Here is a 72,089-nt window from a genome sequence, read left to right on the forward strand (position 1 = left end):
ATTTTCTAAGAAGGGGCACACCAATAATTTTCCTGGAGTTCTCTTTTATAATATAATAAATTAGATGAGAATTTAGAAAACCATTGATTGATTTTAATAAAAGAACATGAATGAAGTATATACAGGACGTTAATTAACCGTGTAACATCTTTACAACTTTGTTTTGTTTTTAACAAATAAAGGTATACCTTCAGATAGTAAATGAGTATCTCTGACATATACCTTTAAATAACTAGTAAAATATTTTTACTGTCCATTTGTTATCCCGAACAATTATGACTGCAATAAAGTTAGAGACAAATCATCTAGAGTTCAATCTATGCATGCTTACAAAATAGAAAAGTCTTATTACACATTACACACTCTAATTGTATTCTCCAAAAAAAAATAGTTAAAAATATTTCTTTTCTTTACAATCTCGAATTAATTTTGTTCTGAAATCCAATTAAATTGGAATATGGAATATGATAATAATGATAGATTTGGATGAACTTTTTTTATATTTCTTAAAATGAAAAAAACATCTTGAAATTCAAGTTGGATTTTTCAATTCATTTCCATTTTTAGATTATAATTTAGATTCAATTTGTTTGTCATGTTATGGAATACAATTCTATTTAGACATATATTTTACTATAATTTATGTGAGTTTATACTTTAGAGAGTAATATTGTTTTGAAGTCACAAAATCAATTTTTTATTTATTCTTTTTTATTTTGGAAAAATTATAATTTTGGTCACCTCAGTTCTCAAATTCATAATTTTGTTCTTCTTAATTTTTAATTGCAACATTTAGTCCTTCTATTTTTTTATAAATTGACGATTTTGGTCCTCTTGGTAGATTAATTATTAACAGAGTATTTTGATTAATAGAGTTATTATGTTAATAATAAATTAATTAAAAGTCATTAATTATTAAAAACTTCAATAAAAAATTATTAACCCTAATCTTTCATAACATTGTGTTTCTCCTTTCCTCTAGAAACACATCTTTCACCTCCATTGTCCTATATGATTCCACTGGCAACAACTCCCCATTAGGATAAATAATCTTTTATTTAAGTTTTTTTTAAATATTAATAGTTTTTATTTAACCTATAATTAACTTAATAACTCTATTAGTCATAATTTATTAGTTAATAATATACTTAAGCGACAAACATTGCAAATTTATAAGATTAAGAGGACCAAATGTTACAATTAAAAATCAAGGGAATCAAAATCATGAATTCGGGAAATTAGGAGACTAAAATTGAAATTGAAATTTTTATTTTTAAAAAATTATCCATGAATATTTTTAATTGTGTAGAATATTTGAGTAAAATTTTTAAAATATTAAAATTCTATTTTAAAAAAGAGAATATTATAATAAAAGTGTTTTTTTATAAAATATATATATTTTTTTGAATATCCACATATATCCGTAGGTATTAAAAAAATATATGGGTACTATTTAGGTAATGGGGGGACACAAGGTGAGAATTGGTCTCGTGAGACGGCACCAAGTGACTACTAGCTGCACCAACCCGTCTCGGTGCCATTCTTAGTTGTGGACACCGCAAACACTATCTCACAAACAAAACCTTACTAAGTACTATGTTGTCATATCCAACATTTTAGTTTCTACCTGGGTACGGATCATCTCAACTTTTACATTCTAGTGTGAAATTATAAGTACCTAAAACTTATTTTAAGTAACAAATATAGGATAAAATACACTTTAAGTTTTGTGTTTTTCTGATTATTTTATTTTTGGTATTTTTATCTTTTATAAAGTTTAGTTTAATCTTTTATGTTTTTTAAATGAGTTAAATCATTCTTTCATTTTAGACTTTGAAATATATTCTTAAACCCTTCTTATATTGATTTAAGACGTGAAATTTAGTCACATTAGATTAATGTAAATGAGAATTATGCAATTTATGTTCGTAAAAAATGGACATAAACATGATAATAATTACGAGAAAAGAAAATCTAACAATGAAATTGAAAAAATTTGAAATATACTTCTTTTATTCTAAAATAAGTGTCATATTTTGGAATTTAAAAGAAAAATAATGATGTGTTAACTTTTCTTTTCAATATAATATTAATTGTTTTTCTCTCTACTAATACTCTCAATTTTACTATAGTTTTTTAATGTAATACTAATACTATTCTCTTTCATTTATTTAATAAGATTAGTTTTATAAAATTACTTTATTATTTTTCATCTATTTATTACTCACTCCATTCCAAAACAATAGTATTTTTAGTTTTTTTTCTTCCAAAATAGACTGCGTCCACCCCATTATAATTATTGTGTAAGAAAAAAAATTATCTCAAAGTAATTATTATTTTAGTTTTACAATATAACATTAATTATATTTTTACACTTATATTCCTTGTAATATTAATAACGGATAATAAAATCTATAAATGATAATTAAGGATGATATAAGGTTAATTTTGTAAAATTATGATTTTTTTTCATCTATTTATTATTTTTTCTTGAAATGTATAAAATAACCTAGAATGATTATTATTTTAGAATGAAAGAGAGTTATAGTTTTATAAAACTAACCTCCGTTCCAAGATGATTGTAGTTTTAGCTTTTGAAAAAAAATTCTAAATTAATTGATGTTCTCTCTTTTTTATGAGATATTAAAACATTTATTTCAATTTTGTCATTGTAATTATTAATGTTATTTTGGAAGACTTAATAATACATGTATTAAATTTAAGAGGGAGAACAAGAATATTTTAATAAAATTATTTCTTAATAAATATTAATTCTCTTGGAATACTTTCTTTAGTCATTATGGAACAAATAAAGTAATATTAATATTAAATTAAAAACTAAAATAACATTTATTAGGAGCATAGGTGAAAAAGAACAATTAATACTACATTATAAAATCGACAAATTTTGGGATAGACTTTTTTCCTAAATGTAACAAATTATTTTTGGACGAAGATAGTTATAAATAGATGAAAATAATAATAATTTTACAAAAACTAATCTTATTAAATAAATAAAAAAGAATAATACTAATATTATATTAAAAACTAAAGTAATATTTGTTAGAATTATAAATAAAAAAGAACAACTTAATGTTAGATTGGAAGGTCAATTTTAAATTTTTTTGGGCTTAATTAAGTTTTTTATACCTGAAATATAGACACATATTACTATCTAACATTCATTTTTTTTAACCAAGTACTTAAATTTTTTTTCAAATTCATTTTAATATGTGTCATTAGTTGTCTTCTATTAAGCGATAATGTAATAGATGGAGTGTCACGTTATCATCTGTTGTCGCAGACACCTTCAATGACGTGAAAATAATGTATGAATGATTAGGCATGATTCCGTTGGTCAGGTCATTATTTAACGGAAAAAGACTAACGACAGGTAATAAATTGAAAATAATTTTTTTTTCAGGTAGTTATTTGACCAAAAAAATGAATTTTTAGGTAATAATCTAAAAATAATACATTTTCCAGGTATGAAAAACATAATTAAACTAATCTGAAAAACAATTTTTTAGTTAACAAATAATAAGGAAATTTTTTTATCAAAATAAATAATTTAATTTCAGATAGAATAATAAATGATAAATTTTATTATTCTATTGAAAATAAAAATAAAAATAATAATCATAAATTTAAATCATGTTTAAAACCTAATCTTGTAAGTCAATAAGAATAAATTGTTTCTCAAACACATCAAATATTTGTAAACTTGTCAAAAAATTAAAAATTAATTAAATTAACTTGATGAACATATATATAATTTATTTTTATATAGACTTAGGAAACTTTATCCTATTTAAATTTTTAAGATAATTCCTCATTAAAACTAAGAAATACATTAAATTAATAAGATATTTTTTATTAGTAGAAATAAAAAATATTATTTAATATTTACAATAATTCACCTAACAACTTATCATGGTTAATCAATTAAATTAAATTAATAAGATAATATTAAAGGTGAAATTAAAGAGTTAAAATACATACATTTAATATCTGAAAAAAATTAAAAGAGAACCAACAATATCCAATGGTGATATATATATATATATATATATTGTCCAAAGATAATGAGATAATATTAAAGGTGAAATTAAAGAGATAAAATGTATATATTTTATATGTATAAATTGATCATAGACAAAAAATATTAATTATATATAATTTAAATATATTTTTTATACTTGAAAAATATATCATTTTCAGATTATTAACTAAAATTTTATTTTTTTGTCAAATATCTTCATCAACTTATCACATGTCATTAATATTTAAGTAATGAGAGTAATGATGTAATAGATAAAATATCAGGTCAACAGGTTCAATTATTCACAGGTAATATTGCCACAGAGATGATGACGTGACAATGTATCCATGATAATTAGTGAAATGAAATTGAAATTTTGTTGAAACTTAATTAAACTCTTTTTTGTCATATGTAACACTTTATTCATGAACGGATCTAGTAATTTGTGCGATTACAATCGAGGATCACTCAATTCACCAACAAATTACATAGCAGCAGAAATTTCCATAGTCGTAACCTCTGCATCAAATTGCCAATGTTGTCTCAAACGCATGTTCTGTCTTCGCGCCCTTTCAGCTTCAACAGATTTTCAATGCCCACAAAAATGGCCGTTATCACTTCACGTGCTCCGTTCTCCGTTCGTGTCAGTACCTCAACCACGTCGACGCCGCTCGCCGGCGACACAATTCCGGCGCTGGTAATGTCAGAACAGCAGACACCCAATTTGCAGTCGCGGGTCGCGGCAGCTCCGTCCATTGCGGTGGCCAGAAATCTAGGGTTCCGGCCCACCCCTGAATTGGGGCTTCTCTCTCACTTGTTCGTTCTCTCCATGGTAATGTTATAAATAATAAACAATAACCGATTTGCTCAACAAATGAGGATGAAAAATTGCATCTTTAAGCATTTTTGGTTTCTGGGTAATTAAGTTATTATTCTTTTCGCAATGAAATAGACCTAACCTGTTCTTTTCGGGTTTGCAGGCTTTTGGGGCGTTTTTCTCAGTAGCAGTGTTTTCCATTCCAACCTTAATTGTAGGTTATGGTTTAATCTCATGCACCCTTGAATATATAGTTTTAAGATTTTAAATAGCGGTTGTGGTTTTGATATTTCGAAAAATTGCGGATAAATGCAACTGATGTGATGCCAACTGTGGTAGCGTAGACCCAGAATCCTTGACGTTGCGACTACAATTGCAATTGCAGATGTTTTTTAAAACCTTCACAAGATAAATTTTAAGAGCATTTTAACTTGTTAAATTGTTTCTTTTAATCCTGGATGTATGTAGTGATGTGTTGAATGGCTAATATTCAAACAGTTGGTGTTCATTTCAAGGTTTTAAATTCCTGTTGCGGTTTTGATTTTATCAGAAAAAATTATTTGTGGAAAATTGCGGATAAATGCTACTGATACAGCAGTTGCATACAGATGCAACTGTGGTCGTGGGTGAGACTTAAACTTCTTGATGTTGAGGCCACAATTGTGGTTGCAGTATGCTATACTTTAAGCGTGTTTTGACAAATTTGACTCGTTATTTCTTTTTAAACACCAATGCCTAATGGGTGTAGTGATGTGTTGAATGGCTAATGTTCAATCAGTTGGTTTGTTTCTTGCACAGGCTTTTGGAAGATTAGGAGCTTCAGTGAAGAAATTGTCAAAGGTTGTTTCAGAAGAGGTACCTGGAACTTTACATTCTCTGAAACTTTCTAGCATGGAGCTGAACGACTTGACCCAACAACTTAGTAGTCTCAGGTAATTTATTTTCTTCTAGCTTAGTTTTTGTTCTTCTATTTGGTGTCTGCTGGCATTTGCTCTTGTTCTTAGTCTATCTCTAATCATGTTATGTCAATGCTTGGTAGGCATAAAATTGCGGGCATTTCTAAGGGAAAGCAGGACAGCAGCACTGCCAGATCAAGATCCTTTCGTAAGGGGAACCCAGCATCCTAGCATTGCCAATGCTGCTTAGGTGAGTAAGCTTATATGTTTCTGGAAATGAGCTTGCTTTGTTGGTTAAATGGGAATCACTAAATAGATGTAAAGCATTTTCAGTCATATGGTTTCTGTTGAAAATTGAATTTACAAGTTGTATATTGAAATATGATCACAACGAACTGTTGGGCTTCTAAGTTTGAAGCTGATGTTGCAACATAATGAGAACAGCAGCTCAATGAGAGTTTCAATGTTGATCCTGAGATTAGTGAATTACCGACATTGACTCAATCAATTGGCTCATTTGGGGTTGAGGGGTATTGGCTTTGTTTGCGGCGGCCGGCAGGTGATGTGAACAATTTTGTAAGAGCTATCATGGTCTATATTTTGAAGCCTTGAACAGTTTTGTAAGAGCTACAACGACTATCATGGTCTACGTCTTGGACCATTAGAAAATTGATCTGGATGCATTTGGATCCTTGATTCAATATAATTCCATTGAAGCAAAATTTGAATTTCTCTTAAAAACAAATGACATGAATATATTTACAGTTTTGCAAACTTCTTTAGTGGTTCAGCAGCATCTTTTGCATGATCTTATTGGATGGTAGAGTTACCCTAGAAGATGAAACCAAGGATCTGTTTTGTGAATTTGAAGGATCAATCTTCCGGAGTCTCCCCTCCCATACCTGCTGCAGAGAAAACTGTTATAACATGCTTTTCTCATATTTGTAAGCTCAGCAATAATAAAGTTCATATTTATTGAACGGTCTTTTTCTTTTAAATGACTTTTATGGTTGGCTATCTAACCAGAATTTTGCTTAATGCGGTTTTCCATCAATTGTGAAGTTTTGTTTTATGTTAAGATAGATGATTATTTGATGAGCAATTCATATTTCATGCGTGAGATATCAGATATGGGCTTTTCTGACTAAGTAAGATAAGAAATGTTTCCTTCATCCTTAATTATAAGATTCTTTTCAGAAATTTGTTTTTTTTTCTTTTTATAAGATTTTTATTTTTATTTTTAGATGTATTAATTATTTTTCTTCTTACTTATCTTTACTTAATTTTTCTTTCTCTAAAACAATAAAGTGCATAGAGAGATAAGAAAGGATAATTTTAGAATGATGGTATAAACTAATTGACAAATTCAATATGATTAATTAAACTAATTAAGTGGATACAAAGATAAAAAAGGATATTTTTGAGGTATTTTTTCTTAAAGAACGTGAATTAATGAAAAGAATCTTTAATTTTTTATATCTGAAAGATAAGTCGTTTTTAGATTACTACCTAACTTTTATTTTTTTTTCAACTAAGTACCTAAAAATTTTTTATGTTACAATTTAGTATATGCTATTAGTCTCCTCCCGTTAAGTGATGATGTGGGAGATAGAGTATCACGTTATCCAGCCTTATCATTGGCACCTTAATGTTATGTCATCACCTTCTTTCCCTTTTCCTTCTTCTCTTTCTCCTCTTCTTCCCCTTCTCCAATGGAAATCATGACCATTGTGCCACCATTGTCGACCACATCGTGCCACCATTGTCGCCTGCGTCATCCCACCATCGCTATCAATTGCCACTATCGTGTCGTCCAACCCCTTCTCCTCGTGTCGTATGTACTACCATTTAAAGTTGTGTTCACTTGAGTTGAAGAATCTCATCTCATTCATTCATTCATTCTCAGTGGGTTCTCCCTCCCACTCTCACATCATCATTTTGTTTGTGCTCTCTTAAGCCTTAGCCTCTACTTGGGAAGTAGAAAAGAAGACAACATTCATAGTGCAAGTCTAGCACGAAGCAAAGCCTTCCATTTTCCCAACGCACAGGCACTGGTACCAATCTTCCCTTGTTGACACCATTGCCTCTGTTATTCACACCTACCAAATAGTCTTCCACGGATTCTCAACTAGGCTCTCCCTTGCAGAGGCACACAAGCTGCGCTCACTCTTCCACGTCATAACCCTCATTCCTGAACAGGTACGCCAACTCCACACCATGCATTCCCCTCAGTTATTGGGCCTTAACATTGCTGACAGGGTTGGCCTTCTCAAGGAGATTGATTTTGGTTCTGATTTTGTCATTGACATTGGCATTTCCCCCCGATAGCCATGGTTTTATCGAAGTCACTCTCTCGCAATTTTCCCCCAACTTCCATGAGGTGAGTTGTTTTCTATTGGTGGTGTGGGTGGGGTGGGTTGTTTTCTGTTGGATAAGGGGATGAAGGGGAGAAAGGGAGAAAGGGAAGAAGAGGAGAAGGGGAGAAGGGGTTGGAAGGTGCAGTGGCAGCGGTTGACAATGGTGGCGGCGCGACGTGGTCGATGGTGGTGGTGGTGGTGATTTCTGTTGGAGAAGGGGAGAAAGGGAAGAAGGAGAAGGAGAAAAAGGTGATGACATAGTGTTGAGGTGTCATTGATAAAGCTTGATGGCATGACACTTTGTCTGTCATGTCATCACTTAACGGAAGGAGACTAATGATAGATACTAAATTGAAACATAAAATTTTTCAGGTATTTAGTTGAAAAAAAAATAAATGTTAGATAGTAATCTAAAAATAATTTATTTTTCAGGTATGAAAAATTTAACTAAGTCTTCTCCAAAATAATAAAGTGGATAGAGAGATAAGACAGAGTAAATTTGAAATGATGGTATAAATTAATTGACAAATTTAATATGATTAAGTAAATTAACTAAGTGGATACAAAGATTAGAAAGAATAATTTTAAGGTATTTTTCTTAAAAAACATGAATTAATAAAAATAATCTTAAAATTATTAAAGGAAAGAGTATACTTTAAGCTATTCATACTTTTATTTTGCGTAGTAGATGCGCATTAGAAGTCTTTCCATCATTCGTAACTATTATTCTTAACATCAATTAGTAATTACGACTTTGGTTCTAAGGAAGGGACAGTGAGGGAGAAAGAGACTAAGAAAAAAGATGACATAATTTTTCTTTTCCTTTTAAAGGCTATCAATCATCAAGTTCATGACTTGGGATTTACAAATTACTCATCATAGGAGGCTTTTCCGGGAACCTGTTTCGGCGCGGTTGGAATTTCCACGCATTTACACAATTAGAGGATTATAACCATTGGATGAAGATTAGACACTCAGATTTTGATACTTATTTTAAATTGGATTTATTGAAATAATTTAGTTTTTATCCAAAATGATTTACTGATTGTAAGAATGTATGAAAAATAAAATGTTGGATGTTACTATAGATAGGCTAGTACCCTCCTCTTCCCATATCTGGGCAAGGTGGTAATTGGATTCACTCATTTATAATTCAACCAAATCATTCCAGTTAATTATAGTAATAAATTGTAAAGAACATGTGAATTGTGTTGATAGATGAAAATTCAACCAACAAATATCTATTCAATTCAATGACGACGCTACATCAAACACAACACTTTTTGTAGAAACCTATTGATTCAGAACTTCCCATTTCCTTTTCACACACACACACACACAAAAAAACCAAAGGAACTTCCAATTTCCCCCCAGGATCTCATCGACATTCGACAAGGACAAGGAAGAAACAAGCGGTGCAAGTTTCATCATTCTAAGATATAATTTGTCCACTTAAATTGAAGCATCAATTTCACTCAATAACCAAGTAATATGAACCAAGCGAGGCCAGAAATGGGTGAATGCATTTTTTTTAATTACGTTTAAAATTACTTCTAATATTAAAAAATAAATGTATATTTGTTTTGGTCATAAAAAATGTTTTTCATTTAAAATATTTTAATTAAAATAATTAAGAGTTTAAGATGGGATAAGAATATATGTCAAAATAATAATAAAAAAGATTGGGTAAGATAGAGATAGATAGATAGTGCGCAAACAAGTAAATTAGAGAGGGAGGACAAATGGGTGAATTAAATGCCCACCCATTTTATACATTAAATTATATTAATAAATGGATTATGTTTTAATAAATTTTTAGATTTTTTTAGAAGAAATTTTTAGGTTCTTAATTATTTTCCTTTAATGACAACCTTAAATGAGAAATTATCACACATTAAACGGGGATATTAACTTTTTAAATGTCTTATTAAAGAGGAAGGACAAGTGGGTGAATTAAAAAGTCCACCCATTTTATCCTAAAAATAGATTAATAAATAGATGATGTGGCTAGTTGGAAATCTTTTGTATTCAAGGAGAAGCTAATGCTTCCGAAGCAAAGATTAGGGTGTGGCAGTGGGAGGTCTATGGTGGTCTGTTTGTGGAGATTTATGCTTTGGTGGATGACATGGATGAGTTACATCAAAGGTTGTGCAATGAGATGTTAGTGGATAGTGAGCATCGCCGACTGCTAGTCTCAGAGTTCTGGAGGAAAGTGCAAGCCAAGGAAAGTATGTTGGCTTAGAAGTCACGAGTTAGGAGGATTAGGGAGGGTGATGCTAATTCTTGTTACTTCCATGCTTCTATGAGAGAAAGGTCTTGGAAGAACTCCTTAGTGGGTCTCTAGGTGGGTGGAGGATGTGGGGGTGGTGAAGGGAGAGGTCATGTGACATTTTTAGTCCTTGTTTGCAGAGCCAATGGAGGGGAGGCCTGTGCTTGATGATGTTGTGTTTAAATAGTTGTCCTTTGTGGATCGTGCTTCCTTAGTTGCTCCTTTCTCCCTTGAGGAAATCAAGGAAGCTGTTTGAAGCTGCGTTGGGGATAAGAGTCCGGGGCTTGATGGGTTCAATTTCAGTTTCTTTCAGGTTGGTTGGGAGTTCTTGTGGGATGACTTGATGACTTTTGTGATGGAGTTTTTCTCTTTAGGTGTTTTGCCAAAGGCAGCGACGTCATCGTTTGTGGCATTGATTTCGAAAAAGGATCACCCCCAGTCTATTTTGGAATATTGACGAATTTCTCTCATTGGTAGTATGCACAAGATGATTTCCAAGCTTTTGGCTCTTAGGTTGAGTAAGGTACTTGCATCTGTTATCTCATCTTGCTAGTCAGCTTTTTTCCTGGCCGGTGCATTTTGGATGTTGTGGTTGTGGCTAATGAGTTGGTGGACATAGTGAAGCAGAGTAAGAGAGGGTGTTTCATGTTCAAGATTGATTTTAAGAAGGCGTATGATTTAGTGAGTTACGATTTTTTGGACTATATGATGAATCAAATGGATTTTGATGACACTTGGAGGAAGAGGGTTAGGGCGACAGTGTGTTCGAGTAGGAAGTCTGTGCTAGTTAATGGCAGCCCTACAGTAAAGTTTCAGGCTAAGCGGGGGTTGAAGTAGGGGGACTCGTTGGCCCCATTTCTTTTTTTGATGGTGGAAAAAGGGTTACATGGTTTGGCCGAGAAGGCAAGGGAGATGGGAGATTTTAAGAGTCTCAGGTTAAGCCTGATGGTGGAGTTTTCTCTGCTTCAATATGCTGATGATTCGATTATCATAGGGGAGCCTTATTATGGTAATTTGTTGGCTGTTAAAGCCATTCTATGTGGCTTTGAGTTGGTGTCGGGTTTGAGGGTTAATTTCTTGAAGAGTAGTTTCTTTAGTTTTTATATAGAGGAAGGGTTTATGGATATTGCCTCTAATTTCTTGCATTGTTCACTATCCAATGTTCTATTTCAGTATCTTGGTATTCTAATAGGTGTTAGTCCTAGGAGGGCTTTAAAGTGGGAACCCGTGGTTTCTTCTTTTAGGAGGCGACTTGGGAATTGGAAAATATGTTATCTTTCTTTGGGAGGGAGGATCACCTTGATAAATTCTATGTTATCGAGTCTCCCTCTTTATTTTTTTCACTTTTTACAGGGCTCTCAACGCGTGTTATAGCCACATTGGTGAGTATTCAAAGGAGGTTTTTATGGTCTGGTGTGTTAGACTCGGATAAGATATGCTGGGTGGATTAAGATTCAGTGTGCAAGGCTAAGGCGGATGAGGGGTTAGGGATGAAGAACTTAGCAACTTTCGATGCTAGTTTGCTAGATAAGTGGGGGTGGAGGTTTTAGGCGGAGAAGGATGCTTTGTGGCATGGTTTGCTCGCTCACTAGTATGGGCGCCTGGACCAGCTTGGAGAGCATCAGGCCTGGTCTGGGTCGGCTTGGTGATAGAATCTCATGAGGATCAATGTGGGGGACGACTGGTTTTCTAGTAGGGTGGTTCGTCGAATTGGTGATGATGGGCATGACATCTTCTTCTATAAGGACTGTTGGTTTGAAGAGTTTTGTTTGAAGGATCTCTTCCCACATCTTTTTTATTTGGCACTTGATCAGGAGGTCAATGTAGGGGAGATGTCAGTGGAGGCTAGTGATTATGGGGTGGCGTGGAGTTGGAAATGGTAGAGAGTTCTATTTGAGCGGGAAAAAAGTGGTGGTACAATAGATAGAGGCCTTTCTTTTTGCAGTCTGATTGGATTTGATGATGGAGGACAAATGATTGTGGACTAAGGGTGAGTCATCATTTTTGGTGGCCTCGGCATATCGGGTTATCACATCTGAGGTTTCTGATAGCTAGACAGTGGTGAATTTTCCCTTTCGATCGTTTGGGAAGTGTGATGTCCTGTCTAAGGTCTTGGCCTTTTCTTGGAGATAGGGAGGAGGAGGGTTATGGTGGAGGATGGTGGGTGTGTTTTTTGCGAGGCTGATAGGGAGGATTCGTAGCAACTATTTTTGGAGTGCACCTTCTTGTTTCAGATTTGGTGTGAGGTCTACCGTTGGTGGGCTATTTATTTAGTACAACATTCGAAGGTTCCACATCATTTCATGTAGCATGGTTTTTTATGGAGGGATAAGAGGATGCATAGAATTTGCTATCTCATCTAGTATGCGATTTGCTGGAGTCTTTCGTTTCACAGGAACTGTATTATTTTCCATGGGGAGGTAGTAGATGCACATGTGTATTTGTGGCAGATTCAGACCTTGTCTTGGTCGTGGCTTTTGTATAGGTCATGGGACGTTGGCTTGTTCCTTTGTCGATTGGTGTTTGCAACCATTTGTTGTTTTAGGCTAATTGCATTTTTTGTTTTCTTTTTGTTATGTTTTTTATGTTTCCATGCTAATGTATTTTTTTGGGGGGTCATATTTCGTGGCACCTTTTATTAATATATCAATCTCATTTTATCTTTCAAGAAAAAAATAGATGAAATTTTCATAACTTTTCAGAAAATACTAAATGTAAATATTTTTATCCATGCAATTAAAAATTCATTTGGTCCATACATTTGTCACCCCAAAATGTGAAATCAAATTCTGTCTTGTTCCATTGTTATCACTTATCATCATCTCAATTCTACATCAATGCCTAACTAATTAAGACACGCTTCTCTTCTTATCTCATGTAGCTATGATAATTGCAGATAAATTGTATGCATATTATTATTATGCTTATTATGGTTCAATTTTATCTTATAAGAATTAGAGATATATAAATTGCAATAAACATAACCTAAATGGTTTTGCCAACATTTAAAGGTGTAGCTTTTGCGTGGACCAAGTCACCAATCTTTGCTCTTTTCAAATGGTTGATGCTTAGTTGAATTCCAGCCATTCTTTTATAACGAGAAGCCATATGTGCTCCCATGCTTTCCAAAGACTCTGCTATCAATGCTGATACCCCTCCATGAAGCACCTTAAATGGCTGCCCCATGAAAAATCAAATTACCCATAATTTTAATTCTAGTCATAAACATAATTTTTTTTAAAAAAAAGAAAAAAAGCATTAAATAAAACTATCCATAAAATTCAGAAATTAATTCAAAAATTAGAGTTACTAAAAGGCATGTTTGTGTTTGATGCGATACACATTCTAATGCAAATCGAATGAACAACCAAAGAAGTAAGGGAACATGCACTAAGCCAAAGATAAAATACTTTTCAATGAGAGGAAAAAAATGAAATTAGGTTGACTCGACAACATTTTTGGGTGATAGGGAGATGACCAGAGAATTTTTGTGGTGAAAAGTTTTCAATTTCAAACCCAATTGAATGAAAGGGGTGGATCCAAAGCATCATTCTTTGATGATGATGATGATGATGGTTGGTCCTCCATGAAGAAATTAGATCGAATTAAAGCTATGTGTGTGCTTTCCCTTGTTCATAGATTATTAATGGTGCTATTTTTTTTGTAAGTGGAGGCTTTGTAATTGGGGAAAGTTGTTTAAAATGAATTGAATTGAACTACCAAACATTGTGGTTGGTTGGTTAGTTTGGAGGGTTTTTCTACTTGCACCCAACACAACATCTTCTACACCCAACATAATTATTAAAATTCCAACCTTACCCCTTATTACTTCTTCTTCTTTCATTCATTGTTTTTTTTCTTCATACACCATTCTCTTTTTTGTTTTGGCTGAGCTCTTCCTTCGTTGTTATGGTTGGTTTGGTCAAGATACATTGTCGCGACGGTTCGTTTATAGTTTGTGATTGTCGTCAAGGTAGGTGTTCGGTGCAACGGTGGAGGAGGTAAGTTTTTTTCGTCTGCAACTTGAAGTTCGATCTGTGCAAATCCATAATAAACATACAGATTGATAATCTATATGAAACTTATGGATTAACAATTTGTATAAAACTTATAGGTTGACAATCCATAAGTTTCATACGGATTACGAATTTTATGGTTCATACTGATTGACAATCTGTAAGTTTCATACGGATTGACAATCTGTAAGAACCATTGGGATTGACAATCCGTATGAAACTTACGGATTGCCAATCCGTATAACCTAATTTTTTTAAAAAAAAATTAAATAAATTTTATTTTTAATGTTTTTTTATAAATTTAGTTATATTTTTTAATATATTTGTGTAAATATTATTACATTAACTAGTTTATGCAAGTGAATAAAATATGAAAATTTAGATGTAAATTTTCATATATATGCTTATCAATTTCAATGTAATATATTTGTATATGTAGTAGAAAATAATAAAATTGTGTGATCGTATATGTTAAAAACATATTTATTGATATATTGACATACTTATCTAGTGTAGAAAATTTTAAAATAAATTTCAACATGAAAGTTTTTTTTTAAATAAATAAATTTATTTATAAATAATTAGAATTATGTATGGTGTTTTTAAGTGTCATGGGTTTGTCATTGATTTTTTTTTTCAATGTTTTGTTAAGATGGATGAAAATTAGTGGATATATGACAACATAATGCCTGAAGAAGTTAATATGAATGAAGACAATGGAGAGGAACCTAGTGTGTTTTAAAATATTGACTGTTCTGATGCCTTCCATACTTCTTTGGTATTGATATGATTTTGTATTTTGTTAAAATAAGTAAATGAATGTCCCTTGAAGAGTAAACATGTACTATCCCTTTTGTAGGTGTTTGCTACCCGTGATGACGTTTTGCATTGGGCTCGCTCTGTTGTGTATGATATTGGTTTTGTGGCGATGATAATGAGGTTAGACACAAACACTGGAAAGAGAGGAAAAACCTAATATGTTTTAATTGGTTGTGAGAGGAGTGGAAATTATAGAGCATACAAGAAAGATTTAGTACAAACAGTGTCTGGCAGTAAAAAACGTGGGTGTCCCTTTAAGCTGCGAGTGAAACCAGTTTTGGGAGGTGAATGATGGACGGTGAAGTTAATACTTGAGACTCATAATCATTCATTGACTAAGTTATTTGTTGGACATCCATATGCTAGTAGACTGACTGAAGATGAGAAGATTATTATTGGTGATACGACAAAGTCAATGGTCAAACCAAACAATATTCTTCTCACTTTGAAGGAGCAAAATGCCAACAGCTGTACAACAATGAAGCAAATATACAATGCAAAATATGTATACTATTCTTCTATCAGAGGCGATAATAGTGAAATGTAGCAACTAATAAAGCTTCTTGAACGTGATCAATATATTCATTGGCATAGATTGAAGGATGAACATGTTCTACGTGATATATTTTGGACTCATCTAGATGCAGTGAAATTAACCAATGCCTGTAATTTGGTATTTCTCATAGATAGCACCTACAACACAAACAAATACAGTCTGTCTTTACTTGACATTGTTGGTTTGACACCTATTGGGATGGCATTTTTAACTGTATTTGCCTATTTGGAGGGAGAACGTATAAACAATGTTGTTTAGGCTCTAGAACGGTTTCAAAGTATTTTTTAGAGACGTGATGCAATCCCTTAAGTTATTGTTACCGACAAAAATTCAACATTGATGAATGTGGTGAAAACTATTTTCCCTGAGGCAACTAACTTGTTGTGTCGGTTTCACATTAATAAGAATGTGAAGGAAAAATGTAAAATCCTTGTGGGTCAAAAAAATGCATGGGATTATATCATGAAAGCATGTGGGAGTCTGGTGGATTGTCCTTCTGACCATCCTCATGTTGATCATATGTTTCAAACTTTCTGCTATGTTTTGGCTAGTGACCTACGACATTGACAACAAAGTCAAAAATAATTATTGGAACCATGACACAAAAAATCACTAATATTATGAATTGAAAATATATTATACCATTGCATGTCAAGGAATGTCTGCATTGGCAGCTGCAGGTGCAAGTGGTCCTGGCATAGCTGTTGAGTGAACGAGCAATATAGGTGGATTTGGTACAATAAATGTATCCTCATGCACCACGAGTGGATGTCTAGGAGGCTTCCCAACCTGTGGCAGACTAATGAGTGGGTGAGATATCCTATAGAATCACTCCATGTACTTTGCTACACATTGACCGGGAGAACTACAAATTTGTTTGGCCGGTGCAAGGTATTCTAAAAACTAAAGCCATTTATCCTTAACCTCCTCTATGGATGAGGATGAAGCAGTAAGGAGTGGAGGAATGGTCTGAACATAACCAAATTGTCGCACTACCCTCTCTAGTTGGTGTCTGACAATAGATGAACCCCATTTGATTTGTCTAGAAAATAATGAAATGAGCTCAAATTATCTGAATGCACGATGGTCACCATAAGGTATCCAACACACAACATTTGTCATCAACCTATCCAATCACTTATGATAGGTCGTCATCGATAATGCCTTCCCAAACTTTCAGCGACAAACACGTGGTTTCCTCTCATGGTAATCCTCATCAGCAATAATGGCGCAAGTGTAGGGAAATGCTCGTAGATCCAAGACTACACATATTAAAAATATAAATAAAAATTCTAATCAATAGTACATATAAAGTTTAACACACATAACAATGACACAAATAATTATAATTATCTGTAATAGAGTGATATATCTTGCAAGATATTTTGTCATATGCTTGGACGCAACATTCAAATTGTCATACATGTGGATCAGTACAGCTGCTCCCCATGAATAGCCTCCATATTGGCCGAGGTCACAAAATGTGTTCAAGAATACCACACTGATGTGTGTGGCACTCTTGTTAGCAAAGAGTGTGCAACCTACTAGATGCAATAAATATGCTCAAGCTGCTACGGTCCACTGTCTTGGGTCACATTTGCTACGATAAATATTTTGCAGCCAGGCTAGGCGACCATATGTGCCTCTGCATTGCTCAGTCTCGTCGTTTGCTTCTTGTCTATTGACTTTAAGCAACTCAACTAACAAGTCACTACCTTCCTCTACATCAATAGCATCAAAGGTATGGAAGGCACCTGTAATGGGCAGATGCAATAAGGATGCCATATCATTGAGGGTTATAGTTAGCTCTCTTATTAGTAGATAGAAACTACTAGTTTTCTTGTGCCACCTCTCTGCAAAAGTAGATAAAAGTCCCTTATTGTCTGTCTCCAACGAACATGTAATCAGAGAACTTCATCTTGTAGTAGCCATTATGCCTTCAATCTCAGGTGTAGACCTTTCAAATTTCTTTACCTTCCTCCCATGACAGGCCAACTTCAACTCAGTACGTTCCTGCAAATAATTAAAATTAATTAGTTAAATTAAAATGATAAATAGTTATTCAAATATGATATAATTAAACAAATAACTACCTCTCCTACCCAAACTTTGGCTGCCATATGATCAACATATGATGTCAACACCTACATGATCCATAATTGGCTCCAAGGGCTTTTCATGAACCTCGTTAGCAACATGATCCACATGCTCAACATTCTCAACAACAACTGCAGCTGCCCGTTGTCTACGTGCCGATGCTGGGGGCTTCTTCCTCATCACCAACAACCTATGTCCCTAAGGCTCTTCCTATAACTCTACCTAAAGCCCGACACAATCCTCTGGTTCTAACCATAATCTACAAATTTGTACATTAATACCAATTAATGTCATCATTCAAATAATAGTTGAGATTCATATTTTATAACACTTTTTTTTCATTTTATTACTCAAAAACTAACAAATTCATTGATAAATCTTCTAAAACCTTACAGTATTATTAAATGTAGCATATTTTAACAAATGTAATAAAAAATTAAATTAAAATTAAATGATTAATCTAGCAAACTAAAATATATCATCAAAATCAAACTACAATTTAATTTAAAATAAGAAGATAGAGATTGCCAGATTGGTTGGTTCTTGGTGGGTGATTTGGTGAGTGCGGATTTCAATGTAAATAAGTCATTTGAATAGCATGGCCGAAATGCAAGGCGTGAATAGCTTAATGGTGATGGGTTCAATTTTGTACAACGTGGAATGAATATAGAAACATTAAAGATGCATGCACACCCCATGTTATTAGACGTTGTGGAAGAGAAAGAAATAGAGAAGAAAAAAATATAGATATAATAAGTTATATAATTTGATAGAAGGAGGAAATAGAGGGATAAAAAAGTTGTGAATAGGTGTCTATGATACATGTTCATGTATAAAAAAGGGTGTCAAATAAGTATTTATATGTATAAATACTTATATAGAAATAAAAAAAAGGACTTAATGACGTTGCAAGCTAGGTTCTTATTGTCTTGCCCCTAGTCCTAAATGTAAATCAGAGAAATACTAGTAATGTAATTTCTATACACTCTTTATTCGCATAGTTCTCTGTGTCTTACATGAGTCTTAAATTTACATTTCATATATTATAGGAATAATTTTTTATTTTAATTGATTTTTTAAAACATTATTCATTATTTAGTTTAAATTTTAATATATATACGTTAGTAGATATGTCAAGTATTTTTATGTACAAACATACTCCAGAAAATTGCTATTGAGAGTGTTATCGTAGGTAGGAATCCCTTCATTTTAGTGATGTTGCATGCTCCTTGTTAATTTTCTTTTAAAAAAAATTAATTTGACTCTTTTTATTTGTTTATTTGAACACTTGATTTGAGATAACAAAAATTGAGTGAAAATTTTTAATTATAATAGAATGCCTTGTTAATTAAATATATTTAAGGCATGTTTTTTTTTAATATTTTATAGTTATAGTAAATATACCACAATTAAAAATAATATTTTATTCATTATTTTGATGACATGATATTTAATTATTGTAATTATAAAAACTATTCCAAAAATATTAATCAATTAATTAAGGTATTATATAAATAAAAATTCACATAAGATTTAATGATTTATTTAAATCAAATATATACTCATGGTAATTTTTTTTAATTGTTTATATAATTATGTGAAATTTTTTATAGACAATTTTTTTGTTGGGAAATAATTAAAACTGACAAAATAAATAAGTTTGCTAGTTTTTCTAGGTAAATGAAATAAAGACTAGTTTAGTATAACAACTAGTTTGTTACAATCACTACTTCTAGTAACAACTAGTTCATAGAAAAATTACATAATTATAACTTAAATAATTAATACAATTACATAATTAACACATAAATAATTAATAAAAAGTTACATAATAAGAATTACATAATTAAAACCAAGGTAATTAATAAAAGTTACATAATAAAAATTACATTACAATAATTAGCATAATTACTAAAGTTCATATTTGTTTTTAATTTTGTTACAGAAGGTTTGATGAATTTGTAGTTGTGTGCATCAATCTTACCAGCAATATCTTGTAGATGATTTGCAAATCGATTTCTTTGTTTCTCAACTTGATCTCTTCATCCCTCAACTTGTTACATCCATGATTGGCACGTGCCATATCTTCTAATGCTTTTGCTTTGGTTTTGATCATATCTTCCATAGTAGTGATTAACAACATTAGAAGATTTTTCCTTTACTTTTGTGTTTGTCCTTTTCTTTGTTGCTTTTGTCCTTATTGGATGATACATGGTAGTGATGTTGACTTGTAACTAGACAACATATTTGGAGTATAAAATTATGAGTATGCTCTAGAAGTAGAAACCTTTGTTCTCTCATTGGATTATTCAAATGGTGTCAACCATTTAGGTTGCTCACTTTCATTACATTGACTCCCACACTACTAGAAAACATTGCTTTTACGACGTGCCATCTACGACGGTTCTAGAGAACCGATTTAGAATATGGCGCGATTGCAATTTTGTAAATAAGGAAATAAAAATTTGCTTTTACGTCATACATTCTAAGGCGGTTATAAATAACCGTCTTAGAATGTAACACAGTGGCATTTCTATGATTATGAAAAGCTTAAATAACGACGGGTTTCAACAAAAACCGCCTTTGTATCCTTTACTAATTACGTACTAATCCTAACCCTACCTTGCATTGCTCATCCTCCCCATTGACGGTAGCTTCCCTCCACCCTAATTTCTAGTCCCACTCCCTCCATTGCCAGATCTCGTATCGAACTCCCAACCCCTCCGAATCTCCGTCCCGGACACACCCAGCCAATCCCAAAAAACCACCCACCCCATCTCCTTCTCGCTCCTCTTAAAAGAAAACTCCAGAAACCCCTATGCTTCTCTCTGATGCCTCTCTCAACAACTCGGATCTCGGCCCATTCCTCCTTAAGTTGGCCTGCGACACCATTGCCTCGGGCGATGGGCCCTCCAAGGCCCTTGACTTGGCCATCCGGGTCTCCAAGTCCTTCGAGCGTTGCACCGTCGAGGGAGAGCCCAGCCTCGACCTCGCCATGAGCCTCCACGTCCTCGCTGCCATCTACTGCAGCCTCGGACGCTTTGAAGTAGTCGTCCCCGTCCTCGAATGCGCTATTGAAGTCCTCGACGTCGAACGCGATGCCGATCACGCCCTCGCTGCCTTCTCTGGCTACATGCAGCTTGGCGACACCTTTTCCGTGCTCGGCCAGGTCAATAGATCCATCTCCTGCTACGACCAAGGCCTCTAGATCCAAATCCAAGTCCTCGGCGACTCCGATCCCCGCATCGGTGAAACTTGCCAGTACGCAATCGTTTTATCTTGTTCATTTTCTCGATTCTTAAATTGTTTGGATGAAACTTAGATGCAGTCAAATTATAATTAGATCAGTAATCTACACAATATTAAATGTCGACTCAGACTACCTTGGTGAAACTTCCCCCCTTTTTCTCTCTTTGATTCATTATTATAACTCTGAATGCTTCCTCTATTGTCTCCTTCGCTAATTGTGAAGCCCAATCTCCTGATTTTCGTTATCAGCAACTGCACGTTCTGTTACCGCAAATTAACCTCCTCAAGGATAGCGACAAAGCGCTTCAGCTTCACCTTACGCTTCTCCTACACCTTCTTCAAAATAGATCTGTAACATTCAAATTTTGAGGGTTTCAAGGTTCTTTCTGATTAATTGTGAATTTGTTTTCTGAATTTGATTATACTTGATTTGGGAGTCCAGGATTTCAGATTTGGTTGAGATGTTGTGTGACTGATTCTTATATTTTTATATTTTTTTCTTTAATACGTTATGGTTTTAAATCGTCATAACTTATCTTGTATTTTTTTTCTATGAATTGTGACGTTTTTTAATATCTAAAAGATGAGACATGCTTTGATCTGAAGTTTGCTCTCTTTCTTCTGTCATCCAGGGGATGTATTTGTATTTGTCAAACTATTCTTGTGTCACACTCATGCTGAAGATTGCATTTAGATAAATAACTTACAAAAAATAAGACTAACATAATGGTTAGCATCAGAAGAAATTTATGCACTCCTGACCATTATGTTCAATCATTATGGTTGACATATCTTAATATTCTTTGGCATTATTATGCTTTTGTGTTATGCAACATGGCTTGCTTGTGTTGTGTTACATATCCTTATGTGGCTAACCAACTAGTTTTCTCTCAATCGTTTGGTTATTTTACAATCACTAATGCTACTGACATTGGTTCTTTGTTCACTCCAATTAACTAGTATGTTTGTGTTCTTGGTTAGAGAAAGTAAAACTATATGTATATTTTCTCACCTAAATATAACTTTGTCCAGAGATGTTGAATGTGGGAAGGAATTTTCCTTATGGGAACAATAGGGGTCAAGTTGGCTATGAGAATCATGTTTGCAATTGGCCACGCAATGAGAGTTTCACGATGTTTGACTTTTATTTTTTTTTTTGTTTTATATTTGAGTTTAGTGGTGGAGAGTTTTACCCGTGTCCCCACCATTGAGAATCAAACCCAATTTAAAACTTTTCTTTTTTGTTTGTTCTATCAAGTGAGTCAACATTTCTAATGAATGGTCAACTATGAAAAAGGTTTGAAGGAGCTTTATAAAAATCCACGTTATTCATAATTCACATGCTTCACTGCTTAATGTTTGCTTCAGCAGATTATTCTAAGGATTTTGTAATGAAATTATTATGCAATGCTCGAGAATTTACCACTAGATATTAGTTTTTTTTTTCTTTCTATTTTTAAGTTCAACAGTAAAAAAAATCAGTTTTAAAATTTGTAAAATGTTATACTAGTTATGTGTACAATTTGAATTATTTATAGCATATTTAATAATCTATTGATTTCTATGCTGAACTTCTGAGCGGGTAATTCTTTTTTTTTGAATCTTTGCCTCGCAGATGCCTTTCGGCCTGTTTGGCTTATTTATCCCAATGTCAACATGTGTTTGGGAAAAGGAAATAAAAGGAGTTCTGATGTAAAAGTAGCTTCTAAGTAACAAAAAAATGTTGGACAAAATACCTCCTAGCATGCAATACTCTTTGATGTAAGTACAAGTGCACAATTTATGTTATTTTAGCGTGTAACTTTGGAATGTAGTGGATATCATAATTGCTAGGTCTTGTTCTCGCACCCCAGGTGTTTGATGAATTGACGTGTATTTTATTTTAGATGTTTAGAATTTAGAGGATGTGGAAGCTTTCCAGGCTGCCCTATTTTATTTTAATAAACTAATTTATTAACTTCATTCATTTAGCTTGTGTCCCATAATGGGTATTTTTCTGTTGAACGTGAGTTTAAACACTTAACCAAAAGTGTGTTTGTGAACCAGTTGGGTGTTGAAATAAAAAAGTGGCTCACATTGCTTTAACTTTAGTTTCTTATAATGTGTTTTTCTGTTGAATGTGGATTTTAATGCTTAACCAAACACACTTACGTCTTAGAATGCTTGTTTTTTGGTTTCACCTGACTTATTCACCTATGATATATGGTGAATGGTGATTAAGTGATAGTATTTGATAAGTATTTATTTGAATTTTATTTTGTTAATGCATCATCACACGCCACATAAATTTGATTTGTGGGGCCACTAGATGGAACCCAATTCTCAGAGTGGGCCAGGTTGCTCTGTTGGGTGCTCGGAACAAAGTTGTGTGATTCAGTTGCACGTACTACAGATGCTTTTATTTTTATTACTGGAGTGAAAGATGATACAACATTTGCTCTTCTTACCAAAAAGGAAATCAGTGTATGTGATTCTTTATATTTCTTTATTATAATTTATTTTTAAGTTTCTTATGATCCTATGTACTTAGACTTATCTTTAATAATTTCTTATATAGTAGTTTAGTATAGGATTAAATAAGAAATTTGTTTAGAGTAGAATGTAAAAGTACAATCCTGGTATGATAAGTCAATTTCCAAAATTAGAGAAACCAAAAGAAAAAGAGTTGCCAATAATTTGAATCTTTATTACTCTGAATTTTGGATATGTATTTAGTCTTTACTGTTTGTTCCTTGCACCTCCAATTGAGTGTGTTGTGGCTGAGAAATTTCAACATTAATACTGAGAAATTGTGTTACCTGCGGGAAATAGCATGGCACCGGCTTGATGAACTTTAACCAGCAAATGATGAAGTGATATCTCGTAGCATCACCAGCCTTAAGCTTTATATGGTGGCCCCTTTTCTGGCTTCAGTACAATTGCATATAATTTTGATAGTTTCAGTAAATGTCCCTTGTATTGTCAAAAGTTAAAAAGATTCACTATCTTCATGCAGATCATTGAAATCATGGATTTCAACACACCAACCTTCTATGGCTCCAAGGCCCGATTTGCCTCTTAAAGGTAAGTCCCTTTTCCCCCCCAAATACTGTCTGGTTACAAACATCAGTTATGTTATTGCTTGAGGTCATTGGGTGAAAGTTTAATTACTCAATGCTTGGCTGTGTTGGGATCAGTTGATTTCGAGTAGCTAGTTCAATTTGTTGCACTACGTTATGTGTGTCATAATCTTACAGGACCTAGTCTTGACCACTGATTTTAATTTTGAGGTACAATTGACTTGAGGGCTGAGGCATTAGAAGTGAGATGTGTTAGTACTTGGTATTGGTTTTTTAGCTACATTATTGTGCAAATTTCTTTGCTAGGTAGGTTTTTTGGTGTAGGATTTGTCTAGTGATTCTAAGGGAAAACCAACTATGGATGAACTTGCATAAATGTTACTTGTTTCAAATTCAGTACTGCAATGCATTCCTAGTTTTTTGATCCTTTGTACATTTTCCAAACTATACATTCTTCTTACATTAGTTAGGAATGCTAACAATCCTTTACTTTATAAAGGAATTTGCGTATGGAAAGCAAAACCCGGTTCTATTGGAAGTAGCTCAACAGTAATGGATATCCAGCCAACAAAACCTGAACCTGATTCTTACACCCCTGACCTGGACTAGAATCAAGACTCAAGATATGTCTCATGACTGTTTATTTCTATTAGACCAATATATGAAGCAAGAGAAAAATATTCTATAAGTTACCAATCATATAAAATTTATTTTCTTTGTTAAATTATTTGATATTTAATTACTGCATTCATCAACGAATAATGTCGATCTTGATGATCCTTCACACCTGTAGAGGACAACAACATATCTTCTTGTGCACCTCATATATTGATGCTTACTTTGGAGAAGGTTCGCAAGGCCAGAGGTATGAGATACTTTTTAATTGATTTCTGCTATTGTTATTATAAGAAATGCATGCTCTATGTCACTTCAAATTTATATCCTCAAAATTTAGGGGACTATATCATTTAAAGGAATTATAAGTATATAAATGGCTCGTTTATTTAGTATTAGTTAAATTGAACTTGGCGATATCAGGCATTTGGTCAGGAAGGAAGTACTAATAAAGATTCACAATGAAAGATAAATACTGTCATCTTGTATATTTCGGCGGTGATAAAGAAAATTCAATTTCTATCTTTTGAATGTGAAATAGGTAAGCATTAAAAATTGGAAAACGTGTCATGATTCAAGAGAGATTTAGAAAAGGAAATAAATACTTGAGAGCCAAAATGAGAAAAAAAGCATAAAACTTTAGTTTAAGGTAAGATTCTCAAGAATTTAATAAATACGCATTAAAAAAGCACACCTATAGTAGTATATGCTATTAATAAAAAAATTAAATTTATATTCTCTTAACAAATGTTATCTGGGGAAGTAGCTTGAGTTTCTCTTTTTTCCACCAGCAACTCATTGAACATTAAAATATTTTTAAAATTATTATTATTAATAATAAAAAATTACAGTATTTTCTTTGTAAAAAATCACTAGTGATATATTTAAAAAGATTAATTAAAATAAAAGGTCAAAATTAATAAATTGAAATATAAAATAATATCAAAAATAATATGTTAAAAATAAATTATAAGTGTCCAAGTAAATTATATTTTTTTAAAAGTACGGTGTTGAAAGTAAATTAGAGATTGGTAAAATAAGAACAATATTAAAAGCAATAAAAATAATTTTGATAGAATCTCTACTTACTTTCAGCCGCTCTTTGTGATTGGTGCGGCACCTGGAAAGGAGACAAGCTTTGTAGTGGTTGACAACAAGCACGATATTGCTATGAGAAACACCATTTTGACAACAAGCACGATATTTTGATTGGTGCGGCACCTGGAAAGGGCATAAAATTGCTTGCCAACAGATGAAAGTTTCTTCACCTGTTTGTGGATCCAACAAAAGTGGAACCGCCTCCTTGGAGTCTCATAAAGGTCACAGTGGTCTAAAGTTTTGTGTTCTTATTACAACTTTTATTTGCTTCTCATTGATAACGAAATTATTAGTCACTTTTAGATGAAATATAAAAATGAAAAGGCTTATTATAATATTGCTCATTGCTCATACATAACAATCTAATCAAATGATTTGACTTGTGAGCTTTTATATTTGGTATTGGATGTCCTAGTTGCGAAGTATTTTTGTAGTAAAATTAGACAAAATTTTTGTTCCCTATGAACTAGAAAAGTAAAAGGTTTTCCACGGAATATGACAACTACAATATGATTTTGATAATTTTGATGTTGTACTTAAGGATACTAGAACTCTTAATTAGCCTCTTGAATTGATACTCATAAAGGTGGCCCAAAAAAACTTATGCTCCAATAATGCAGAGGTAGATTAGGGGAAAATCATTGGCTTTTCTTTTAATAAGATGTGGTTGTACTTTTTCTGAGCTGGCAGAGGAAGGGAGTGATGAAGTGTATTGCCAAGTGTTGTTGGTTCCTAAAAGTGAGGTGAGGCTTATCTATGGTGTTAATTTTACTTTGGTTCAGTTTGGGTTTGGGAGAAGCTTGCAGAAAAATATCTCAACCTATCTATGTCTTAAGGGTCATATAAAATTTAACTAAACAGATTTGTTTGATTGAGCAAAACGTCATGGCTCTGGAAACCAAAGTAGACTAAAAATATACTATGTGGTTAACTAAGTTTTGTTTTCTTTCTATATCCATGTTACTCGTCCTTTCCACATGATGTTATCTGGGAGAAATAGATGCACAGAAAGCTCTCTTATTGTTATTTTTTATTGTAGGAATGAAAAGGATAAGAAATGGGGGGGGGGGGGGTAAGTGATGAAGTGTCTTTATTAGCTTATTTTAGTTTTAATTTGCTTGAACTTGGACTTGATTATGGCAAGTGGAGCATAGCTTGCGGGAAGGGGAAATTGTTGCTGATGGGGAAGAGGAGGATACTGGAGCTATGGTGAAGTCAACAACTCCCCATATGTTCTGCAAGACTCTCACAACTTCAAACACTAGCACTCATGGTGGATTCTTAGTTCCCTATCGAGCAGCTGAAGATTGCTTTCCTCCCCTGGTAAGTATGAATTATGATGCATTGATTTCTCGCCAAAGGAATTGTGTTCTAGTGTTTTTCTGTATGTTCTAATTTGTTTTATCCAAATTAGTTGAAACTTCTATTGTATAGTAATGTAAATTCTTGCAAAACTAGACTTATTAATTATGTAAATTTTTGTATTATGTAATACAATGATGTTTCAATTGTTAAAAATAATAAGTATACTTTTTGCTTCAAATCAATGTTTAGTGTTGTATTAGTTAAAGAAATTACAACAAATAAAACAACAACACAAAATATTACAAAAAATAAAACCGCTGCAAAAAAAATTATAAAAGAAATTACTGAACTTTCTAAGACGGTTATAAGAAAAACCGTCTTAGAAAGCAAGACATACTAAGACGGTTCTTGGAATAACTGTTGTAGTATGTCTCATGTGGACTTGAGAATCTAAGACGGTTATTGGCAGAACCGTCTTAGTATGTCTAACTTTTTAAGACGGGTGTGTCACAAAAACCGTCTTTGATAAATGACACATTCTAAGATGGTTACCGTCTTAGAAACTCAACCGTCTTTGATAAATGACACATTCTAAGATGGTTACCGTCTTAGAAACTCATTTATACGATGACGGTTCAAAAACCATCGTAAAAAGTGACATGCCATTTTACGACACTATATGTTATGACGGTTAAAAATCGTCGTTAAATGTGTCAAAGAACCGACTTTAAAAACCTCTTTTGTAGTAGTGCCACTAGTACCCTTTGAAGACCATTGATCCATGGAAGGATTAATTGGTGATGATGAGAACATATAAAAATGATATGGAGGATATGCGAGAGCAAGATGTTGAAAAATGACTATATTTTGATTGTTTGGTGGGTTTGGTAAATTGAAGAATTTTGAAAATTGGGATTTGTGAGGAGTTGATAATTTGACATCATGTTGAACCACAGATTCTTATTGAATGAATTTTAATTTTAATTTGGATCCATTGAAAATAATAAATTAGTGAAGTTGAGAATTTTTTGACAGTGGAAATAAGAGAAATTTGAGAGGTTTTGTTGTGAAGAAAAACTAATGTAAAGTATCCCTATTTATATACAATGATTTGAAAAAATATACAATTACAAAAATAAAAAAATACAAATTGTCCGTTAGACACAAAATTCTTAACGGTAAAATCTGTGTAAAACAAACAATGGATACTTTGTCTTTAAATTTAATATTACAATAATAATAAGTTTTTTTATTTATTTTGTAAGCCTAAAACACTGGAGTTTCTCACAATTCGTACACGCTTGCAATGGGAGGGTGCTAGACTGGCACATTGCTTCAGCAGGAGAGTTGCTTCCAAAGCAATTGTTACCATGCTTATTCGCTTGGCCTTATTAAATATAAAGAATAATGTTTTGAGAGGATATAATAAATTTCGAGATGGATGTCGTCAACATTCTTGACCCTCTGCGTGATATTTGCCGTCAGAAAAAACAAAATATAAAACAAAAGTAGGGCCAAGTTTGCAAATTTGTGATTGAAGTGGAACTAGAGTCAGACAATTTAGTTGCAGTTTAATGGTCTCTTCCGAGTCCGAGAAAAGGACTTCATTATTTTCAATTTTGACAAAATATTTTCGTCATGTTATTAACGAAGATAAGGGTAAGGGTATGAATTTACTATATATAATGAAAATACATTTGTGTTGTATATCATGACAAAGATTTTGTCAAGATGCACATACAGTGAAAATAAATTTTCATTATTCATTAGATAAAATCTAGTCAAGATATATAATGAAAATATATTTTTAATGTTTATGTTGTCAAAATATATAACAAAAATGTATATTTTTGCCTGTGAAAAAGATTTTTTCAAAATACATATCAAAAACAATTTTTAATTTGTATCTTCACAAGATTTATCTAGATATACAATGGAAATTAAAATATGTTTCCATGGGAATGACCACCAAATTGCTATCTAAGCTCTCCTAAATACATTGATTAGTCAAGAAGGATGATCCACTTTTCCACATTTATCATATGGGAAAAGAATGTCATTAAAGTCGCCAATAACACACCAAGGGAGAGATGATAGAGAAGAAAGATTTCAATTACTACTACAAAATAAATCGATGTTACTAGTAGAAACTTAACATCGGTCGTTTGAAAACAAAAAATCAATGTTGCTAGTACAATGTTAACATTGGTTTTCAAAAAACTAATGCTGTTAGTAATTAATTAACATCGATTTTTAAAAATTGATGTCGTCAAAAGCATAGATAATATCAATGTTGGATCTTTTTTAATATTTCTGAACCTCGTGCCTTACTCTAGCTCACTTTGAAACCCTCATTCTCTTGAACCTTCACTCCGTTGTTGCCACTCTCTCGTTGGTCATTGCCATCACTATTATCACCGCATCTCTTGAACCAAGTTTGTTCTTAGATTCTCTTCATGGCTAAACTTGTAATGTGGTTTTTATGGTTTGAATTTTTGTGATTTATCTCATATATATATATATATATAGCTTCCACTTTTTCAATTTTGGTAGCAACTCAAAACACGCTAGTTGTCAATACCACTGCTATAACAAAGTAGATTATGTTTCTGGTTTGTTTGTTGAGAGTTTGGGAAGATTTCCGAGATGTACTATTTAGGTAGCAATTTGGTATTTCAGTGCATTATATACCAGAGCCGATATGGGTAAAATGCACAGTTTGGGTTTTGGGATTGTTTGTTTCTATTATTGATTTGTAGGAAGAGAGGGACAAAACAAGTGAACATGGTGTTAAAACTCAGTAAATGCCCTGTAATAATGTTTTTCTTTTTTTTGTAAACAGACCAAACAAATAATCACAATGGTGGACGCAAACTGTTTCTAGTGATGTTAACTCATTAGTTTTAGTTAAAAACTTTATAAGACAAATTGTTTAAAGGGTCAATGTAAATCTGATTTAGTGTAAATGTGAAAGAGAAACTTTTAAGATAATTGGTTAAGTATTTCATAAAAAGAAAAATGTTCATTTTTCATAAGTTAAAAAGAGGCTTTTGAAGCCTTGTGGAAAATGTCTTGTTGAAACTAAAGAGGAACTCTTGGAAATATATAAAAACACTCTTGAGTTCTTCTCATTTCTTCCAGAAATGAAACTGCTGATAGATCATGCTTTATATGAGGGTTCACAAATGAAAGGAACCTCTCTGACAATTATTGTAGTTGTGTTATAACTAATACTAGCTAGCAATAATACTAAGATATAAAATAAATTTAAATTTTTGCAGTGTAAATTGTAATAAAGCCAATTCGCAATACTAGACAACAAATTATGCAGAAAAATTCTCATATACTAATATATTCATTAAATCGTCACAGTGAATCAGTGATGTGGAATATTATATATAGAACAACAGAATCACTGATTTCTAACAGAAAACAGACCTAGCACTACTGCCCCTACAACTTGTTTCGCCTTTTCAGAAACAACTTGGACTTGAAGTGGTTGATTCATGGTTCTCTTCACTGTACTTGTTGAATTGAACCACTGGATTGTTCATGTTGTTGGTGCTGAATTGGGTTTCACAGTAATCGGATAAAGATTCATCATCATCATCATCTTCACCTTTCACTAATTCATCTCTAAACTCATCCATTGGTGCTTTGACCATTTTTATTATCTATTCTAGAATCTAGACTTCTTTTGGCCACAATATATGCTGACTTAAAATTACTCCTACAATGGTCTAGGGCTTACTGTGGTCATTATTGTTATGCTGTTGCCATTTTAGAAATAATCCGATGTTTCAATATTTATATTTGAAAGGTGTGTGTGGGTGTTTGACCAAAGTGTGTGCTATCTTGCCAAGTCATTATGAATAGACTATCAATTCAAGTTAACTGGTGCAAAAAAAGGGTATTTTTTGATGTATTTTAGATGTATTACACAATATATGAATGACTTGGGTTTGCTGGAGTCATGCATAATTTATGTTCACTATATATATATATATATATATATATATATATATATATATATATATAACTTAATTTGATGCAACCCAAATTGTTTTATTTTTATTTTTTCTCACCTGGGTATTTCTCAGTTCATCGTTTCCTTGTATTTTTTTGCGTTCCAACGATAAGAATTAGAACATGGGAGAGAGAAAAGAGAAAACCAAAAACTGCAAATCACAATCACAAATCCGAGCGATAATGAAATGGTGACAAGGCACGGATCTTATTCCCGTGTGAATTACCACAAACACCCTCCACTTATGAATCCACATTCATATAATTAAATTAATTAGTTGGCTTGTCTTTGCTCGTATTTTGATTGTGGATTGAACCAATGGTACCTTCAACTAACTCCATAATCCATTCTAATATTCTGTTACATTCACAATACAAGCGGTTAATTTAGTTATTTTTAATTTTTGTTTGTCAAAGTAACACAACATTATTTAATTTGGTTCATTATGGCTGGGCCTTAGATATTACTACATGTTACTCCATTGTGAGAAATTAATTTTAACTAGGAAGGGATTATTTTTTCTTCTTCTAGAGTAAATAATTGTTTGTGGACAATGTTTATTTTCTTGCACACATCACAAACTCTCATTCCACTACAACAAATCTGTTAAATAATGGAGGTTATTTTTTCGTTTAGTGGAGGTTTTTACCCTCCGCAAAATAAATTACGGAGGTTTTCAAAAACCTCCACAGTTATATTCGCCACAAGCAATTAGCGGCGGTTTTCGAAAACCTCTGGTATCAAGAATATTTTGTAGAGGTTTTAAACCTACGCTAACTGTGGAGGTTTTTTAAAGGAGGTTTTAAACCTACGCTAATTGTGGAGGTTTATTGGAAGAAGTTTTTATACCTACACTAAATATGGAGGTTTTTTGTAGGAGGTTTTAAACCTATGCTAAATGCGGAGGTTTATTAAAAGAGGTTTTAAAACTATACTATGGAGGGTTTTTTTTTTTTTTAAATCATGCTAACAATAGACGTTTTACAATTGATTTTCTAATTCTCTTTATTTTCTTGTATATAATGATTTTGTATATTCATTTTAGTTTCATAATCTACATGTATTACAATTTTTCATTTTCTTATGATATCAATAAAAAAAATGTAATAAAAAAACTCATAATGAGGACGTAGAAATTATATTTCAATAACCAAAATAATAGCATATAGTTCAAAGATTTATAATTCAAATTTCTATTGTAAATCAAAGTATGACATAAAATCCATAACAAAGTAATATTAGTCTTGTACTAAACTTTAAATCCAAAATACATTATAAGCAAACTAAGGGTTGCTAGCACCAGAAGATCCTCTTGCATCCAAAGGTGTATTAGGAACACTTGAAGCATCATTTGGCTGAAATAAGAAAAGAAAAAACACTTAGTCACATATACTATATACAAGGGTGTATCACACATACTAAATCATAATGACCATCAATAAAAATAATTAATTCTAAACAATTGTTTTAATATTCTAAACTTATGCATGGTTATTACCTTGGTCATGTATGTTTACTTAAAGACCTAACTTGAGATAAAGAGTATTAAGAGCTAGCCAAAATGAATAAAATTCTACCTTAATATTGTTGATTAACTATAAAATCTACCTACAAAACTGTAAATTAATTAGCTTAATAAACACACGTACCAATTACAAAATATATTTCCTTACTAATATGTGTGAATAAATTAATAAACTATAGACATATGTAAAACAGTTTTAAGAGTACATTGTGTATTATACTAACAAGTTTTAGGATACCTCACATATACATAATGATGTATGCATATTAATTACTTACATGTGTTTGATCAGGAGTGAAATAACTAGCTAATTCTTCAGGGATCCTTCCTTCCTTCATTATCATGTAGGCCTTAAAAGCTGATTCTAAATTGTTGTATTTCTCTTGCCATTGGTTTGAAGATGGAAAGGCAACACCAGATGAAGAAGAACTCGGACTAGAAGCTCAAAGTCTTGTGTTCCTGAATGTATTAGAAGGAACAACTCCTAATCCCATGCATCGCACTCTCCCAGAGTGCTCTAACCCTAACACTCTACCAACAACATCAAGAGGAGAAACTTCAGATTCATCAACTATTCTTTGAGTCAATCCTACTTCAATTTGTTCCTGCAAACAAGCGAATCCCATGCATCGCACTCTCCCAGAGCTCAGACTAAGCGAACATTTCGAGGATCTGAAGAAAACTCAGGATGGATTAAATCAAATGTCTTCCATGCCTCTCCATCTCTTGGATGCCTTAACAACCCATCTTTATTGTCTTCCAAAACATGCCATCTCATATCTTTTGCAGTCTTACGACATGTGAACAATCTTTGCAATCTTGGTTTCAATGGAAAGTAACGTAAAACCTTTGCAGCTATTTTCTTCTTCTTGTTGGGTTTCCATCTAGATGTACCACAATGCTTACAAGCATCCAAACTTTTTTCATCATCTCCCAAATACAACATGCAGTGTTTTGGACAAGCATCTATCTTTTTATAATTAAGACCAAGCTTGTTAATAATTTTCTTTGCCTCATAAATAGAAGGAGGAAACTTTGCTTTTTCAAATGCGTCATTTAACAAATCCAATATCATAGTCATTGCCTTATCGCTTAATCCACACAAAACTTTTATATGATATAATTTGATTATAAATTCTAGTTTTGTGTCCTTGCTTCCTTCATACAATGTTTGGCTCCCATTGTTTAGAAGCTCATAAAAGCCATTATGATCTTCTCTTGGTTCATCATTTACTATTTCATCTTCATTTAATGGTTGTGATGCACCTACATTAGGGTCATGTTGCCTATATTGTTCAAATGCGTCATTGATCATCATTTCCATTGGGTTTTGAGGTTGAACACCACTATCTTGGAAAACATCTTCCACTTGAGAAGATTCTAATGCTTGCTTTTCACCATGAAGATCCCATATAACATAGTTTTGAGGAAATGGTTTATATAGCAAGTGATCTTCAACTATGTCTCTAGTTTGCCATTTCATAAATCCACATTTTGGACATGGACACCGAATCGTTTCTCCTACAGCTCCATTCTTAAAAGCAAAATCTAAGAATTTACTCAAACCAATGGAGTAATCAATTGAGTTTCGGGCCTTTGAAATCCATGATTTATCCATTACAAAAGATACCTAAACAATTTTATTAAAATAATTTATCACACTATAATAATATAACATAGTATAATTTGTATTAAAAAAAAGTAAGTCCCCCACAAAATTATAATATAAATTAAGAAGAAAAACTATAATAATTATTCTAACTAAAAAGAATAATTGGTGGGGGAAGAAGCATAACCTAAGATTCAATACCAATTTTTATGTTACAGCTACTACCATATATGTTATAAAATAAGAATAGGTATTTAGAATAAAAACCAATGGAACCAACAAAAAAATGAATTACAAAAAATTATAAAAAACTACACTTGTTAGCTAACTAGTAGAGGTCGTAACATAAAAATACTATCATGAAAATGTAATGTACGTTGTAAACACATAAAAATAAAGATTACAATGTTTAATCAAAATAAGAGAGAGATGAAGTACCTTTGAACTTCCAGTAAATGAAAGCATGGGAATGTGTCTTTTGCTATTGCCTAACCAATTTCAGCACCTCTCAAGAACTTCAGCTACAAGCTTTAAAAAAAATAAGGAAATTAAGTTAGTATTATATATATATATATATATATATATATATATATATGACCTTAATAGCCAAAAAAGAAAAAGCAAATTAACCACTTATTTTTTGGAGCAAGTGTGCTACAAATCCAAGCTGAAATTGCTTGCATCAATGCCAAATGGAATCAATAGCAAAGGAGGTCACATCCCAATTGTTGCGGTTTAAATAAAAGAGAGTTGAAACATGGAATATTAGAAAAAGAAAAGCAAAAAAAAAATACCATGCAAACATAACTCTTTTTTTTATTTCTCATTCCAAAACTCTCTCCTATGTTAACCATAATACTCATCTTGTTAACTTCGTTTACTAATTTTTTTTTTCAACTAACAACATCATCTCGTAGGGTACTAGCCACCAGATTGTAGCTTAGTAATGAGAAAAGTATGCATACACTCGTACACAAATTTTTCAGTATAATAATTTTACTTATCATATAATACATTTATTGAATTTTTGTGCAAAATAGCTGCTAATTCCAATGGGAGTTACTTGGCATTCAATTAAGCAATAAAAGTATATGCTTATAAGTTCCCAATGAGTTTTTCTAACTTTTGTGTTCTTATCAAGTTCAAATAGGGTTACTTTTATAATTTGTAAAAAGAAAAAATATTTAAAGTTGGAGCAAATTATTTGAAAATGGTATATCTATATTCTTTATACTATAGGTCCTGATAAAATTAGTTATTATATTGGACACAGTAATACTTTATATCAATACTATAATTAAAAAATTTAAAAAAAGTAAAATTGGAAGTACGAGATGGATGGAGTCATTTGATGACATTATTTTCTCTCAATCACTAAGTTAATTAAACGAAAAGAAAATCATATATGTTAATCATAAATAAGCAAGGGAAAGAAAGGAATGAAGAAGAAAAGAATAAAAAAAAAGAAAAAAGAAACTCATAATTCACTGTGAGTAACTGCCTATAACTTCCCCTGAAATATCTAAACCCACAAAGGAGGAAGAGGCAGAGTGAGGATAGAATCAGTTTTTATAGTTTCCATACATAAAAACAAGTCTTCACGCTTCTCTCTCACTCTCAAATCTACAACATCCTATCTCTCTCACACAAGTCTCTCTCCCTCTCTCTCTCACATAGATACTCTAGCTACATGCTACAAAGTATCTTGAGCAAATATTCTCGTGTCTAGTGCATCTACATGCATACATAACTAAATTAGTCCTTCGGTTTTAACTCCAAAATCATGTACTCAAGTAAATAATGCAAATTTATATTAGCATGTTTGGATCACCAATACTTTAATCTCAAGTAAATGTCAATGACAAGAATGATAGTCGGAATTTTATAATTTATTTGTTTTTGTTCTTGGGCCACTTGAATTTTATAATTCCTTCCGTTACAACAAGTCTTAAACTAATAATACATTTGAAAGAAAGCAATCATGAGCTTTATTACCGAATTTTTCAACGCTTGATGCATGAGAAAGATTTATTCTCTAGCTGTTCTAAGCACTATACCAGCAACTCAATCTTATCTCTCAAAACACATGGGGGCCATGCTCTACTAAACTGTTGTTCCTTGCTGAACCATCACTTTTTATCTTTAATAATCAGCATAACAAGGGATTATCGGCTATTCTTGTCTTCACCAGTTTTATATTTTGAAGATGTAAAGTGTTAGTTCAATATGTTCTTTCATGTTTTTCTCATTTTCTATTTTTGGTGTTTTCTTTAGGATAATATCTTATCCTCTACCCTTGTACTTTCTTTCTACATAGTCTTATCTGATGAGTTTCATTTTTTAATACAACAATAAAAACTTTTCCCCACTAGGTAGAGTTAAATACGCATGCATCATATACACCATTGTGTTGAGTCATAAACAGGTTTGCACAAAGGCCATTTAGGTATAAGTCCATTGTTATGAACCTTTGCGTATGATAATTAGCAGTCCACACCATCAGTTTTAGCGGTTTGAGTTTTACTTGGTCTCTAATCATTATGCTATCCTCTACATGATCAAATGTTCCTACTAGTGTTGTATGGTTCTTCTTCTCACATGAAAAAACCACCTCAGGCCAGATTGTATCATCTCTTCCTCAACAGGTGCTATCCCTATTCCCTACTTTCTCTGACCCACTAAATTCTAATCTTCTTGCTATCCAACATCAGGTTTTGAATGTAAAAGGTTTTCAACCAACTAAAAGTAAAATGACAAGCCTAACTCCAAGACTAATACTATCATTCATGTTGCTCGTGTTTGTTGTTTGAAAACATCATATGTAGTTTAACATTAATATATCCATGTACTACATACCACAACAAAACGAAGTCCATGGGGTCTAGTAACAGAACCTGTCAGATGCCTCACAGCAGCTGTCTGGGAAAAAGACGATCGACCGTTGCTTTGAACAACAACAACATCTGGTCTACTTTCTAAAGCTAAAGACACAAAGCAGAGAATTGTTCAGCCACCAAAACAAGTTGAATGCAATAAATTAACAAATCTTAAAAATATTGGACACTTGATTTTGAATCAATGAAACATTAGTAGAAAAGGAATAGGAATATAACCTGGCACAGAGAGCAAAAAGGAGAGAGACCTTGGGATTTTAGGAGCATTTTGAAGAAGTAAAGTGTTAGTTCAAATTTTACTCATTCAACGAATAAAAACACTATAATTCAATCTGACTATTTTGGGTCCCGACACAGGAACTGCATAAAAACTGAAACCAGCATCGATTCAGTAATATTCCCTTCACTAAACTATTTTTATCTACTTTCAAATCCTGCTACTCGGTTACCCTGCCGCGTGAAACATCATGAGCCTAAATTTCTTTTAATCCGAACCAATTCCAGATTGAAATATATGTTTTGAAAGTAAGAAAATAGAAGATTTTGTTTAATATAAAATTGTATTTTCTTATTGTTTTCATTGGAGAACATGACCAAGAGAGGATAAAAAAAAGTTACAACATAGATTTCAGATTTTATCTAATGGGTAATAACACCTATCTATCTCCCTCTTTCTTCCGATTACCATTCTCCTTTGGATTGATCGAGTTATGTCTCACTGTACATTAACCATAATTATTGCCTAAAAACATTGATTAAAAATAAAAAAGAATAGGGAAACAAGACATCCAAAAAACTAAAAGCAACCCACAAAGAAAAATTCAATTTTGCGCTCATCTTAATACTCATCAGCACAATAATTTCACAAAAAAAAAAAATTAAATGGCTTTCGGGAAAATTGTTGAACCCCCAGAAGGACTAATAAACGTGATGAGTCTTGTGCATCTGTGAAATCTGGGAAGAAGGAAAACAAGAATCAGATTGCACTGCACGCGAATCTAAACCAAAAGTGTGTTCGGAGAGAAACAAACTAGGGCACAGATTTGAGGAGCTACGATATTGTTGGGTTTTGGAAGAAAAGGAATGAATGAGAAAAAAGAAAATGTAAGAGAACGTACCAGTGATGAACGCAAATTGAATTGATCACTGGGAAAGGGAGAGGTTACCTATTGAGAATGGCAGCAACGGGAAGCACGTAGAGTGAAGGGAAGCCGTGAGTTTCTTGACTTTTTTAGGATGGGAAGCCGTAGTTGGAGAGGGAAGCCGTGAGTTTCTTCATGTTTTTAGGAGGGGAAGCCGTAGTTGGAGAGTCTGTGTGGGGTTTGGAGAGGGAAGCCGTAGAGTTGGAGAGGGAAATTGGGATTTTGTGATTTTTTTGAGAGAGAATTTTTTTTTTGCCGGGAAAAAACATGATTTATTTTATTTTAAAGAGAAAAGAGTGGAAAAATAATATTTAATTAGCAGAGGTTATAAACCTCCGCAAATTAAGCACAAAAAATTGAATTTTTTAATAAATTAAGGAGGTTTCTAAAACCTCCGCAAAATAACCTCCATTATTTAACATTTTTTTGTAGTGTTCGTATATATACTGTTTTAATAATGGCATTTCTTTTGTTGCAGGCATCACCACTTTACTCACTATTGCAGGCTAGGTTAATTCGATAGCAAGTGGCTTTAAAGATCTATCGTCTTTCAAGAACAGGATTGTCCTTGTGCCATAACCTTTTGCAATAGGTAGGCTGTTTATCTTCATGAAATACGGGAAGAATGCATCATGGTAATCTAATATGAATAATTTGTGAGCACTAATTGCCTATTCCACAAAATTTATATTTAGACGCAATGCTTCATGCTTCATAAGTTCAAATTACAAACCATATATGGCTTTTAAGTGTCTCTATAACCGCTGTTGACAACAATAATAATTACAAACCATATTATGGAAGGTCACTAGCTAAATGACAAATAATGAAAGTAACAAGAATCAATGAAAACAAGTTTAATTAATTATTTGGTCTATATACAAGAATCACAATGTTTATATTTTATTTCCTATATGTATTCATGTGAGAATTACATGAGTCTTGAATCTCTTGAATGAGAGTTTATATTTGAGTAGAGTCATGAGTCATCCCATTAATTGAAAACCGAAAAGCTTAGTATTCAAAGCATCTGGGTATTTTAGCATGATATTAGTATACGTTGATAGTTTTATGCTTTGCTTTCTTGCTAAGTTGAAACCTATAAGTAATTAAGGCATGAAAGAGCTGAATAATGAATACTTACCAAATGCATTCCAATGTCATTAATCAATCATATATTCACTTACTACAGATTATCCTTCAGTTAGGCTACAAAATCATCAAAGGAAAGAAGCCCCAAAGTCATTGACCATAGATTACCTAGAAGTCCTATTATTAAGGTAACAATTCTCTTAGAAATACTATGTTCACTGCAAATATTTAACTTCAATCCGTTGCAAATATTCACTGCAAATACTATATTCACTTTAATCTGTTACAAGTTTGAAATTAGTTGATAAAAGTAAAACAATGGTATGATTATTTTAATGTATCTCTCTGTTCTATTAATGACTATTGTTTTATACACAAGTTATGTTCATTATGAGTGAACCTTAGTTTTCTGTTTGAGATTCAATACAATGATTCTTCTAGACAGTTTATATTAATTGTTGTATTGAATCTTGAATTTTCCGTTTGGACAATTTGGAAAGAGTTATTTTTTTTATACTAGATTCATACATATAGGTTAAGTCTCTTTTCTTAAATTTGATGAAATTTTGATATAGTGCATTTCGCTTTGTTCTCTGGATGCATACTTGATTATGTTAAATTCATTGTGTGAGTTTTTAAGTGTAAGTGAGTTGATAGCAATATTGGTGTGCGAATCGATGATTTTAGATTTACTTTGGTAGATTTGAAGAATCTAGCTTATCAAAAGGAGCCTTTCATCATGGCAGAACAAACTAAACAAGTATTTTATGTTCAAGATCCTTGTGATGAAAGGTGGCCAGTGGTTCTATACAGAAAAATCATTGGTGTTAATCTTAAAGATGATGATTCAACCCTTGATTCTCGTCATACTCCTTTCTCCACACACATGCCTAACACCAATGAAGAAGAAGTTGATGACGTCCATGCAAATCATAATGATCATGATGAAGGAGAATTAATTAACATCGTATAATGTAATCATTTTCTATATATACTTGTTTCCATATTTACAATTACATAACTTACTATACTTTTGAGTTGACTTTAATTAATGTTTTTTTTACAGGCACGTGGCTACACCACCGAGCTCCCCTCCTCCTGAGTTAGCACCTTCATCGTCTATGTCGAAAAGGACTAGAAAAGCCACATGGCTTAGATCATTGTTTGCTTGACCTGTGGAGGTGGAGAGACCACTGGTTCATGTTGATCCTACCATTAGAAAAGTTAATGGTCCACACATAAAGATTAAGGACCTATTTGGTGGTCATTGCTCGAGACAAGGTGGATGTTACATATGTTCATTGGAAACAGGTTCCTAAAGCTCAGAAGGATTTGATTTGGGAGGACATTTAGGTATTTCAATTGAAACTTGTATCTTATGGTAATTAGATATATTAAACTGACACATTTTATCTATTCACTAACTCTTACAATTTATTTTGTATCCGAGGTAGAATTTGATATTTTTTGAAGTGTCTGATAAAAGGACGAAGAAGAAAATCCTACAAATTGTAGGAGAGCGTTGGAGGCAATTTAAGTCCAACTTGACCTCTAAATGGGCTCTAGCAAAAGGCAATGAAGACAAAGTCTGTGAGAAGTATAGATTTACGAAAGAGAAGCAGAACCAATTTTGTCAAAGCCATAGAGACCCTTCATGGGAGTTTAGTTGTAGTCCTTCAAATTTATGAAATTGACATTTACAATTGATTTAAGCATTTTTTATATACTATCTATTTCTCATAGGATGTTGGAAAGAAGGCACAATCCATCTAGAAACAAAACACTGCCTTTCATGTGTTGTCTCGTGGGGGTTATGATTTTCTTGAACAAAACTTTATGGAGGAAAAATAAAGAAATGATTGGAGCAAGTAGCCTAATCCGGGACTACTAAAATAATCGTTGATCCTCCATCTTCCATTAAATGACACGTGATGTGGAAGATGACTTGCACAAAAAAATTGGGTCAGATGACATCAATGGCGACATGCCAAATTGCTGATAGGATTATAAGTTAAGTTTTAGTTTCAATGGTCATTATATATAATAACAATAATAGGCCATAAATAGTTTCATATTTTGTTGATTGCAGGATTCCTTGAAAGAGTAGTCTGCACAGGGTAGCTTTGTAGGCCATGGACATCAGGATGTACTGACTGCTGCCATTGAGTGACTAGAGCACCATGACCGTGTCGGTTCTGCTGGAGCCGGTGTGACGATAAGGCAATACTTTGGACTAACTTCAGCAAGCTCCTGCACATCTATGTCGATCGGCCCAAAAGAGCTGGATCGACTGAAATAAATTATTAAGGGGGAGCTGACACAGAATATCAAGGATGAGCTGGAGCAGTCGATCACTAAAAAGGTGATGAGATAGCTAATGTTATCCTTCAGTCAAATTCAGTCCTAGGGAATGGTACCTCCTGTTGAGCCTGAGGTAGCTCCTTTCGGTGCCTGTGTCAGCATAAAGGGAAACTGTGTTAATCCCTTAGGGTAGGATCCAGACACAAATGCATCAGATAGACATGGGTTGTATGTTGATGTCAATTCTCCCCACTTATTTTTCCTTGGAAGAATTTATGATGGGTCAACAATCATGCACCATGTCCCTTTGGGTAATGAGCTGGTGAACATATGTTGAGGAAGTTTGAGATGCTGATGCTCGGGTCCTTATACCCACTAAAGAGGTTCAATTAGTGAGGCAGACCCTTAACACCTTCCTTGCTTGGGCGACACATCCTGTACAACCTTTTTCAAAAAAATGTATTTCCTTTTTCTTGTGTTTATTATTATGAAAAAAATTGTTACAAATAAAGTCTTGATTGTCATTGACTTATGTTTATTAATTGTGTAGGATAAACAGGTACTAGAGGGACCAACGAAGCCTGTTGATAAGCCGAAACCTGATGACGATACCATTTACTAGATGACATTGATGATCCCACAACTTTTCTTCAAGCCTATGCAGGTGTCGTGCGATGCAACTATGTTTGGGGTGTACAATGATAATGTCCCCTTTGTACATAAAGCATGAAGATCTTGGGGAAATAGCACACGATGGTCAATGTCTGAAATCACTGTCATACAATTGTGGATATTGTAAGTAAATTTAAATTACAACCCATTACCTAATTGATTGTTTTAAATTGATTCATAATTTACTTTATTTTAACAACAATAGGCATATGACATATGAATGAGTTAAGTCTGTGATCAGGAAATGCCTCTGTGTATGGATTCTTTGAGCCACAGTCCATATAGAGATCTTGACAATCATAGTTTGAATATAAGGATTATATTAAGAAATGAATGTAGAATTCATAGAGAGATGACTACCTAGGAGACTACTTGAATGAGTAAGTAAAATTGAACAAATCAATTTAAATAATGTATGCATTATAATAACTTAATGTTCTCCAATGTCGTGGACATTGACAATTGGTGGTTATATGTCCTAAGGACAATGTTGTTGCATGGTTCTGTGTCCTTGCACAATAAGCTCGATAACTACTTGAAAGGAATGGTTAACATGTTAGTTCTAATTTGTAACACATTTACTTTATCATTAATATTTGACTTCAATATTTTAATTGTACAATTTACATGCATGTTTCTCTTAACCCATGCTTTAAAGGGATTCAACAGTAATCATGGAAGTAAATCCAAGGTAATTGCTAAATGAATTTCAGTTATAGTAAGTCATTCAAAACTGTTGTTGTATAGTACTTACAACATTGATTTTGAATAAAACCGATGTTACAACATCAATTTTGAGTGTAAAATTGGTTTTGAAAAAAATCGATGTTAAAACCGATGTTGTATGGTGCATGACAACATCGGTTTTGCCAAAATCGATGTTATATAGTACTTACAACATTGGTTCTAGGAAAAACAATGTTGTATAATATAATACAACATCGGTTTTGGCAGAACTAATGTTGTTTATGCTTTTTTTTAGCTATTTGCTACTACTATACCACATCAGTTTTGGGGAGAACCCATGTTGTATAGTGGATTTCAACATTAGTTTTTATAACTGATGTTAAAAATGACCTACTTTTAATGACAGTCGTTTTAACATTAGTTCAAAATTAATGTTAAATGTCCAAAATAACCGATGTTAAAAACACTTTTTCTAGTAATGTATGCATGTTTCAGGATTCTTTCCTTTTATGACTTTCATGAAACCTATACAAACCAGTAAATCTCCACTTTTTATTATTATCATCAACAACCATTACATTGATAAAACTTGGAAGAATTCATAATTTGACAATTGACCTTATTATTCCAAAACAAAGCAAGTCCCCACTCTTACCTTCTCTATCAATTGTGATGTGATCCTTATTAGGAGCAAATCACTTGGTACAGGTCACGAAATCGAATGACGCCACTTCCGGAGATGGAAGATAAGTTAGGGATAGACGCGACAAGGGTTCAACCTTGATAAGTTCGGAATTAGTTTGACAAGGAACCTAGAGAGAAACTCTTATGAAATACACAAGTGTTTTCTGAAAAATGCCAAAAGTGTCTTTCCTTCCAAATGAGTTGAATACATATAGGATTTAGCTGAAAATTACTAAATTAACTAAAATTGGTGCAGCTGAAAAGACATAGGATTCAACCAACAATTTATTTAATTACAATTACAAAATAGAGAATATTAGATATAAGCCTTCAAATTAGTTTGGACCTTCAACAACCAAGATTCTTGGGAGTGCTTCTGGGCCTTCGTCCTTCTCCACTTGAGCCTTGTCAAGTAGGACTGCTACCATTTGTTGAAGGGTATCCTCTGACTGTTTTGTCCTACCCCTAGTCCTAGGTCCCTGTATTTGGACAGCTTTGGGATTCTCATCAAACTGCAAAGCAATTATCAAACCCGACTATCCTATTTATTTCCTCCACTTTATTCGCATGTACTAGTGTTTTTGATAAGAACATAACATTTAGTTTATGGCTCCAAACGAGGTCCCTAAGAATAGGAACTGCATGCTCTGCCATTAAAAAATGCATGGGAACAACTTCATGGTTTTCCAGCTCCTCTTGTCTACGTCATTTCTTCTCTAATTAATGGTCAACTACAACTTCAATGCCGGTCTCCATAGTTGTGGGCCCATGGTCATGTGTTGAATGATTGACAATAACTCCAAATTTTGCTAAGTTATTTGCTTCTTCCATTTCGTTGGTCACAATAATGACACCATTACGGGACAGATTCCCATCATTATTTCCTATCATTACCATTAATTGACCATGATTGGGCTACTGATTTTGTCCCTCTTTGCCATTATTATCACAATCACTATAATGATTGCCCTTATAATTACCTCCACTGTTTCTGTTACCACATTCATTGAAGCCAACCTTTTTGTCGTTGTCATCCCTAAGCCACTTGTTCCCTACAGTGTGTCAAAACTTATGATTCTCCACCCTAATCTCCAATCCCCACCCTCAAACATGATTATACTCCTCCCATTCAAAGTGTAATGAGCAGAATTTCTCTGCGTGATCGAAGAAACCACACAGGAAAAAGAAGGTGCCGAATCGCTCATATTTGAATGCCATCACCTTCCAATCCCTACTTGGCTTCTTCACCTTCTTGACCTTTTTCAGAGGAACATGAACATCCCCTATTACTCCCACCCTCATGTACGATCTCCAGCCCCCAGAGTTGTTGTTGGGATCATACTCGAGAAATTCTCCATTGATGTTGGCCAGATATTTCCCAACATTCTCACTCATGAATGCAACAAGAATATTATGGATTTGGGCCCAAAATGAGACGTGATTCAGTTTAACTTGATCAGGAACATCATTAGGTTTAAGTTTATCTAGAATCAATAGTTGATTATCGAAATACCAAGGTACTCCATTGGTGATACTTTGCATGTCCAACTTGGGGAAAAATTGAAATAGGAAGTTGACCCTTTCTACATCCTTGATCGTCACACCTTCCCATGGCTTCCAAATCGCTGCCATATGAGCTTTCATGGCTTGAGTCTATATCATTCTCTAAGACAAAAAGCTTCCCACCAAACATAGCTATGAGTCAAAAGCTAGGTTTTTGGGTTCCTCCACACAGAAAACAAACCCATCTTCCTCCTCCTCCACCATTGCCAAACTCTTCATCTTATCCTCCACTAAACTCGCCATGTTAATTCCACTCTCTCACAATCCTCACACTGTTCCACTCACACCCTCACATTGTTTCACTCACAATCTTAGTAGCCAAACTCTCAATGGCGGAGAGAAAAAAAACACTCTCAACGGAGGAGAGAAAACGTTAACCTAAAGATTGGTTTGTGTGAATTATATCCAAAGTGTCTTGTAATAAGGATAAAAGAAAGTATATCAAAGAGGAAAGAAAATATCACTTTCATAAATAATAATATTTTTATGATCAATAATTAATTCTCGACATAAGTATCGAAGCTTAAACAATTTTTTAAAAAATATAATTAAAATGAGATTCCTCAAATTAATGCAAATAATTTCATCTTGAAGGTAGGTGGACTGAAAGTGTCTGCGTTGAGTATTAATTTGAAATTATTGGAAGGTTACCAAATCTTGAGCTTCTTTTTGACAGATTATGTCGGGGAAAGTACATGTTATGTATAGAATATTACATCGGCCAATTATATATACCACTAAATCTGCCTAACTTATGTAGCGCTGTACCCATAGTATATATCTACTTAGCCATTCTCAAATTGAACCCAAATGAACAAGGCAAATGCTAATAAGTAGGGAAACCATGAGGGTATTGGTTAATGAAATTAAATAGATCTTTTTTATTGGAATACATAAAAAATACATTTTCTTATTGACTAATATAGTAATATATACAACAAAGAAAAACCAGGAATATATAAGGATCCCTTAAGAACTAAGTTCTCAGAAAGGTAAGACAGCTTGAGGGCACTCTGTTGGAAAATCAAGGGGTGGGAATTTTCTAGGAAGATCTCAGCCTTCACTAATCACAGCTATCCTTTGCCTACTTAAACATCAATAAGAAATTAAAGCACATATATATACTAACCATATGTCAAGTAAAGCTGAAAAGGCACAAAGAAAGCAAGCCTACAAAGCTGGCTTTGTTAAAGAGAAATCTATACGGGTACAAAGTACGGGGTCCAACTTTACATACATATAACACAAGTGGTTGTGTAAGTAATACTATTTAACTGTTTTAATTTTAATGTCCCTAATGAACATATATAGTTGCGTTCAATTCCTAGTTTATTTTTTTAATTTATACGTAAGTTAAATTAGACCTTGATTACTTCAAGTGAGCTAAAAAGGGACAAAACCTTCTTAATGTCTGTTTTATTCATTATTTATATATAACTTGTCAGATTACTTAAAGGAAATTAAACTCTTTGTCAATTGAACTAATGAACATTAGTTCCTACCTAAATATAAAGAAAGTTATGTTTTATCTTCACACATGACGTGTCAACATAACATTAATGATACTTAAATCTAATACGATAAATTACAATTAGATAAAATAAGATTTTATATATGTTTGTGTACCCGTATCATGCATGTGTTATTACGAGAGTAATTTTAAAAATAAACATTAGCTTCTGTCATAAATTAGGTACTGATTGATAATTAATATATTCTTTCATACATCCAGTTCACAGTTAATATCTTTAATTAAATACATATACTTTCAATATGTGTCTTTTTTAATATTAAATATACATATACCATTTACTTTCAGTTTTAGAACATGATGTTCACAATTAATAAATTTAATTAAATACATATCCTTTCAGTTAATATGCATTTTTTTTAATTAAATACACATATACCATTGATTACTTTCAGTTTTAAAACTTGATTTTTTGTTTGCTTACTTGATATTGATAAGTATCTACTGTTGAAAATAGTGACTAACACAAGGTGAAAATTCTCCTCTCAACATGATTTATTTCATATCTAAAGTCATGATTCTAATCCTTGATTGCTTGGTTAAGAGACATAAGTCCCCTACCACTTGCATTAACCAACATTGATTAAAAACTTATTTTAAATCTTTTGTTATTAATTTCAAAAAATAATGAGCATTATTTAATTTTAATAGGACAATAAATTTTTATATATTTTTTTTATTTATTTTAAAGCTCCATATTATATACTGGTATCTCTTGGATATAGTTTGGTCCTCGCAATGATTGTATTTTTTGTGATAATTCTAATATATTATGAGTTGTATCTCGTTGGAGGCATAGGAGCCGGGGTTCCAACAGGATTGGTTCCATTAGTAAATTGGTGTTTTAGTTCATATTAGAGCAAGTTAATTGATATCATTTAGCTTACTTAGTCTTTTTCAACTCTTCCAAAGTCTATCCATGAGTTTGATCTAAGATAACCCACTAGTGTAACATATGTAATTTCATCATATTAATTTCTCCTTGCAAAGTTGTTGGTATTTAGAGCTTTCATTTCGGCCTTGGGCCTTAGAGCCTACCTATTTGGCCTTGCATAAAGGTCCTATGGAGTCTTAGCCCTCCTAATGCGGGTCTTGTAGGGCCCAAACCCACACATTCCCACTTAATATGGGACTAGGGTCAAAACTAGCCCATGAGTCGTGTTATTTTTAAAAGTGATTTTTTTTAATTATCCAAAAAATATATTTTTAAATCAATTGGTGTAGATTAATTTTAGTCAACTTTGATTAGGGTTATTTTTAGCCGACCTTGACCCATGCTGTTTTTGAACAACTTTGAGTGGGATTTTTTTACCTACCTTAGTTAAATTAATTTTGGTTGACCTCATCCAAAACATTTTTAACCGACCCTCGTCAAGGTAATTTTTGCCCAACCTTTGCCATGACTACTTTTTTGTTGATCTTGGCTTAGGTTAGGTTTTTTCAAGATCGACTAGGGTTATTTTTGACAAACTTCGGCCAGGGTTATTTTTTATCGACTTCGGTTAGGGTTACTTTCTATCAACCTTTTTCAAGTTTGCTTTTGGCTAACAATGGCCAAGGTTGTTTTTGGTCAACCTTGACAGGGCTTTTTTCGGCTAACGTCGGCTAAGGTTACCTTTTGCTGATCTCGACCAGGTTGTTTTTGGCCGACCTCAACGGGGATCTTTTTGGTTGACCAAACTAAGGTTAATTTCAGCTAACCTCGACTAGGGTTATTTTCAGTTGACCTCGGCCAAAGCTATTTTCGGCCAACTTCAACTAGTGTTAATTTTGGTCGATCTCGTCCAAGGCTGCTTTTAGTTGACCTCGTTTGCGGTTAATTTTAGCCAACCTCAATTAGGGTTGCTTTTTGCTGACCTTGGTCATGGTTATTTTTTATCAACCTCGACAATTAATTTCGGTTAGGGTTTTTTTGGGTGGCCTCAGTAAAGACTGTTTTCAATCGATCTCGGCTGCGGCTATTTTTGGCCCACTCATTTAGGGTTGATTTCGACTGACCTTAACTTCAGTATTAAAAAGTATGTTATACTATTAAACTTAAGGCCCACGGGTCGGTCCTAGCCCTATAGGCTTTTTAGTCCTTCGGGCTTTTTAATGCGAGCCTTTTGAACATTAGCTCACATAGGCCAGGGACGGGTCAAGCCTAACTGTACAATTTTGACAGCTCTATTGGTATTAATTCTTAACCTTGCATGGGAGCAAGCTTTGCCTCATCTATATATTTGTTCAACATATTCCATTTACACGCACTTGCTTAGATGGAATATATACACTAGTTGATAAAATATTGTGAAAACATATTAGTAATATTTATTCATATTTGACAATATTTTTTAAATGTTGCCAAAAAATTTTAACAACAATTTTACTAAGTGTTAGACAAAAAAATGTTGCTAAAGATCACAAGTGGTAGTGACATTTTGATCACTTGTTTTGCATTTTAGATTTCACTTTTAATTAGTTCTTAAGTTTAATAAAAAATTCATTTTGATCTCTTAAAATTTCTGTTAGAGCATACTTTTTTTTATAAAAAAAATTGACTTTAATTTAGTCAACTTAGTGAAACATGACATGTTGTCTGAATGTCACATTAACAAAAATTAATACTGTGTTAGTGTAAAAAAACTGATGAAAGGACAAATGTAGTATAAAAGATATACTATAAGGACCCAAAATGAAACTTTTTAGACTAATATGACCAAATTAGAACATAAAATATAGATAAGAGACCAAAACTTTATTTTAGTTTACTAGTTATGATAAAACTCTTTCAATGATGCCATATACCGGCTGATTAGAAATAACGGTGTGAATGAGGGAAGTGATGAACATGAGACAGAAATCACAAAAGCCTAGGAGTTATGAGTTATAACTATATCTGGTTGAATTAAATTCCATTCAAACTGCATAACTTTTATTTTAACATACCTTCCCCGTCTCACCGCGTACCTTACATCACACCATAGATAAAGTCACACACACTTTGGGCAAAATTAGGAGCATAAGCATATTTTTTTTTTAGATTTAAATATATTTTAAGTCCCTATAAATTATTGATTTTTGTTTTGAGTCTTTAATAAATTTTTTCATTTCATTGGATTTTTGATATATCAAAACTTTTGTTTTGAGTCCTTATTGTCAATTAAGTGGTAACATGACACTATATCAGCTGTTAATTATATTTGAAAGATTTATTTATAGGATACAACATCATCACTTAACTAATAACAAAGACTTATGATAAAAAATTTGACATATCTAGAATCCAATGCAACAAAAAATTTATTAGCACCAAGAATTAATGGTTATTTACACTAAGGACCTAAAACATACTTTAACTTTTTTTTAACGACAAATGTTATATAGTTTGTTAGTTTTGTTAAAAATATTAGTTGGGAATTCAAATCCACGACCTCTTCCTCATTTCTTCTCCCTTCACTCTTCTCCAATTACTAAACCAATCTTCTATCTTCCATAAGCATATTATTCTAATTCTGTAGGCATTATTTATACAAGGAAAAGAAGGCATCTAGAGAAACAAAGTGATAATAATAGTAACAAAGCAAAGTAGGGTATACTGTATCACTTAGCTAGGGGAGAAGTACTATTGCGTGACAATTCAAAAGTAGAGGACAGCAACGCTTATGCTTCTTTTCAGATTTACATCCATGATAACCACCATTCTTATTAGTGATATCAGGGAATATGTACCCTTTTTTTAATATAATTTTTCTTAGAACAATAGGTAATGCAGTATCACCATGTAACTTGTGTCACTCTATAAATACTAAGAGCTGTTTGTATGCTACTTACAAGTTACAACAAAGATAAGAAAATCACTCGACACTTGCTTAGTCACATTATAGCAGCTTAGAGGGTCAAATATCATTGAAAAGAGTAAAAGGGTTTGTTTGTTTGTTGGTGAGTGTTGAGACTTGAGAAATTGAGAGTGAGACTATTATAAAAATCATTAAGAAGAAGAGAATTATTTAGAGACAATGGGAGCAAAGAGGTCTTCTACTTGCTCCTTTGGGAGTGTGTTCAAGGCATGTTTCTCAAGCGGGGGTAGCTATGATGAGTACTGGGAAGGAAGTGGCAGTGGGAGAAGGATGTTTGCAAGTGATGAAGACAGAGGGCGTTGGGTTGCTGAGCCTGGCATTGACAGAAAAGCCTCTGATTTCATTGCTAGATACTACGCCTCACGAGTCACCGACTCCGAACACCAATTTGCTTCTTGAAATTGCCCTAATTTCTTCATTGCTTCCCATTCTTGCAAGTAGCTAAGGTTGTTTTTTTTTTTTCTCAGACCACCGGTTGTGTTCTTGGTTGGTTCCTACCGGCTGTACTCATTTGGTTGTATTGATGTGTTTGTGGTGTGGAACCAATATTTGTTAATTAGCTGGAATAATGTGGTCATTAATAATGTAAAAATTGATTCACTGTTATTAGAATTTTGATTAGTTTTACACTTTTACTATGTCACCCCTTTAAATCTATATATGGATTCTTGGTTGTCTCTAAAATTTCTTTTTCCTTTCCATGTGGTGGAGAGAGAGTGTTTTGTGATATTGATGTTCATGAACATATTTGATACATGCTGTATTTTGTTGAGAAATTATGTTGTTTATTTAGCTCATGTGGCAGCATAGTTTCAGTTTTTCTTGACAGCAACTATTATCTCAAACTGGCTCAATTAAAATTTAAAATTAAATAAGAAAAAAGGTCCAATCTGGATATTAAAATGCCAAGCACAAAATCTATTACACTTTTCCAAGTTATGCATATAATTTACCAACAGAAATTTACCGTGATTTCTTGGATCAGCAATATTTGACATAGTAGTTTCTTTTTACTTTTCTTGAAGCTACACATACAATATATAGCATACAAGGACCTCTACTAGCACAAATTTAAGGTGATTTCTTGGATTAGTATTTGCCATAGTTTCTTTCTTACTTTTCTTCAAGTTACATAGATACAATAGCATAACTTTTTATTTATTTTTATAAGCATAGCACAAAAGGGCTTATTATAACTGTATAATATAACTAATATAATGTTTATATATACAAGCATCATTGCATCAATCTTGCAAAATCATGTTGATGGGACACGGTTTCTTATTAAGGAGGGAATCTGGAATACGAGAATCTGGACTTAATATATAACTACATGCATGTGTGAGTACATTGCTTGTAACTTTTTCCCTTGTCTTTTTTACCTAATCTAAGTTCTTGATGCATCATGTCCCGTCATTTGGCTTACTTTTTTACACAATATTCCTTTGCCCTAGTCAAGACAACAGAAGAATATTATAACTTGATACAGTAACTATTAATAATAATAATAATAATAATAATGTCGGATAATGCTAAATTGTACGGAAAGGGGCTTGTGAGGTGTAAACGAATAATTCTGACATATCACTGAAGACACATTTTTTGTTTTGAGGGGAGGGGGTGTTGATCGTAGAATAACAAACTTTACAGGAATATAGCTCAACGTTATCTGTAAGTTAGTATTTCACATCATTAATTTCTTTCAATCATGACGGGGACTTGAATTCTAAATTTTCATTTTTCTATAAGGCACTTTGTTAATTTCTTTCTTTAGCTTTCTTTTTCCCCTCTTCTTCTTGGGTATATTGCATTTTGTTGAACTTTCATATGTTGTTTTCATTTTACTTAAGTTGAAGTCTAAAAGTGTAGTTCAAAGAGCATGCTCATGCAATGCTGTATTTAAAAAGGAGAAAAAACTGAAGACAGTACAATTCTGTTCATGTGGAAAGTAAGCAACATCAATTTTGGATGAGTGGCACAATTATGAGTAGATACATGTGATGTAACAAATCAAAACAGATATGCAGCATCGAACAGGAATATGGTAACTACCTACAAAAATCGGATGTCTTCAAATTCGAAAGATAAGCTTGCATCTTTTTTAATTTTACTCTTCCATCAAGGGAAAGAAATGGAAGAATTGAGAACAAGACAGTGTCCCCTCGAGCCAGCTCAATTTGATAAGATACATTATATACATATGTATATATATTTTGTAGATTTAATTGTATATTTTATCAGTCAAATGTAATTATTTTATGAATTTTATGGCTCATTTTTTGTGTGCATTTTACTATCATATCTTTTAATTTCCATGTATTTTACTGACCATTAAATGTGTACTGACATGCTGAAGTGTCTCTAAAAGAGTAAAAAAATAAAAACGAAAATGTAACAAAATCACATTGTTCCTTGAGAAATCGTAACAAAAAAAGTTAAATGCTTAAAGCCACTTTTGGTCTCTTTAGTTTTGCTATTTTAAAATTTTGGTTCCTCAAAAAATTTATCACACATTTGATCCCCAGGTAGTAATATCAGCAATGTTGGTCAATTGTAAAACTTTGATCCAATTTTTAATAGAAATTGCTTGAAATAGCACTCATATGTTGATGTGTGTCAGACTCACATGTTTGGGACAATTTGACATATGCGCTAATGTTGCACTGTCATGTGTAGTTTTGGTCTCTAGTGTCACATTAGTACATGTGTCAATGTTGTAACATCCCAATTTTTCGTAAATAAATTTAAAAAGCTTTTTAGAAATAAATAAATATAGAGCAAATAATAGGCTGAGTACCCTAGGTATAAATAGTTATGTTAAGTCATCTGTCTCCTCTTGGTCTCATTTTCGTTTTTCCCCTTCTCCTCTCAAAACCCTTTCTTTTTCCCGCAGCCCATCAAACCAGTCTCAGAAAAACGACGATCTTGAACCCGTTCACCGTCTGATCGTTGTGAAATTTGAGTATCTGTTCGCAACACAATTCCGAGCATTCTCACCGTTGGGAATTTTGATATCATGTCTGAACTGAGAGAAACACCCTTCGCATTGTAGCCTTTTTCTTTCCCGCAGAAACCCAGAGCTGTCTTGGTAAAACTACGATCCCGGTTTCGTTAACCGTTGGATTATTGTGAAATTTGGATATGTTGTTCGAAATTCAATTTCGCACGCTTCCACCGTTGGGATTTGCGAGATATTATTCGTGTAGGGAGAAAAAGGAATCGCATGAAGACAGCACAAGTGGAGGTTTCAATCTCTTCTCCGTCTCTCTGACGTTTGGGAATTCTATCGGAGCAGTCGGATGAATAATTGAAAGAATTTCCGGGAACCGCTAGAGATGTTGCTATCGCTGGTTGAAGACACGTGAGCCCGCTTAGAGGTAAGGGATGAGTTATTCACAGTTGGGGATTAGTGAGAACATGTGTAGGGATCCTTAGAGGATTAAATTGGGGTTTTATTTTGAGATGTTTATTAAATTGCAATTTTTCCTTTATGATTATAAATAAAATATTGATGTTCTAATGAAAATTGCTTGATAAATTGTGCTCTTGATATTTGTATATTTCGACCTATGATTTTGATATAATTGTGTAATATTAGTTAAGGGATTTTAGTCCTAATATTGTGATAGTGTTTTATATAAATTGTTATATTGAGGATATGAAATGATGATTCAAATTGTGAGTATGTGATGAATTGTAGAAGAATATGTTGCTTTGAGATTATAATATTGTTATTGAGATTGAGTATAAGTGTAAAGTTGAACATGTGTTAATTTGTGAGATACGTGTAAACATGTGATGGTGGATTGTCACACTATGAGAAGTGAAATTGTGAATGAGTTCTAGTTGTGGATAAGTGTGTAGTTAACACTTGATGTGAAATTACTTGTGTTGTAAGCTATGAATTGTACAATAACCCGACCAGTGTTATCTTGAGAAAAACGTTGATGCGCAGTGTTAAAGAGAAAATGTAGGTTTCCTATTTAGGAGCCAGTGTTAAATCATAGTGCGATTGTGTTGAACGTGTTTAAAACACGAGTGTAAGGTCGTGGGTATTGTATAATTCATGAGCAGTGTCTGCATGCAAAAATTATTTTAGGGGTTGGACCTGAATCAGGAGGGAGAGGCCCTCACGGACTCTTCGGAGTGTAGGCCTTGGGGGTCACCGGGTTTGAGTGCTCCTTTAAGCCTATGCTGATCTCATATGGTTGGAGCATTCTCGCAAAACATCATGACCCTGACTGGTCTCCCTATGATCTTACTTAGTGAGAGTGACCTGACAAACCCATTGTGTGGTGTGTCTTGTTATGTACTCCTAAGCGCCCCAGAGTGGTTTTTCACTGACATGGTACCACATTGCATATAGGCTTGAGTCTTAGCATAATTGTCGCATACGCTTGCTAATTGTTTATTATGAAATTGATGTGTTATTATGTCTTGATCGGAGTGTGTGATTTCTGTGTATAGTGATTGATGATTGAAAGGTGTAATTGATGGATGAAAAGTGTGATTGATGAAGGACAAAGTGATGAAATAATGTGAGATATGCTAAGTAAATTGTATTTGGCTACTATATGTTGTGTTGTTTCTCTCTAGTAGTTAGCAATGTGATAACTCACTCCCGATTTGCTGTTTGTGTTTGGATCCTGTGATGATCTTGAACTTTGTGTTCGGGGGAGCAGATGAATAGGTGGATGACTATGAAGAACCTCATGCTAGAGGACACGAGAACACAACGCTCCGATAGGATGTGACATTAGGATATAGGTTCTATATTAATTGTATGAAGACCTTGTTGAGTCGAGAATACTTTATTATTTATTTGGACAAGTTTGAATATGATGTAGAAGAAAATGAATGTGAGCCTTTTTTCCCTTTGAAAGACTTGTTTAAAAAAAATGTTTTAAAAATACTTTTAATTAATATTTGAATTTTTTTTATTCCTTATTAGTATATATGTGAGGGGTAGAGGGTGTCACAAATGTCACGTTATCTAATGTGACATCAAATGTAGTTTCAAACCCTAGTGTTACATCATTTATAATGTCAGTACCACATCATCACTAACATGTCATATCAATGATTTACGTTAAAAATTGGATAAAAGTTTAATGAATCAAGGACCAACATTACTCAATTTAAAAAATATGGAACCAAATGTGCAGTAAAAATTTGAGAGATTAAAATTGCATAATCATAAAACTATACGGATCAAAAGTAGATTTAAGCATAAGTTAAATTGTAAGTATGCAGATTTGTTCTTCCTACAATGCGCTCTATGAAGGTTTTAAATAATTGTGATCACACTGATCAAGGTTACAGTTTTATTAAGATCTTTGATATTGTGAAAAATTAACGAGGATAAACGTGACTAGGATGACTGCAATTATGGTTGTGAGGCCCCAAAAACCTTAACCTTAACATTTGCAATTGCAATTGTGAACTATTATTAATGTCTTAGTATAAGGATGCTAGGGAGTCTTAAAGTCGATTAAGAATACAAGAATCATCAACAACTTTTTAATGCATAACTTGGCATGACCAAGGAGGCCATGCCTATTTTTTGAGTGTTATTGGTCCAATGATCAGAAGCCTACTCGTGTTAAGAGGCAACCTCATCAGGCCGTTCATAGCTCTTCAAGTGCTAAGTCTAAAAGGCATGAGTGCTTGCTCTTAAGCAATAAGCTTGAAAGGTGCAAATACTTGTTCGAATTGGATGATCCATATACTCGATTGGTCTACTGAATTTTTTTTGAAACTTTGGCTATCATTTTTTGATTTTTTTGATTTTTTTATTGGAAAAAATTTAAGTTCTATATTGATTAGAGATAGTGTCAAACTAAAACATATAATTGAAAAACAATCCTCATTCTACAAATTAACTTTTGGGACTTTGAAATTGAGTTAGACTCAAATCTATGCACTCTAAGTGCAAACATAAAAGTTAATTGTGTAAAAAGAAGTTTGTCCTCTTTCGATTTCAAGGAAAACCATTGGCAAAGGCAGCATGGAATCACAACCAAAGTGTACATCACAAAGACAAGATATCTCAGCATGCATACGTGTAACATCATCCCAGCATCTTTCTCATCAATCAATGTCTATCATTAGAATCATAAGGTTCTCAGTTCTGCCTTTTTTAGTACAATGCTGCTTTCAGTGCCGGGAATACTATTCAATTATAACAACTTTAGTTTCTAGTTTCTACAAATTTTCAGTCCGAAATATATACTATATGCCATGTAAGCTTGAGCACGTATAGATGAATGTCAACTCAACTCATGTTTCACTTTTTCCCTATACAGCGTGACATTTGAGAACCTTTTTGGATACTTTGGGAATATTTTTCTATTTGCAGCACTTCATATTCGTACTTAGCATGTTAATTGGTCTTGAAACAGAAAAAAACATGGTTTTCTGCAAACAGATGGAATCTGATTTGGAGTTATCTGTTAAGACGGATAGACAACAATTATTTTGAAATACACAGGTCTTGTATACTTAGTTCATATTATTTTTCAATGCAGTAATTTCAGGTATAGAGAGCATCTTTGATTAGTTTCAATTGTTGCTTTAGTTGGAAATGAATTACTTGCAACAAACATCTAGTTTACTAAATGATTGTAAAGATCATACTGAATGTAGTTTTGCTTCTGTGGTCCTTAATTATACGTATTCATATTTGAAAGAAGCCAAGATGCTTTTGTCTTTTACCTCTTATACCTCTGTAAAATATGATTAGAAAACATAGATGAAATGGGGCAAAAATCTAGTAAGTTACCCAATTAGTCTTTGCAATTTTAATGTGTTTCTGGTAGAAATTAAATTGTGCATGACTTTGAAATTAAAACCAACTATTGAAAACGCTCTAACAAAACAACAAATTTTGATCTCTTAAATGGATATGGAATCTAATTAAGCCTTTCCCAACTATTGAATGCATGTTAAGCATTAATTTGGCAACGTATTTGGATAAACTTATTTATAAGTACACTTATAAGAGAAAAAAATAAAATAATTTTCTATAAGTTAAAATTAACCTATGCATACAATCAGCTGAAATGAAAATTATAAGTACAGAAAGTGTTGAAACAAACCTGAATTTTTTTCTTAAAGAGGGCTTCAAACAACTTTTATATATGTTGCTAATGAAGTTATAAACTACTGATCACTAAAGGCTATTAATTAAAGGCTAATGGCTACAGTCTAAGTGCTAGACTACAGAAGAATAGGAAAAAAAATCTAGGAAACGTACGAAAAGTTTTGAAGATTGTTTGAGGTGACTTGCTTCCTGGTACCATCAGAATGTAGCTAGAGAGCATTGCAGGACGTTTATATAAAATTAATTTTGACAGAATTGATGTTGATTTGTTGATTGTGATTTTGGAATGTATGCACAAATTATCTTAGCCAAAAATTTTACATTGGAACGTGCGTAAAGTGTGAGGAATTGATTCGCGTGGTTTAAATATACAATTACTCATGCATATGAAGTTGACATGGTCCCAATGGCAAAATAGTGTGCACCTTGTATGTAACTCACGTAAGATTATTAGGGAAAGAAAGAGATTTCATAATTTAAAAGTACTATTGATATAGGAATATTGCTGGTAATTAACTTTCTTTGAAAATTGTACAATGTGGGCCATCAATAAAATCTCAAATACATAATTGTAAACTTTTCAACACGCATTCATTAACCAAGGGTGTTCACAAAATGGAACTATCGATGAGTGTGAAGATCCAAATTAAACCAATTAAATTAGTTTGAGTTAATTTGCATTATTGGTTTATATTCTGCATTATTATATTTCTGTAAGCATTAATTACATGAGAAAAAGAAAGCATCCAGGGAAAAAATAGTAATCGTAAATAACAAAAGCAAAGTTGAACAGTATGTCACGTAGCTAGGTAGGTGAGAAACTATTGCGCGACAATTCAAAAGTAGAGGACGAGAAAGCTTATGCTTCCTTCGTGTTTTACAATCATATAAGATATAACCATTTTTTATCAGTTATCAGTGATTTCAGAGAATCCTTATCCTCCTTTTTGCACATAAATAAAAAGTAGGGTGATGTACGTGGTATATTAATATAACCTTGTGATTTGCCACTCTATAAATACAAACAACTGCATGTGAAAGCAAAGCACTCAAAACTAACATTAGAAATTAAAGGGGTTGTTTGTTTGAGAGTGTTGAGAGTGAAAAACTTGCATATCTCATTAGAAGAAAAGCGACAATGGGAGCATGTTTCTCAAGTGGGAATAGGTATGATGAGTATTTGGAAGGTAGTGGCAATGGAAGAAGGATATTTGCAAGTGATGAAGACAGAGCACATTGGGTTGCTGAGCCTGGCATTGACAGAAAAGCTTCTGATTTCATTGCTAAATACTATGCCACACGAGTCACCGACTCTCAGTGCCAATATGTGAACACCTTATAATTCTTAACAACTCATTAATACTCGTAGTTTTTTTCTATCGTATCATATCACTTTATTATACTTACATTTCTTTCTCTTTTCTATCTTTGTCTTTTTAGGTGTCACATAGATTTGTGGCGTCAAAAATCGTTTTTTTTTTCTCTTTTACTAAGATCACTCATACTTCATGATTCCCACCGGTTGTACTCATTTAATAATAATGATGCGCTGGGGTGTGGATTCAATACCTGTAAGCTGAATAATGTGATTATTGATTAATAATGTAATCCCATACATCTAAGCAGGGAATTTTGTTTCTTCCTAGAATCTCTTTTACCTTTGTGCTTGAGTGGTATACCGTGTACGAGGGTCCTTATTGCTTAGTAGTGTATATATAAGTTCGTGATATGAAGCTTGAATTAATATATGTTGGAAATAGGAAAGAAATTACACAGAAGACAAATTAAATTAAATTATTAACCTATAGGATTGGATTAGTGGTAGAAAATCCTATTACGTTTACATTGGGGAAATTAAACACGATGAGGACTTATATATCGTGTAACAGAGGAGGGGCATTGGACATGCATTCTGTCATATTCATTGATATGGGGTGGAAATAGAAACATGAGGCAGTGGGGTGTGTAAGGGATCTATTGGGTTATTTGGTAATCAATGTTTTCTCATTCACATATGTACTGTGATGGCTGTGGTTTGATATTTCTTGTATCAAACCCAACCTTTTATAGTAATAATATAATTCCTTTGCAGTGTAAAAAAAATACAATCATATTGATTTTCAAAGCTTAAAACCTCTAAAAACTCCTACGCAATCTTATAAAAATTGACCCAATCATTTATCTGGTAGAGATACTTGGTTGATGGGTTAGCAATGGAATCAGTGAGTTACTAATTGAGCCGGACCCAATGTATATAAAAAATAAACCAAAATATGTATAGATCTTAATAACCAACAACAATAGTAATTCCTCATTCATGAAGAGTTAAATTTTGTTTGCATTTCATATGACATAGTGCAAGTTGTGGATTAGTGGTATGGTAATCTTCCTTCTTATTTTATAAGGTTCACGGTTCAAATGCTTGTAGTGCCTTTTTGTATGATTTTAAACCTTCAATTGCTTTTGTGACGTGCGTGTGACGTACAAGTTGAGTTTTATTAACATTGCTCTTACGAGTTTAGATTTCAATCTCAAGAAATAATTCAGGTTAATTAAGGTCCTCCAAGGTTTGTATGAATCAACTACAATTTCTAAGATGATGTCCAAGGTTTGTATGAATCAACTACAATTTCTAAGATGATGTCCACCTGTAGAAATGGTAGCCTTGACTGCTTCCTTTGTTGGCATGTGCTACAGTTGCTTACATGGTCTTCATTGTGTATTTTGACTTTTGGAATGGTAGTTCTGTCTAGCTTATTGAACAACTTCTCATTATATTAGATCATATGATGTGTGCATCCATGGTCAATTAATCAACTTTCACCATTGTTGTTGGTGGAAAAACAAGTTGCTGCAAATAACTGCTCCTCCTTATCCTGTTGTTGATCAACCACTTTAGCTTCAGTTTGAGGCTACCTATTGTTCTTGCAAATTTTTGCAATATGACCAAGCTGGTTGCATTTTTTACAACAAATATCAGACCTTTTCCAGCATCTGAAATGAGGATGATGATTCTTTTTTCCATAGTGCTGGCATGGAGAATAATTTGCCTTCTCATCTCCAACTTTACTCTCTTGGTGAAATGCCATTTATGTGCACATATAATAAGCAAGATCTTATGGGGTTAGTTACCGAATACGTCTTCCTTCAATGCATTCACCCAGATATTATGGATGCAGTATATTTATTGAAGAACTAGGTATTTTCAATCCTCAAGATAGTCCTTTGTTTGAGAATTGGAGATATTCAGACTTTCACCATGATCTGGAGATGAAGTTGACATCATACAGATGGGAGATGCGTCTTAAGGATGAGTCTTTGAGGATGATTCAAAGCCACAATGCGCATTTGCCTCATATTCTTGGCAACAATGTAAGGAGTTAGCTAAAGAAGAAGACCCTCCAGCTCAAAAGTATACAAGAGCTAGACGAAGTGAAATGTTTAAGAAATAAGTTCAAGCTATCTTTGGCTAGCTCAGCAAGACCAGTGAAGATATTGCTTGCTTTAAACAACAATACATTAGACAAACTCTACCTAACAATAATAATTGATGACACAAAGTATATGCTATACTGCTCGAAAATAACATCTACCATTTAATATTATACATAAAACATATGCTTTTGTTGAAACTGTGTACAATAGCTGCTTATGTAGATGTTTTAGCTAATTTTTAAAATTTAAAATTGTCTGTTGTTAGGATCTATTTTTTAAGAGTCATGATTATGTTTTTTTTATCATACTAGAAACTGTTTTAGTCATGTCTAAAAATAAGAGATTTTCTGTTTTGTATATTTGACTCTATCTCTATTTAAAGAGCAAATGAATAACAACTATGTATTCTTCGAAAATATATTTGTTCTCCTCTATCTTTTATCTAATCTTCAACAACAAATTGGTATTAAGAGCCATTATCTTGAGGGATCAGTGAGTTGAGAAAAACCATAATGGAAGCAAACACAACACACATAATACCACCACCAGTTTTTGATGGTAAGGAGTATGACCTATGGGCTGCAAGGATGACTACTCATCCTGAAGCACTAGATCTTTGGGAATCGATAGAAGAAGACTATGCAGTTTGGCCACTGCCTGAAAATCCTACAGTGGCTCAGCTGAAGAATCACAAAGAGAGGAAGACAAGAAATGTCAAGGCCAAAGCTTGTCTTTTCTCTTCATTTTCAAAAATCATATTTACGAGAATTATGAATTTGAATTCTACGAAGGACGTTTGGGACTACCTTAAATTAGAGTATTAGGGTAGTGAGCGAATCAAAGGCATGAAGGCACTTAACTTGGCTCGAGAATTTGAGATGCAGAGCATGAAGGAGACAAAAACTATCAAAAGTTATGCTAACAAATTGTTGAGCATTGCAAACAAGGTACGTCTCATCGGTAAGGATTTTCCTGACGAAAGGATAGTTCAAAAAATACTTGTTATTGTACCTGAAAAATATGAATCTAAAATATCAGCATTAGAGGAGTCAAAAGACTTGTCAAATATCACCCTTAGAGAATTGGTAAATGCTTTACAGGCACAAGAACTGAGGAGAATGATGAGACATGAGGAAGCAATACAAGGTGCTTTTCGTATAAAAGCACAAAACTCAAGAGGAGGCAAAGATAAGAAGAACAATAAATGGAAGAACAAGAAGCTAGCTGAAAGCTCCAACAAGCAACAAAATGATACTTTTTCACCTTGTCCACACTGCAAAAAAACAAACCACTCTAAAAAAAATGTTGGTGGAGACCTAACATCAAGTGCAGAAAATGTGGTAAGTTGGGGCATGTAGAGCGGATTTGCAAGTCACCGGAGGAGGCAAAGGTGTCCATGGAGCAACAAGAAGAAGAACAACTCTTTGTTGCAACATGTTTTGCTAAAAGCAATAGTTCCAGTGATTCATGGTTAATAGACAGCGGCTGTACAAATCATATGACGAACGACCAAACACTTTTTAAAGAGCTTGACAAATCATTGTTTCCAAAGTAAAAATTGGAAATGGTGATTTCATCTCAGTCAAAGGAAAATGAACTGTTACTATAGAAAATTTAACAGTTTTGAAACATATCTCTGATGTCTTATATGTGCCTGACATTGACCAGAATTTGCTTAGTGTGGCGTAGCTAGTTGAAAAGGGCTTCAAAGTTATATTTGAAGGCAAATGGTGCTTGATTAAGGATGCAGAAGGTAGAAATGTCTTTAAGGTGAAAATGAGGGCCAAAAACTATGCTCTAAATCTAATGGAGGAGGAGCAAATAGCTTTTTCAAGCACCTGCAACAACATTGAATTATGGCACAAAAGGCTTGAACATTTCCACCTTGCGGAACTTCTATACATACAAAAACATGCCTTGGTGAAAGGTGTTTCGTTGCTTGAAGATAAACTGTCTGGTTGTGTAGCTTGTCAACATGGCAAGCAAATTAGATTACCATTTTCCCAAACAACGTGGAGAGCAACACAAAAATTGCAGTTAGTACATATAGATGTCGAAGGACCTTAGAGAATAACGTCTTTGAATGGTAATAGATATTATATTACATTTATTGATGATTATTCCAGATTTTGTTGGATTTATTTCTTTAAATCCAAGATTGAGGTAGCTAACATATTCTGGAAACATAAAGCATTGGTAGAGAATCAAAGTCGTTGCAGGTTACGCACAATAAGATCAGATAATGGGAAGGAATATGCAAATGACACCTTTCACAAATTTTGTGAAGAAGCTGGCATAGAGCACCAACTCACTGTACTGTACACCCCACAACAGAATGGTGTAAGTGAGAGAAAAAAATAGAAGTATCATGGAGATGACAAGGTGTATGTTGTATGAAAAGGAATTACCAAAGAAGCTGCGGGCAGAGGCTGCAAGCATTGTAGTATTTTTGCTTAATAGGTTACCATCCAGAGTGCTAAATAAAAAAACCCCATTTGAAGGCTGGTTTGGTTACAAATCAGATTTGCAGAATCTGAAAATTTTTTGTTGTCTTTGTTTTTCTTTTGTACCACGGGTTAAAAGAGACAAGTTGGACAAGAAGGCAGAACCAGGAGTTTTTATCGGATACAACAATACTTCCAAAGCTTACGAAATTTTTCAACCACAAAATGGAAAAACTCTTGTAAGTAGAGATGTCAAGTTCATGGAAGAAAAACAATGGAGTTGGGAGGAGTCAATAAAGAAGCAACCACCAGAAATTCCACAATTCATTGATGATGATATAGACGACTTTCTAGTTAGAGGTACAAGACTCTTATCTGAAATTTATGAAAAGAGTAATGTAGTTGCCATGGAACCTGTTGATTTTAAAGAAGTTGAGATGGATGATAAGTGGGTAGAAGCAATGAAGGTAGAGCTAAAAATGATTGAAAAGAATGACACTTGGGAGCTAGTGGATAGACCTCAACACAAGCAACCTATAGGAGTCAAATGGGTTTATAGAACTGATAACTGCTAAATATGAGTTATTTTGATAATAAAAATATATTGAAAATATCTTTAAAAATATTTATTTAGCAGTTATCTTTGGCTTAAATGTTAAGATTTGATATTTTTCTTATTTATGACTTGCAGATATGGAAATGAGAGATTAAAAGAGAAAAAGATCGAGAAAATATCCAAAATATCAGAAAGTCTCAAGAAGATATGATTACAAGCAAAACAAATCCAAAAGATATAAAAAAAATATCAAAAAAGAAGATTTTTAGCATCAAGCCCAAGTCCACTATAACAACTGTAAAAAGAGAGTCAAGCCAAGCAGAAAAGAGAACACCACAAACCCCCCTCTAGTAGGGGTTTCATTTACTCCCTTTCTTTCTTTCACCCCTCTTATCTCTTCAGTTCTTATACCACATCCATTGTAAAGTTAGGGCCTGGCAGGCCTGAAAGCCAAGCGATGTATGATGTACTCAGTATTTATCAATGCAAAGGTGTTTTCTATTCTATTATCTTTTCTGTTTTTATCTTGCATTATTCATCTTTATATTCTGTTAGGGGTTAGACGCTCGGGATAGGGTAACTTCTAAATAAGATTGAAAGAAGGTATGCATGCATTGGTTTTAGGGGTTAGACGCTCGGAAGAGGGTAACTTCTAATAGAACAAAAAGAAAGGATTTCATAAGAAGATCATTGCTAGGAATAGAATGATAATTTTATGCCCTTGCATTCTTGCAAACATCTAAAATTCATACTTCATGCATTTTATTTGTTGAGTCTTTGCAAAGGAATTTGGAAGATAGATAAATAAAATAGGCTTGTCATCGCGAGGAATCAGGGGCAAGTAATTGAACAGATGTGGGTAGAACAAAGTCACCTAAATTGATAAAGAAAAATCATAAACTCATACATCCTAGGCAAACAAGGCAGGCCAGGTCCCAACCTTATCAAATTCTGATTTTATTTTATTTTTATCTTCTATTTTTATCTTTTACTTTTCTTATCTTATCTTTTATCTTCTATTTTCTTTTATCTTTATCATATCTTAATTTAAATATTTTATCTTTTCTATCTTATATTTTTATCTTTAAATCTTTTGTCCTTTCTTTTAAATCTTTATTTTATCTCCTATATTTTCTTATCTTTAGTTTAAATTATCTATCTATTGCTTTTAAATTGGGTTTGCATCAATTTAAGTACAAACAAAGTCCATGTGGATTCGACAGTTGGACTTCCGAGTACTTTACTACTTGTGACAAATTTGGTACACTTGTCAACGAGTTAACAAGAACTAAGCTAAATGCAGATGGTTCTATAAATAAATACAAGGCTAGGTTTATGTTCAGGTGTTAGGATTGGATTTTTCAAAAACGTTTGCTCCGGTTGCACGCCTCGATACAATTAGAATGTTGCTTGCTTTGACTGCGCAAAAGAGATGGAAAGTTTACCATTTAGATGTAAAGTCTGCCTTCCTAAATGGTTATTTGCAGGAGGAAATATTTGTGGAGCAACCAGAGGGATTTCAAGTCAAGGGATAGGAGGAGAAGGTCTACAAACTAAAAAAGGCATTGTATGGTCTTAAACAAGCCCCTAGGGCCTGATATAGTAGAATTGATTATTATCTTCAAAACCTTGGATTTGTAGAAGCAAAGCTTCATGGTGAATCAAAGGTGATTCAAAGGTGTTTTGATGATAACAATGATGACAACAAAAGATGATGACAAAGGTGATGAACAAAAAGCTCAAAGATCAATCAAAGAACAACTCAAGTGAATCAAAGAACATCTCAAATGAATCAAGAACAAGTCAAGAGTTCAAGATAAGAATCAAGAAGAATTCAAGACTCAAGAAGAAAGTCTAGAGTCAAGAATCAAGATTCAAGGTTCAAGATCTCAAGAATCAAGACTCAAAGATTCAAGAATAAAGAGAAAACTCAATCAAGATAAGTATTAAAAAGTTTTTCAAAACTTTGAATAGCACATGAGTTTTTGACAAAACCTTTTACTAGAGTTTTTACTCTCTGGTAATCGATTACCATATTGTTGTAATCGATTACCAGTAGCAAAATAAGCTTAAAAAAGTTTTCAAACTGAATTTACAATGTTCCAATTATTTTCAAAAGGTTGTAATCGATTACAATGATTTGGTAATCGATTACCAGTGCCCTTGAACGTTGAAATTCAAATTCAAATGTGAAGAGTCACATCCTTTCACTTAAAAGCCTTGTGTAATCGATTACACTAAATTGGTAATCGATTACCAGTGACTGTTTATGATAAATCAAAAGATGTAACTCTTCAAAAAGGTTTTTTGACTTTTTCAAATTGGGTTTTAAGTTTTTCTAAAAGTTATAACTCTTCTAAATGGTCTTCTTGACCAGACATGAAGAGTTTATAAAAGTAAGGTTTTGTTTTGCATTTCAATCATCTTGAACACATATTCATACAATCCTTTACAAGCCTTGAATCTCTTTGAACTTCTTCTTCTTCTTTGTACCAAAAGCATTCTGAAGTTTTCTGGTTTTCTAAACCTTGAAAACTTGTGCTATTCATCTTTTCATTCTCTTCTCCCTTTGCCAAAAAGAATTCGCCAAGGACTAACCGCCTGAATTCTTTTTGTGTCTCTCTTCTCCCTTTTCCAAAAGAACAAAGGACTAACCGCCTGAATTCTTTTGTGTCTCCCTTCTCCCTTGTCAAAGAATTCAAAACGACACAGTCTGAGAATTCTTTTGATTCTTCCCATTCCCTTATACAAAAGTATTCAAAGGACTAACCGCCTGAGAATTCTTTTGTATCCCCATTCACAAAGTATCAAAGGTTTAACAGCCTGAGATATTTGTCTCAACACATTGGAGGGTACATCCTTTGTGGTACAAGTAGAGGGTACATCTACTTGGGTTTGACTGAGAACAAGAGAGGGTACATCTACTTGGGTTTGACTGAGAACAAGAGAGGGTACATCTCTTGTGGATCAGTTATAGTGGAGGGTACATCCACTAGGTTCAAAGAGAACAAGGGAGGGTACATCCCTTGTGGATCTTTCTTGTAAAAGGATTTTTACAAGGTTGAAAGAAATCTCAAGGACTGCAGGTCACTTGGGGACTGGATGTAGGCACGGGTTGTTGCCAAACCAGTATAAAAACTCTTGTGTGTTTGTCTCCTTCTTGCCTACTCTTTTACTTTCCGCTGTGCATTTAATTTCTGCTTTTACTTTCTGTTAAGTTTTTCTTCTACTCCTCATTCTCTTAACAATTTAGTAAAAGCCTTAAAAGAGTAATTTTTTAATTGGTAAAGGTTTAGGAATAATTAATTCAACCCCCCCTTCTTAATTATTCTGAGGCCACTCGATCCAACAGGATTTATTAAAAGTCCAAGTGAAGCTACATTGTATATGAAACTGAAGGGTACTAATTTAATCATAGTTTCTGTCTATGTTGATGATTTGTTTGTAACAGGGAATGAAGAAAAGTTAAAAATGGAGTTTAAAGCTGAAATATTGCGAGTATTTGAAATGACAGACCTTGGCCTGGTGTCTTTCTTTTTGGGTATGGAGGTAAAGCAAGATCATGGTGGAGTCTGCATATGCCAAAAAAATATGCAAGGGAAATACTCAAAAAATTTCGCATGGAGGATTGCAAAAGCACTGCTACTCCAATGAACCAAAGGAAAAAATTCAGTAAAGATGACGGGGCTGATAAGGTATAGAAGCATCAATTCAGAAGCCTAATTGGTTGTTTAATGTATCTTACTGCAACCAGGCCCGACATCATGTTTGCAGTAAGTATGCTTTCAAGATTTATGCATTGTGCTAGTGAAGTGCACCTTCAAGCTGTCAAACGGATTGTAAGATATGTCAAGGGGACTATAGACTATGGTGTCAAGTACACTTACTCTCAGAATTTTCAGTTTCATGGTTATTCTGACAATGATTAGGGTGGTTCAATTGATGATATGAAAAGTACAACAAGTTATTGTTTCGGCTTTGGTTTGGATATGTTTTCTTGGAGTTCAAAAAAGCAAAATATAGTGGCTCAAAGCACAACTGAGGCAGAATATGTGGCAGCACTATAGCTGTGAATCAAGCTCTTTGGCTAAGGCGTATACTTGCTGATTTACATATGGAACAAAAGGAGCCTACACAGATTCTTGTTGATGATCAAGCATCTATTTTCATTTCAAATAATCCTATTTTTCATGGCAGGACTAAGCATTTCAAGATCAAGTTTTTTTTTAAGGGAAGCACAGAGAGAAGGTGAAGTCAAACTAATTTACCGCAGAACTGAAGATCAAAGTGCAAACGTTTTAACAAAAGCTCTTCCAAAAACTAGATTTGAAGCTTTAAGAAATAAACTTGGTGTCTACAACCATTGAGACAAGGAGGAGATCTGTTGTAATTGTACCCACAATAGCTGCATATATACATAGATGTTTTAGCTAATTTTTAAAATTGTCTGTTGCTTATGATCTATTCTTTAGGAGTTACGATTCTGTTTTTTTATCATACTAAAAATTGTTTTAGTCATGCCTAAAAATAAGATATTTTCTGTTTTGTATATTTGACTCTATCTCTATTTAAAGAGCAAATGAATAACAATTATGAATCCTTCAAATATATCTACTCTCCTCAATCTTTTATCTAATCTTCAACAACAGCTTTCAATATATTAGCTATATTTTTTAGTTCATAAAAATATTTTTTAACCAATATCACTATGCCAAAATTTCTTGTAGAAGCATTATTTATATAACACTTAAATAAGCACTATATTATGAGACAGTGAACTTTCAGAGACTGCTCATTTAAATTTTTAAAAAATTATAAGAATTTTTAGCAAATTTTTTTTAACAAAAAACTGTTCTTTAAGAAAATAAGAATGAGTGTGGTTCTCTTTCTCTATGCGAAATGCAAATGCATTTTGTTAGGTTTTAGGAACAAAGGTCGTGGAAGCATATGAGGGTTCACGAAGAGATACCAACCACCCTACCATAGAGATGGTGCTTTTCGTCCTTCTCTTACATTGAAACCCTTGCACTTCTCTCCATGCTTGTCATCTTCATTTTTCTCACTAGTGTTGGTTTTGTTCTTGTTTTTGCTCTTATGCTTGGCGTTGTTGTTAGCCTCCACAACACACGTTTTGTGTCCTTGAGGATCTCTTCCTCGATGATCAGAGTTGTAACATTCCTAATTTTCTAATAAGATTTTCTTATTATTTTTGAAATTTGTGAAATCAATTAATATTTAATTATTAGAAAACCTTTCTGAAATGATTTTTTTTCCCGAAAATACATTGAAACACTAAAAGTCGATTTCCTATCTCGTTACAACTTGTTAAGAAACATCCATAAATTAGATCCCATTTGTCCTAGAAATAGACCATTTTACAAAATGTTGTGACGCACATATTGTTTTCAACTCCTACTCATGTAGTACGAGATATGCCCTTATTCGCAATTTCAGTAGTCATCAAGACAACAAACAAAGTAAAGATTTAAATCCCCACTTGCTCATGTCACATATATACATGCCATCATTCAATAGAATAACACGAATGGGACTAATTACGGTCCCATGCAACCTACCACACAATTAATGCATCATATAATTATCAAAGTCTTATGAAAATCTTTAGTCCTTTCTAAGTTTCTCATGCTTATTAATTCATCATTACTAAGTAAGAAAAGTCTTATAATAGCATCCACTAATCATCCGCGTCCTTACGTCGCTTAGATTCCTTCTGTCTCGCCTTCATTTCTTATACTTTCTATTCAATTGTCCCAATGTCGAAGTCTACTCCAATTGATATTCATGGCTAGTTGGCTACTAAACTTTGTAAAGGCGTCTTTATGATTTACTTTACTGCATTCCTGCAGCCACGCTTGAAGCCGAAAATTAAGTCGCCATATCTTCACCATTTCACGTCCGATTGCTCTCAAATTTGAGGCATAGGTTCCTATAATAGTATAGTACTAAAATCTCTCTTTAAAACTTGACTTCTCTCACTAAAACTTAATATTTTAGTAAAGTTTAGGGGCTGGACTACAACCCTTTGTTTCATTAATGAAATCATACAAAAATGGAAATCCCGCTAATCACGCGTATAGAACTTTGCAATATTTTAAGGATCAATCATTACAACATAATCAATGAACATGAATCATATCATGATAAAGTAATTCTAAATTCACTAATCATATTCATAACCTTCCAATTTCATTCAAGTCACAACATAGAAATGATCAACTAGTTTATAATAAAACTTTACTAAAACACATGTAGGATGCATAGATGCCTTGTTTTTACAGCCAACCCATTCATTTAAGATCCACTCATAAAACTCGTTTAAATGACTGGTTTCAAACTACTAGTACGCACAAATAACTCACCTATCTTAGTAGAAAATTACCCAAACTTTTCCCATGAATAAGATATCATTTAAAATCATTAAAAAATAAAGACAAAATTACACGTTTGGTCCCCCAGTTTATCTTCAATTTCGGATTTGGTCCCCCTATAATTTAATTCACAAATTTGGTCCCTCAGTTTTATAAATCCCTGCAAAATTGGTCCTGGAAGCCCGATTTGGACGTTAATCGTTAACCTCCGACGTTGACTGCCACATGTCAACATCTGAGTGGTTCCTTATAAAGGTTTTATTTTTTGTAGGTAAAATTGTACTTTTGGTCTCCCAGTTTTACTCCAATTTCGATTTTGGTCCCCTTATAATTTAATTCACACATTTGGTCCCCTAGTTTTATAAATTCCTTTATAAATTCAGCCAAATTTCATTACTGGAGAAGTTGTATTTCAAATTTCAAAACAAAAATACCATTGTCATACATAGGCCACTTAAGCAGTTGTATACACATAATACCACATGGGGGAGCAAAAAAAGAAAAAAAAGAGGGGATTATTACAGAACCTGTTAAAGTAAGAGATCTGAAAATTTCAGACTCAGGTTGGGATTCATGTGTCACTTTGCCAAGTTGAACAATCCCGGAAGTGGGAGAAAGACAAAGAGTGATTTTTCTCTGGGTTCCAAGTGAGTGAAAAACTTGTGATGAAAAAGGAGTACGAGATTTATCAAGACCTACCATGTCTCTAGCACTAGTGGCTAAACCATTCAAAAGACCAATCCAAGTTCCACCAAACAAGTTTTTATTCATTTGAAACATCTTTTTTTCCGAATAAAAAAAAATTCATTTCAATTTCAATTATTTCTATAAGATAAAATCTATCTATATAGATTTTATCTTATAGAAATAATTGAAAAATACATTCAATTATGTCTTTGCGTATCAAATATTTTCTTTTTTGCAAGAACAATTTATAAAGGGATTTATAAAACTGGGGGATCAAATGTGTGAATTAAATTATAGGGGGACCAAAATCGAAATTGGAGTAAAACTGGGGGGACCAAAAGTGTAATTTTACCTACAAAAAATGAAGCATTTATAAAGAATCACTCAGACGTTGACACATGGCATTGACACGTGACAGTCAACGTCGGAGGTTAACGGTCAATGTCCAAATCGGACTTCCAGGACCAATTTTGCATGGATTTATAAAACTGGGGGATCAAATTTTTGAATTAAATTATACGGGGACCAAATCCGTAATTGGAGATAAAGTGGGGGACCAATTTTACAATTTTGCCAAAAATAAAAACTATTTTTAATCCCATTTTACTACAGTCCCCAAAAAGTAAGGAAAATATTATTTGTAAGCTACAAAAACATCAATTTTGACCCTTGAAAAGTGACTAATTAATACCACAATTAATCCCCATCTTTTAGA

General features: G+C 33.1%; 2 protein-coding genes, 2 long non-coding RNA genes and 1 pseudogene across 4 annotated transcripts; 4 read left to right on the forward strand and 1 right to left on the reverse strand.

Annotated features, from left to right (window-relative positions):
- Positions 1 to 4,433: 4,433 nt before the first annotated feature.
- Positions 4,434 to 6,831, forward strand: LOC114425864. Its single transcript, XM_028392827.1, has 4 exons — positions 4,434 to 4,874; positions 5,023 to 5,073; positions 5,658 to 5,791; positions 5,899 to 6,831. Exons 1-4 carry the CDS (start codon positions 4,578 to 4,580, stop codon positions 5,984 to 5,986), a joined length of 570 nt encoding a protein of 189 aa, XP_028248628.1. The 5' UTR covers positions 4,434 to 4,577; the 3' UTR covers positions 5,987 to 6,831.
- LOC114425865 lies at positions 6,515 to 14,035 on the reverse strand (annotated as a pseudogene).
- Positions 14,036 to 24,795: 10,760 nt separating this feature from the next.
- On the forward strand, positions 24,796 to 40,448 carry LOC114367429. The gene is made up of 5 exons (XR_003657195.1): positions 24,796 to 25,042; positions 25,888 to 27,213; positions 38,871 to 38,984; positions 39,585 to 39,672; positions 40,186 to 40,448. It is a non-coding gene; the product is annotated as an uncharacterized LOC114367429 (long non-coding RNA).
- Positions 40,449 to 40,557: 109 nt separating this feature from the next.
- LOC114425693 lies at positions 40,558 to 41,097 on the forward strand. Its single transcript, XR_003669269.1, has 2 exons — positions 40,558 to 40,837; positions 40,939 to 41,097. It is a non-coding gene; the product is annotated as an uncharacterized LOC114425693 (long non-coding RNA).
- A 9,614-nt stretch (positions 41,098 to 50,711) lies between these two features.
- LOC114367453 lies at positions 50,712 to 51,445 on the forward strand. Its single transcript, XM_028324644.1, has one exon. The coding sequence runs from the start codon at positions 50,921 to 50,923 to the stop codon at positions 51,158 to 51,160; it is 240 nt and encodes a 79-aa protein (XP_028180445.1). The 5' UTR covers positions 50,712 to 50,920; the 3' UTR covers positions 51,161 to 51,445.
- Positions 51,446 to 72,089: the final 20,644 nt, after the last annotated feature.

Source organism: Glycine soja, chromosome 9, assembly GCF_004193775.1.
Source record: "Glycine soja cultivar W05 chromosome 9, ASM419377v2, whole genome shotgun sequence".
Taxonomy (NCBI): Eukaryota; Viridiplantae; Streptophyta; class Magnoliopsida; order Fabales; family Fabaceae; genus Glycine; species Glycine soja.

Excerpts from the sequence above, each read along its gene's own strand:
- LOC114425864 (XM_028392827.1), top strand. The coding sequence starts at position 4,578 with ATGTTGTCTCAAACGCATGTTCTGTCTTCGCGCCCTTTCAGCTTCAAC. Across the intron at positions 4,875-5,022 it reads ACTTGTTCGTTCTCTCCATG|GCTTTTGGGGCGTTTTTCTC; the intron begins GTAATGTTATAA and ends TCGGGTTTGCAG. Across the intron at positions 5,792-5,898 it reads CAACAACTTAGTAGTCTCAG|GCATAAAATTGCGGGCATTT; the intron begins GTAATTTATTTT and ends AATGCTTGGTAG.
- LOC114367453 (XM_028324644.1), top strand. The coding sequence starts at position 50,921 with ATGGGAGCAAAGAGGTCTTCTACTTGCTCCTTTGGGAGTGTGTTCAAG.